The sequence below is a fragment of the Spinacia oleracea genome, chromosome 1, assembly GCF_020520425.1.
Source record: "Spinacia oleracea cultivar Varoflay chromosome 1, BTI_SOV_V1, whole genome shotgun sequence".
NCBI lineage: Eukaryota > Viridiplantae > Streptophyta > Magnoliopsida > Caryophyllales > Amaranthaceae > Spinacia > Spinacia oleracea.
The window spans coordinates 90,682,445-90,754,188 of record NC_079487.1 but is presented as its reverse complement, the minus strand read 5'-3'; the positions used below and the strand labels follow the sequence as shown (position 1 = coordinate 90,754,188).

Sequence of the window (71,744 nt, the reverse complement as noted above, 5' to 3'; positions counted from 1 at the left end):
AAATAATTAGAATAAATAAAATTTATTATAATTACAATATTCAAAATTAAAATCCAAGAAAATAATTTAAATTATTAATTTTAAAATTAATTAAAATTACGTAAACTGAAAAATTTCAAATTAAACATTCAAAACAATCTAATCGCAACGCAAACACCCTACGCATCGCACGCCCATGGGCCACACGCACACAGCCATCGCTGGCCATGTGCGCGCAGCCCATGCGCTCGTTGCATAGCTGCTGCATCTTCCATCGCAAGCCATCGCACAAGTGGTGCTCGCTGCGCGCGCGCCAGCGCTCGATGCACGCGAGCCATCGCTCGCTGTGCGCTCTCGCCAGCGCTCGCTGCGCGCGCTCCAGCGCTCGATGTACGCGAGCCATCGCTCGCTGTGCGCGAGCCATCGCTCGCTGTGCGCGAGCCATCGCTCGCTGTGCGCGAGCAATTGCTCGCTGCGCGCGATCGACGCTGGGCGCAGCGCTCGTGGCACGCGAGCTTGCGCTCTCTGCGCGCGAGGCTGCGCGCGCTTGCGCGAGGCAGTGCGCGTTGTGGCGCAGCTCGCTTGCTGCCCACACGCGACTGTCGTGCCTTGCCTTCGCCCATGCCCATTCGTCCATAGCTCGTGGCCCACGACACAAGGCAGGGCCACTGCCTTGTGCTCGTGCACCATGCCCCTGCTCATTGCATTCGTGCCGCACGGGCGACGAGCTCCCTTGCTCGTCGTCGCATGCCCGCACTATACAACACCCCTTAAGGGTAACACGAAGCGTCCATTGCTTTGTGCGTGCAAGTTATATGAACGAATCGCATAAAAAATTTAAAATTTATATTTAAAATTAATGACAAATTAATAAATAATATTAATTTCATAATTTTAGGGCGAAAAATCGAAAATTTATTATTCAATTGATTTCCGATTATTATGGATTCAAGCCTAGGTCATAAAAATTTAAAATTTATCATAAATTTACAATTTTTATGGTGGTTTTTAATCATAGGTTTCTAATTAAATTATAATTAATTATGAAAATCAAATTAATTCTAAATTATTCTAATTTTCAACAAATTAATCATAATTACAAATTAGATTGCATAATTAACAAGGCTAGGCATTCAAACTTGTTAAACATGTACAGTAGGTCAATCAAAAATTCAAGATTTATCAACAAGAATCGCAAATATTTAATTTAACATCTTAAATTTACGAAATTTTGCATTCGAAAAACTAAAACCTTCGAAAAGTCATAGTTAGGCTTCGAATTTGAGAATTCTGGGTTCGGCAGAAAAATACTCTTTTTGTCAAAATTTTAGAATGCCTTTTACATGCGGAATTGACACAAAAATCACTCGATTTGGATGAGTAACGAAGAAACTGCCGAAAAACTGCGTACGTATAATTAAATAAACGCAATTTGCAATTAATTAACAATTACGAAAATTAATCACCCCTTTTAATTCATGCAAATTTGTAATATTTAACCATGTTCATGCAATTTAGATTATGAAAATAATAAGGGGCTCTGATACCACTGTTAGGTTATGATACATATGACAATTCATAAATCATGCGGAAAAACCATTTAGCCAGGAATACATATTATTTACACATAATCATATAGCATAGTTTAGATGCATACTCTTTGTTGCGTGCCTTCCCTAGCTGCGCCCGAACCGAACAAGAACAAGTCTTTAGGACTCCAAGTGTCGTCCCTCCGTAGATAGTCCACAGCACGTCCGGATCCGCCTTAAGATTGACCAACTAGAATCGCCCTTAAGGTACTAAAGATTTTCGGCACTCTTAGGTAAGAAATGTGTCTGAATTTTCTCTCAAAAACTCACTTTGAATACTTGAATAATCTATTAAAATATGTGACCCTAGGCACGTATTTATAGAGTTATGGAAAGGGTTTTGGAATCCTATTAGGATACTAATTTATTTAATTATAACCCTACTAGGACTCTAATTAAATAATCATTATCTAATAGTTTTAGGATTTAATCACACTTCGAATCCTGATTGCTTCAGGATTCCCGCACAAGCAATGCACGAGCACCGTACACCCGCGCAAGCCTTGCGGCCCACGCTAGGCGCACAGCACTCGGCCCATTGCTGCGCTCTGCGCGCGCGCGCCCAAGGCCTTGGCTGGGCCTGGCCTTGCGCTGGGCCTGGTCGAGGCTTGGCGTGCGCTGGTGTGCGTTGGCTCGCTGGGCGACAGCCTGGCTTCGTGCTGGGCCTTCGTCTAGCGGGCCTCGTCCGATGCTAATTCGTACGATACGCTTCCGATTAAATTCCCGATTCCGGAATTCATTTCCGATACGAACAATATTTAATATTTCCGATTCCGGAATCAATTTCCGTTTCGAACAAATATTTAATATTTCCGTTTCCGGAATTATTTTCCGATTCTGGCAATATTTCCATTTCCGATAATATTTTCCGATACGTACCATGTTTCCGTTTCCGGCAACATCTACGACTTGGATAATATTTATATTTCCGATACGATCCATATTTCCGTTTCCGGCAATATCATCGTTTCCGGAGTATTCATTTCTTGCCTGTGACGATCTCAGCTCCCACTGAAACCAAGATCCGTCGATTCCGAATATCCATAGATGGAGTATCTAATGCCATTAAATACTTGATCCGTTTACGTACTATTTGTGTGACCCTACGGGTTCAGTCAAGAGTAAGTTGTGGATTAATATCATTAATTCCACTTGAACTGAAGCGGCCTCTAGCTAGGCATTCAGCTCACTTGATCTCACTGAATTATTAACTTGTTAATTAATACTGAACCGCATTTATTAGACTTAACATAGAATGTATACTTGGACCAAGGGCATTATTTCCTTCAGAGTTCCTCTGTTCCTTTAGAGGAACTCACCTGTTCCAGAGAAGGAACCATTGCAGCTGCTGAGTTGTAGCTCCAGTAAAAGAGCAAAACACGAACCTAGGTAGTTAAATACTCTTAGAATTTCTGTGTAAAATAATAACAGCTATTAAGATACATTGTGGAACTAGGATGCTTAATTAAATATTTATTAAGATTTTATCAAATTATTTAACAGCAAGTTTTAAGGAAAAATTACATAAATAAAGTGTCGTTTTATTTTCATTAATAAAATCTGTTTTTATCCTTCTTGTTAAAACAGTTTTACTTTCCCTAAAACTTCTCCTAAATATTTGATTTAATTTCAATAAATAATTTCACAAATCTTTTAGTGGTTGACAAAGTCTAAACCACGATTTTCTCTAAAAACCGTTTTAAGGGAAGTGGTCTTCCCTTGATCCACAAGTCATGGATCGTGGAGACCAAGTATGTAGGAGTGTGGGCAGTTGAGATTTGAAGGGAACTAACCCTAAGGATTATCTCTATATAAAGAGTCGTTTTCCTTCTGGTAAAAATACACAAATATTCTACTTACTTTCTTATCTATCAAAACGCTTTCAAAAGAGTTTATAAAATTGATTTGTGTCCTAGCAATATTCAAGTTCCTAAGTTCCACAAATATCAGAAGAGCTTTATTATTAACTAGAGTTTTCAAAACAAATTGTAATCTGAGTGAGTAGAGATTGAGTAATCTTGTAAAGGCTTTTGAGTTAAAGTCGAGAAAGAGAGAAAAAGAATAGAGAGTAATCAGAGTAGATTACTGTGAGATACTTGAGTTTGAGTGGAACTCAAGTTGTTATATTATTGTCATCGAGGAATTATTTTAATATAAAAGGGTTTTGAGGTTTTCTCTTCTTGATTAGTGTCAAGAAGTTTCCTCAAATTGAGCAACATTCGTTTCTGTCTTTTTCAGTTCCTTATATTGCCTTAAAGTTTGAAGAAACTCACTCTAGTTCCGAATACAATTCACCCCCCCCCCTCTTGTGCGTGTTCCTATTAGACTATCAGATTCAAATTTATATCACTTTGAGTAAATAAACCTATATTCACTCAAATCCATGTGAAATAATAAAGTCATAAAATCTTTCTTTAGCTTTGAACTCTATTGTCTAGGCGTTCTAACAATAGTTCATATCGTTTGTTACTTTCAACAAGTAAGACTATCTTGTCTTAAATTGATCTAGAAATCAATAAACTTTCAAAAGTTCATCGAAATAGAGCTTATGAATGTTAACTTGTTGATATGGTCTAAGCAACAATGCCAAAGATTAGTGGAACTCAAATCAAGGGGTTGAATTGAACCTAGTAAAGTTCTTTTTGTTAAAGAGTTGTTTGTTTTAATCAAGCATATTGACTCAAACCGTAAATGACCATTTTATTCAAATAAACAAACAAACAAGCATTGTTTTCGTTCTTCTGAATGTGAGTCTTTCTGTGTTTGAAGCAGAAATATAGGTATGCTGATTATGGAACAAAATAGCCATTAAGTTCCAGCCTTTGAAAGGACTTAAAACAAACTAGATGACCCTACAACTAATGTAGCATTGCCATGCTTCATTTCCCACTTGTAGGTCATTAGTGTATCCTAGCTTCCATTGTTTGAGTTATTACCGAAGTAAGAACCTCAAGCGGTATATGATACCAAGGAAGTTTGATTGTTAGGTCACTCTCTTTAAACATAAACTTATAGGTAGAAACGGAATCGTAAATTCCTTTCATTTGTTCCTTGTTTTCCTATTTCTTGTACCCTTTCTTATAGTTTTAAGAATTGAATTCTCTAGTGTTGACTTTTTATACTTTGTTAGACATGTCCAATGTCACTCCAACAAAGTTCTTACCATTTTATTTATGTTGAGTATTCTTTTCAACTAGATGATCTTACCAGAAGCTTCTAAAGTTATCTAAGCATCTATCTATTCGAATGTCTAGGGACTAGACTCATTCGAGAATTAAATGGAAAAAGATTTTAGGTTGTTAACCATTGGTAAAGCTGAACGTTTAAACTCAATGCTTTATGATCTCAAAGCTACATTGTATTTTGAATTCACAAGCACCAATCGGTTTGCCATTCGACTTTGATACTCGAAAACAACCATAAAAGTCGCTAAAAGAAACGTACGTTTTAAATTGCTCATTTTCTGTCATTTCCGTGAATCGTTCTTGGATTCACTACCAATCGAGGAAATTTACTTTTACTTTTCTAAAAGGATTTACTGCAGTGCAAGATATTTAATTATAAACAATAATTAAAACATACATTGAAGCATGCAAAGTCTAAACATTTATCATGAGTAATAACTTTAAAATTAAAGCAATCATGCAATTTAAACAAGTCATTAGCATTTTATTCGAGTTATGTGTTCCGGCAGGTGTGAATAAAATGATTCAAATATCCTAAAATCCATTGAAGAATTAAGCACATTATGTATTTAGACTCAATTCTAAAATCTTTTAGGTAAGCAAAAGCCTTTTGCTAATAGTCTAGAAACTACTCTTGGTTGATAGGTACGTCTAAGAACTTATTAGGTAAACCTATCGATTTTGCCACGACATAAAAGGACTCCTTACTTATATCGTTGAGTTTCACCAAAACTAACATGTACTCACAATTATTTGTGTACCTTACCCCTTTAGTATCGATAAGTAACACCTCGCTATGGCGGAAAACTATTACTAAGATCGATGTAAAGGATATCCAAGTAAGTGTTATTTTGGCATGGCACCTTTTAACTCAATTTTTAAGTTTGGAACTTAAGGCTCTTACTATGTTGGTTAGATTTTAAGTGAACTAAAATCCATAATCATGCAACATAATCAAGCCACAATCTCATGCATAATTAAGACATATTTAAAGCAATAAATAACTTAAAGCATGCATAAGATAAATGTGATCTAGTATGGCCCGACTTCATCTTGAAGCTTCAACTTCAAAGTCCGTCTCGAAAATGGAAACTTCGTCTTGAATTCACCGTGGGAGGCGCCATTTTCTTCAAATAGGATAAGCTATAATTAAAACTAATTACAACTATTTGATGGTACGCAGACCATATTTGAATTGAAAAACAAATTTGGTGCTTTAGACCAATTACATTCAAATTAATGGTACGCAGACCATATTTTCTATCATATTTGGGCCATACTAGTCACTTCATAACCTGCAAAACAGTACATATACAATATATACCATTCACCCATTCATTATCATGAATGGCCCACATAATCGGTTAGTTAAAACACATTGTATGCATCACATTAACATTTGCAGCAATTAATCAAGGGCACCAATAATCTACAAATTATTCAGTCCTTATTAATTCTAATCAAGTTGTTTTAACCTTAAAGGATTTGTAGACCTAATCAAGAGTTTATGACTAAAAGGGCTCCCACTTAAACCAATAAATTCATATGCTTTACTAATTTTAAACATAAAAATGTATTTCTAGTCTAACCGGAAACATACAAATTTAATTAAAATTTAAAGCTCATATAAATTTATAATTGAATCCACATATTTAATTTATTTTCAGTCGTATTTAAATTAATTCATAATTTTAATTTTAGTAAAATAATTAGAATAAATGAAATTTATTATAATTATAATATTCAAAATTAAAATCCAAGAAAACAATTTAAATTATTAATTTTAAAATTAATTAAAATTACATAAACTGAAAATTTCAAATTAAAATTTTAAAACGATCTAATCGTAACACAAGGTACGCAACATCACCACGCAACGCACAGCCATAGGCCACGCGCACGCAGCCATCGTTGGCCATGTGCGCGCAGCCTATGTGTTGCGTCGCATCCATCGCTGCACACCATCGCAAGGCGCCTCGAGGCACGCTTGGCCTTTAGCTCGCTGCGCGCGCCTGCCCTCGACGCACGCGAGCTTGCGCTCGCTGCTCGAGGTAGTGCTAGTAGCTTGCGAGCAAGCGCTCGCTGCGCGCGAGCGTTCGTCGCTGGGCGTAGCGCTCGTCGCACGCGAGCTTGCGCTCGCTGCGCGCGAGGCTTCGCACGTTGCGCGAGGCAGTTGCGTCGTGGCGCAGCTCGCCTGCTGCCCACATGCGACTGTCGCTGCCTTGCTCTCGCCCTTGCCCACTCGCCCATCGCACATAGCACACGACACAAGGCAGGGCTGCTGCCTTGTGCTCGTGCACCATAGCCTTGCTCGCTGCATTCGTACCGCATGGGCGACGAGCTCCCTTGCTCGTCGTCGCATGCCCGCACTATACAACATCCCTTAAGAGTAACACGTAGCGTCCATTGCTTTGTGCGTGCAAGTTATATGAGCGAATCGCATAAAAATTAAAATTTTATTTTCAAAATTAATGAAAAATTAATAAATCATATTAATTTCATAATTTTAGGGCGAAAAATCGAAAATTTATTAATTAATTGATTTCCGATTAACATGGATTCAAGTCTAGGTCATAAAAATTTAAAATTTAACACAAATTTACAATTTTTATGGTGGTTTTTAATCATAGGTATCTAATTAAATTATTAATTAATTATGAAAATCAAATTAATTCTAAATTATTCCAATTTTCAACAAATTAATCATAATTACAAATTAGATTGCATAATTAACAAGGCTAGGCATTCAAACTTGTTAAACATATACAGTAGGTCAATCAAAAATTCAAGATTTATCAACAAGAATCGCAAATATTTAATTTAACATCTTAAATTTACAAACTTTTGCGTTCGAAAAACTAAAACCTCCGAAAAGTCATAGTTAGCCTTCGAATTTGGAAATTCTGGGTTTCGGCGAAATATAATTATTTTTGTCAAAATTTTAGAATGCCTTTTACATGCGGAATTGACTCAAAAATCACTCAATTTGGTTGAGTAACGAATATTCTGCCGAAAAACTGCGTACATATAATTAAATAAACGCAATTTGCAATTAATTAACAATTACGAAAATTAATCACCCCTTTTAATTTCTTGCAAATTTGTATAATTTAACCATGTTCATGCAATTAGATTATGAAAATAATAAGAGGCTCGTGATACCACTGTTAGGTTATGATACATATGACAAAACATAAATCATGCGGAAAAACCTTAATGCCAGGAAACATATTATTTACACATAATCATTTAGTATATTTTAGGAGTATACACTTTGTAGCGTGCCCTCCCTAGCTGCGCCCGAACCGAACAAGAACAAGCCTTTAGGACTCCAAATGTCGTCCCTCCGTAGATAGTCCACAGTACGTCCGGATCCGCCTCAAGTTAGACCAACTAGAATCGCCCTTAAGGTTACTAGGAAATTCGGTTAAGTGTTTGCAAGTGTTTGGCTTATTTTTCTTTCAAAACTTACCCTTAGAATACTTCAATCCCATGTCCATAAATTATGACCCTAGGCCCTTATTTATAGAGGTTTGGAAAGGGAATTGGAATCCTAGTAGGATATGATTTAATTAAACTTAGAATCCTACAAGGACTCTAATTAATTAAATAATCCTTTTAGGAATAGGAATTTAATCATACACCAAATCCTAATAGATTTAGGAATTGTGCATGGACACAAACACACACACGCACGAAGCCACGAGGGCGCCCACGCGTGCGTGCGCTTGGCCCACGCTACGCAGCCACGCCTTGGCGCGCTGGGCCTGCCTTGCGGTGGGCCTGGCGCTGCCATGGGTTGTGCGTGTTGGCGTGCGTCTTGCTTGCTGGGCGATAGCCCGGCTTCGTGCTGGGCCTTCGTCCGGCAGGCCTTGTCCGATGCTAATTCGTACGATACGCTTCCGATTAAATTCCCGGTTCTGGAATTCATTTCCGATACGAACAATATTTAATATTTCCAATTCCGGAATTAATTTCCGTTTCGAACAAATATTTAATATTTCCGTTTCCGGAATTATTTTCCGATTCCGATAATATTTCCGATTCTGACAATATTTCCGTTTCCGGCAATATTTCCGTTTCCGGCAATATTTCCGATTCCGGCAATATTTCCATTTCCGATAATATTTTCCGATACGTACCATGTTTCCGTTTCCGGCAATATCTACGACTTAGATAATATTTATATTTCCGATGCGATCCATATTTCCGTTTCCGGAAATATCATCGTTTCCGGAGTATTCACTTGCTTGTGACGATCTCAGCTCCCACTGAAACCAAGATCCGTCGATTCCGAATATCCATAGATGGAGTATTTAATGCCATTAAATACTTGATCCGTTTACGTACTATTTGTGTGACCCTACGGGTTCAGTCAAGAGTAAGTTGTGGATTAACATCATTAATTCCACTTGAACTGAAGCGGCCTCTAGCTAGGCATTCAGCTCACTTGATCTCACTGAATTATTAACTTGTTAATTAATACTGAACCGCATTTATTAGACTTAATATTATATGCATACTTGGACCAATGGGCATTATTTCCTTCAGAATATGTAGAATCATTATCAGGCTTTCTTTTTTCTTTTTGATGGTCTAATCCTACAACCATTGGGGATTTGATGTGGTACCTTTATGTTCAGGTCACCTCTAGTTAAACTCCAACTCCCATTTTGTACTACTGTGTTCTTTTGAATGTTTGTGCTAAAAAAATTATGGAGGCTAGTACCTAGGACCAATGCATTATTAATTCAGTAACTTTTTTTTTGCTAAATAAATGTACTATTTGCTGCGCGTATCGGTTAGTGAATGCTGCGAATAGTGTCAGAAATTTGCCCTTGACAATCTCTTTTTGCAGCGCCTTAGGAGTATTAAAGGTTGTGAATAATACACTTTTTACAGTGCGCGTGAGACAAAGTGCGCTGCAATTAATGTCTTTTTGAATAAAAGCCCATTATTTGCAGCCCTCACAATTGCAGTGCTGAAAAACGCTGCAAAAAGCCCTATTCACGCGCGCTGCAAATGATGTTTTTCCTACTAGTGAAAAGAACATATATGTTTATATAGAAAATATAACATAAGTTGTAGTTGGTTAATATGGTAGGAAGTGTAACTTTTAACAAAGAGGTCTGGTGTTCGATCCTTACTACTCCCTCTGTATTTATTTAAGGGATACACTTGCCTTTTCCGGCCGTATTTATTTAAGAGATACACTTGCCATTTTTAGTAAATTATCAACCCCATCATCTAATTAAATAATATATCTGCACCCCACCCCTCACCCCCACCCCCACCCTTCACTCCCTAAAATGACATGGTCCCCACTTATTTTTCTTATTAAAATATCTACTCAACCCCACTTGTTTTATTACTTTATTTCATTCAATTATTCTTCTTAATACGCGTGCCCGGCCAAGTGTATCTCTTAAATAAATACGGAGGGAGTACATGTTTTTTGGTTGTCAATGACATGTCATGATGCTGATTAGAGGTGATGTGGCGTACTAAGGAGGAATATACGTGACACGTATACGTTCTTAAGAACTCCTTTTAATATATTAGTGTCGATATCTTGTATGGAGAGTTTGACATGTGGCACATGGGGGACCAAAAATATTGATTATCTTTTTCTTTTAATTACAAAACTAGTGTGTGGCCCGGGCGATGCCCCGATTGCTACATTGAAAAGTTAAAATTTTAGATTTTTCTTGAGCTTAATATTTGATAAAATACATGTATACCATAAAGTGAAAAGCATCCATTTAGTTCGTCAACTACACAAACACACTATGTCGTTTATAATGGGAAATAATTTTTCAATTAAACCATCTTACAATTTGTATAATTTGTTTTCTAGTGGAATTAAGTGATTCAAATTAATAAACACCAAATTAGATATATGCAGCCATGCAAAGTATGCATTTCTATAGTTGATGCTTATGATATTTATGACATCATGTTTATTCATAGTTGTCATAATTCTTTAATTATTGAAGTATTATTTTTCTAAAATAGTCAATAAAAAATAAAAAGTCACATAAAAATGTAGTTGTTTTAGACTTCATGTTAACATTCATTAATAAATTAATGTGAAGAAATAAACCATAACTAGTTGTTGGTTAAGATGGTAATGAGAGTTATCATCCATACTTGAGGTCTGGAGTTCGAACCTCATTGTACGTATTGATTTTTGGTTGTTTATAATATGTCGTTCATTTGGTGAGTGAATGATGTGGCGCAAAGGGAAGAGTACTACGTGGCACATAGCCATTTTTCTCAACGCCTTTTAATATATTAGTATAGATGTTCAATTTATAAAAGATGATGTTCACAAACAAGGTAAAAAATGGATGTTCAATTAGAATTTGTACATTATGCAGATATTAACACCACATGTTCATTATCTGAAAATAAAATATATCTACAATAATAACTTAATACCAACAGCAAAAATGTTCACATATAATATAATAATGTTCATACTTTTAAAACTATATGTTCAAAGACGAATATAATTAGTTTCGTATAATAAATTTAAAACAACAACATTCATGTTCAGAATATAGATGCGATATGTTCAATATCATCATAAACAAATTTTTCCTAACACATGCCCATCCACAACTTCTCCTTCTTCAATATCCATCATCTCTGCATCATCACTATTTCCAAAACTCACCTTTTCCTCAATACTCCGCAGTATCTAATATGCTCTCCATTACTCCTAAAGAAGAACAAAAAGACACATCAAACATCAAGCACTCTTCAATCCCTAATTTTGTTTCTCCGCCACAAAACCCGCACTCAACAATGCATAAATTTATGACATGAATCTCAAATTAATTAACAACAAAAATAAAAAGAAAAATCACAAATTTATCCCCAAAACAAGATAATCTAGGAAAGGATTACAAACCAGGGGCATTTAAACGAAGAACAGTTAAACACCCATCATCAGACACTAAAATCATAAAAAAATTGCAATACTAAGAAAACAAAATGCGGATTAACCCCACTTAATTAGCTACAAATTAAAGGGTTCAGAATAGCAAATTGAATAGGAAAAGCGAAGATATTAAAAGGATAATTAGCGAAAAGATAAAAGGAGTTGAACATAAATACCTTGGGGTGATTAATCTATGCAAAATCATCATAATCAAATCTGAAAAGGGAAGAGGAGAGAGAATATTTGTTGATTTGAAAACAAGTGTGATAAAAAAGCAAAGAGAAGGAAAAAAACAGAATCAGCGTTGAAGAAGGAAGGAGAGATAGCCTTTGAAACTGTTCAAACGACATCGTTTAGGGTAGTATGCACGCTGAGCTGCGTGCATAGCTATCCAGCCAAAAATTTGGGAAAATTAATAGTATATGAATATAGCAAAAATCAAACTGTTACGAGTATTCAAAAAAGAAACAATAATCTAACACATCAATACCTATTATTTAAAATAGAAGACCATGGTTTATTAGATGACATGTGTCATCCCATCTTTTCTCCATTAATTTGTTATTTTTTTCAATTATTAATTTGTTATTTTTTTTTCAATTTTTCCTTATGTTGTTTGTTTCACAAATTATTTTACAGCTTTAACACCCCAATTCATCTTCCTCATTCAAAATCAATTCACCATTTAATTCATCTAACTTATTCCACCCCATCTCCCTCATTAACACTCGATCTAATTTGTATATTTTTTCAACTTTCGATCCATTGAAATCACAATACCTCAACAAAATTAGCACTTTAAAAGAACGCTTTACAACTACTATATAATTATCAGTTTATTAAACGGGCTCATAAACTAGTCTTTTACTTAAAACGGGTCTAAATAAAACAGAAACACTAATTCCACAAAGGCCTAATACAGTACGTGTCACAATGGTAACCTGTTGAAGTGAAGGTGATCCGCCAGTACACTATACAAGTGCGAAATTGAAGAGAAGAGTTTGCGAGGCAAGAAGGTGAGAGAAAATATGGGTGAAGGAGAAGAAGGGAAGAAGCAGAGAGAGGACATGGATATGGATATGGGAATTCAACCAGTGAACCCGAAACCCAGTAAAGGGTTCACTTCCAAAGCAATTGATTGGTTGGAAAAACTAATTGTGAAATTGATGCATGATTCTACTCAGCCTCTCCATTATCTCGCTGGAAATTTTGCTCCTGTTTCCGATGAAACCCCTCCCTGCAAGGACTTACCTGTCCATGGTCATCTCCCTGTCAGTACCTTTCTTTACCTTTATTTTTTATATCATTTTGTTTTCTTTTCCCTAATTATGATCATGTATTTAGATTTTTAGGTTTACAAATGTGAACTATGTTGTACCATTTACCAAATGGGCATTTTTGTAGGATTTTGAATGAAGGTTTCAGTAATTGGGTATCCATTTTTGAGGATTTTGATTTGAATTCTTGCATTGGATTATAAACTGTGCCGCTGGGGTTTGGGTAGTGGGAGTAAAGGCTTCTTATGAGATATGGTGAATTGGTGATGGTGGTTACATTGTTGGTTTAGTGGTGTTCATACTCATTAATCAACATAATTTTTGTGAATTAAGTGCTTACATTTGGTCCTTACGAAAGTTTTACTGGATATTTTCTCTTTTTGTGATGGGATCAATTTGGGGTTACTGAATGTGCATGGATGCCGCGTTTCAAGCTAACCACGTACACTCTGGAAACGTCCTGAATTGTTTATTGTGACTATACCCACATATAATAGTCTATTTGTGAAGAACCATTTTGGCAAGGGTTAGTGCTATATTTTTTAATTATATCTTTTGTCCTTTGCGCTTATTATAGTATTATTAGTGTTAATTTTGGTGCAACGAGTTAGTTGTTTATACCATGAAATGGCAATCACTTGGTACCTATAACTAACTTTAACCGGTGTTTAGTGTTTACTTTAGATCAAAATGGTAAAGTTGAACTTCGTGATTTGACAGGGATAGATACCAAGAAGTGTTTTAAGTGGGCTATAAATGTTAGTTATCAGCATAATGGTTTATGAAGCAACTAATTGCTGGTGATGATTGATAATTTCATTAGACCTTGCTTTCAATAAGAGATTAACTCAAGAGAACAAGCCCTAAAAAATAATTGTCCCCCTTTTTTATTGGGTGAAAATGGAATAATTAACATAAAGAGTCGAAGGTTTACACATTGTTTATGACATTATGCCGAATACAATCCGAAAAGTACAAGTCCAAACAATAACTAGGGGGATGCGAACGTGCCTAGTTACATTGACTTCAAAATCCAAGCTTCTACCCTTCCTTGCTAAGCAGTCAGCTACTTTGTTGAGTTCCCTTGGAATGAGACGAAACTTAACCTCGCGAAATTGCAGGCTTAACTCCCTACATTTAGACAACATATCGAAATAAATGTCAGTGTTGAGCACCTGTTGTTGTACCAGCTCCGTGGCCCTGCTGCAATCTATAGAACAGTAATGTTCTCATGGTTTTCCTGTTTGGCACACTTCATCCCTTCCACTACAGCCAAGTTTTCGGATTGGAGTGCGTTTAGAGTATCACTGTGTTTGGAAACCAAGTTAATGTGGAAATGTGAGGAAAAAGTAAAATTACATAAATCTAAAGCAAAGTAAATATGGAGAAATATGTGGAATTCTCTAAATTTTAATTTGTTTTGCTAATTATTATGGAAAACTATGAAAATGGAATATTATATATTTTTCACTTGTTTAATTTTGTTTTCCACATATTTTATTAAATTACCAAACAAGATAAAATTATGGAATTCTCCTATTTCCACATTTTTCTCATTAAAGTAGAGTTACCAAACACACTGTATAAGCTTACCTCTGGAAACCATCCAGCCAACTGCCATTTTGAGAGTACATGACTCCAGCAACAGTAGTAGTGCAACTATGATTTTACAAAGGACGCATCAACATACACTTGGACAAAGTCGACTAACATTGTAGCATTGATAGGTGGACTGACTTGGTTTGTAATTGTAGGGCAGGGGGTGGCAGCCATGACTTCCCACGCCAAGGACAAAGCATTATTGATAAGGAGGGGAGGGTCTCGGGGGGACGAATCCTTAAAAGTCAAATTGTTTTTTTGCTTCCAAATTTCAAAGCAGATGAAATGGAAGCCAAAGAAAAAAGGAGTACTTTGGTGGAACTTTGAGTTTTCACAACCACCCTACAGAGGGTTGGTTTGGGTCAAGTGAGGCTTTTTTGAAGGCTAAAGCTAGTGAGAATTTCCCCTGAAGGACAAAGGGGAGATGGGTATATCAAGTTGGTCCGGTTTGGGAAGGGGTAGGCTTTGAACTCGGTGAATGACATGGGGAGGGAGGGTGAAAGACAGGCTATCAACTATCAAGCACTCGGTTACCATCAATAATACAGTACTTAGAGGGAGGTTTTCCTCATTAACATTTAAAGGTCCATTAATATAGGTCCTGAGAGAGCCACTACGTAGCCAATTTTCTTTCCAAAGAGACACCCCCTCACCATTACCTACTTTCCACGTATTGTTATTTGTTAGTAGCCAAGAAATCCCACCCCTGGCCTGTACTCTTCCACACAGCCGACCCTTTTTTGAAACCGGTGACGTAGGTGTTGTGCAAATACTTGGAATTAATGCATTTGGTAGCAAGATGGGGACGGCCTTAAGACATTTTCCAACCTAGTTAAGCCATTGCTTTGATGTTGAGAGTCTTATGATTTCTAATGGTGTAGACCCAAGACCCCCTTGCTCCTTAGGGCAAAAAGTAATATCCTTTGAAACAAGGTGAAGCTTCTTTTTCCCCTCTTTCTCACCCCAAAGAAAGTCATTGCAAATCTTATCTAGGTCATTTGTAGTGGTGGTCCGGAGAGAAGTTGTTTGCATATAATAGTTCGGGATAGCATTGAGGGTGGATATGATAAGACACAACCGCCCCGCCCTTGAGAGGAACTTACTTTTCCATGTGGCTAATCTTGTTCGAACTTTTTGCACAATGAACTGAACCTCACCCCTCCTTGGTCCCTTGAGACACAACCATCCCGTTGGTTACATTTATGCTACATATGTGATAGAGAGTTGGATCCCTTGAATGATTTTCCTGGTTGAACTCTCAATTCACGGGAAAAAGGTTACTGATCGAATTGTTAAGTCTTTATAAAATAAGAAACCATTTGTTCTCCTTAAGTCTTCATTGGACAAGTCTTCGTCCTATGTGTATTGTTCTAAATTCTTGGTGTAAGAGGAAACAAAATGTTAGATTGGTAGTTAGTACTTTATTATCCTTTATTCAATATAGCCTTGCTCGTACAGATCATGATTTTCCTAGCATCCAAGCCATCAATGTGTTTCTTTTACGTAGATGCTTTGGAACAAAGGAATAGTATATGTTGTATTGTGCACCCTTTTCTGGGATTAGTTGTCACATTGTGCCATCTTCTCATAATTAATGATACTCCGTATTACATAATTTACAAAGATATCCCTTACTCCGTATAATAATTTAATTGTCTCTATTCATTCCACCTCATTTAATTACAGTAGGGGCATGTTAGGAAATCCAGTCACCCTTGGATTTGCTTTTCTCACTTTAAAGATGCCAGCATAAACTGTTATTGTGTTAGGAAAGATGACAACTTTTTACGAACATCCTAACATTCCTAAGATATTACGTAGTATGTGACTATTAATGTCGGACGAAGGAAGTAACATAATTAAGGACATTAGAAGGTGAAAAGGAAAAAAAGAAATGCAGGTTTGTCAAGAGTTTCACCTTGGTAAATTTAGGGTGAACGTCCAAATGTTATCAGCTTATAAATATGTAGTTTTTTCTGTTTGGTTTAATCCATTTTCTGAAAGTCTATAGCAAAATTCTAAAGTAATTCCTTTCCCTTTGTTTGAAAGAAAATAACATGCTTAAGTTTTCTTGCTGTTTCATACATAGTGAGTGATTAAGGTTTAAGACTTTATCGTTGCAGGAATGCTTGAATGGGGAGTTTGTCAGGGTCGGACCCAATCCAAAGTTTGCTCCTGTTGCTGGATATCACTGGTAAGTGATAAGTACATTGTATTCGTATATAAGTAGGTGATTCAAATAGGAAAGAAGAAGATGAATATATTTTCCTATTCACTGTGCTAATAATAATTATTCTTTTGCAGGTTTGACGGAGATGGGTATGTTGAATTTATGTTTTTCTCTTATAGCTTCTTTGGAATTATCATGGCATGGTTGAGCCTGTGAAGACATGCACTTTGTTCTGAATTTGCTAACCATTTTCTCCACTTCTTTCAAGTATGATGCCTACATATATAATGCCAAAGAAAACCAGAAATTAAAATATCATTGAAGTTCATGGTTCCTGTATGGCTGTATCTCTTGTTCATGGGTCATCTTCCTCCTCTCGATATGTAGCTCCTACCTGGATACTACAAGTTCGGTATTAGAGACCCTTTACCATTCTGTACAAATGGGTCATCTTCCATGGGTATTATTCATATAAGCACTCCAATTTTTTTTTATCATCACTCTAACTAAATCCTTTTTTATTTTGGAGCTAGGTGAGGGCCTTTTAAAAGAAAAAAGTGCTAAAGTCATCCTCCAAAATTGATTCTTTTCTGATAATCTGTTTTAGGTCATAGACTCACGCGCTCGTTTAGTTAAAATATAGTGAAGGTAATTTGTGCATCAGTAATTAGAAGACGAAGACAAGTATGACTATGACTTGCTATTCAACTTGGGTTGCTAGTCTTGGTATTGACTTGTGGCCATACCTGGGGAGCCTTTTAGTTCTTTATATGAAGTCATATCTGTTAATCCTGTTAAAGAAACAAGAAATATGTTGTTTTCCTGTTGTTTACGGTCATATTTTGTTCCAATTTACTTTTGTCAACAGCAAAAGTCGATATGTTTTCCCTTTTTTTTTCAGCATGATTCATGGATTGCATATTAAAGATGGAAAAGCAACCTATGTCTCCCGTTACGTTAAAACCTCAAGGCTGAAACAAGAAGAGTTTTTTGGAGGGGCAAAATTTATGAAGGTAGGGATTGAAACAAATAGTGAAATATGTGATTGATCTTTATGAGTATGAGTATGAGTTGTTCCCGCTCTCTATTTTCGTGGTCTATACAACTCATAGCGCAATCTGAAGATAATATCTTCCACCATAACAGTGTTGTAAAAAATGTATGTGCCATATTATCACGGGAAATAGTTGCAAGTAACACGCCCGTCTCTGATATGTTTTCTCTGATATGTTTTCGCTAATGCTTCTGAAAGAAAGTTCGCATTAAAATGATCACGTCTAAGCTTGTTAGAGTAGTTATTTCCAATTGTCCGAAATTTTGGGAAAATATGTTTGTTACCCAATGATTATTGTATGAATTTTGTTTTCATTTATTGCTTTTGAAATTTGACGTGATATAAAACAGTAAGCCTACTTTTGATGCTTCAAATTACACTCAAATGTACTCATGCATGTTAATAATGCCTGGGACTAGATAATATGACTGCCGAAGGTACTAGTGAATAGTTTTGAATGCTCTATAGTAAATAGAAAGGAAGCCATATAGTAAATAGAAAGGAGGCCATATAATTGACTTTTAATGAAGACCTGATGCTTCTTGTTTCTTTTTCTAAATGAATAAACAAAGAATTTTAAAAAAGACTTTACGTTTGCCTTTTCTCGTATCTTTTACAGATTGGAGATCTTAAGGGCTTTTTCGGGTTACTTACAGTCAACTTTCAATTGCTCAGAGCTAAGCTGAAAGTACTAGATATGTCATATGGAAATGGGACAGGTTTGTTTCCTCTATTTCAGTTATCTTCTGTGTGAATCTTTTTTTTTTTTGGAAAGAAAGCTCTCCCACAAAGTAAGAAAAAAATGGCTTTGCTACTTGCAACCAGTATCTTGTTCACTGTGCTGGCGAACTAATTTAGGTATATTTCTGAATCTCTCCTCTTTTTACAGCTAATACTGCTCTTATATATCACCATGGGAAGCTTCTTGCTCTTTCAGAGGGAGACAAACCATGTAAGTTGTGTTAATCTAAGCTACAATTTTCATTCTTATGTACAAAGTTTGGTGTTGCTGGTCTAACTTGATGCTGGCTTTGAATGTCACTGGCCAAAAAAGGACATGGTCGTCCTGATTTTTTATGTTTGCAACTTTGCACTCACTATCATGATCATTTATCAAACCCAGGTTAGTACTTGTTAAAGTTGGATATTTTTTTCCCTTAAGGAATGGGAAATTTTACACATTAAAATTTAGAAGCGGTTAAAGCTAAGTTTTGGACATGGAATTTATCTCTTTGATTTTCTGGAGGTCTTAACACTTGTTGGAACAAAATAGAATATAAAAAAGGTGGACAATAACCGGTATGCCTTAAGCGGCGACGAGAGAGGCACGGTGACGAGTTGGATACGTAGAACAAAATCATAGCTTTAACAATAATCCAAAAAATTAAATAGTATTGTTTTGGCCGGGGCGGAGGGAGTGGGGCCAAACGGCGTTTATTGGGTGTATTTGGTCCCAGTGTTTAAATAATCACGCTTAAGCGCTGAAGTGCTAAGCGCTATTGTTTTGGCCAGGGCGGACGGAGTGGGGCCGAACAACGTTTATTGGGTGTATTTGGTCCCGCGTGCTTAAAGCGCGCTGATGTGCAAAGCGCTAGAGAAAATCGCTTAATTAGGCCTAAGCGAGCGTTTTGGAAGAAGCGCGCCGAAGCGCACGAAGCGTGCTTTTTTGCACTTCATTGAAATTATTTTTCTCTTATTATATTGTTCGTTGGAAGGTTCTTTTTTTATGTTGTTATTGTATTTTGGACCACAACCTATTAATCCTTAACAATAGAAAGCGGGCCAAGAGTCCAAAAGAAAAGGAAAAAGAAGAAGAAAACAAAAGAAGAAGATAGCAGCCACAGCAGCCGACCATAGCTTCTTGATAAACACTATGTTATACTAAGTATGCTTTATTTTGTTAAAACAAATAGTCGTATATTTTTGGAAGCAAATCTGATGTTTATATAATTTTGTGGTTATTTTAGTAAGCTATATATGCATAATAGTAAAGAAACCTTTAATTCTTAAAAAGTGCGCTTCACTTCGATGAACCACGCGCTCTGCGCTTGCCCTTTGTGCTTATGTTCTAGGACTCATATCGATTTAGTGCGCTTTGCGCTTTTTTATACATTGTTTGTTCCTAGCGAGCTACTCTCCATTTCTCCTGGAACTTTAAACTGACTTGAGAGTTTGTGTTCTTTGGTGCTCCATGGTCTGAAATTCATTAGATTGATTATGGTTTCAGAAATCTCATTTTACTTGAATATCTCCAAATAAAAAGCACGCAAATTACCATAAATCTCATTATGGTCTAAATTCTAAACTGTTTGTACAATTTTGTTATAGATGATGGAAGAGGCTGATGTATGAGTTGCTTCGTATATAATTTGGGATTTCCTTTCTCCATTCAGGTTGAGTGAGTTGAGTCTAAGCTTTAATGAGAAATTTCCTCAACCCTTCTCTTACTGTTTTCTGGTGCTTGTACTACAGTATCACCAAATTTGTAGATTTCTCCGTGTATCTTTTGACTGTTTAATATCTGGAGGTCGCTGGACCCTGTCTTGACGAGATTAAACTTAGACGTTCTTGTTGTTGCATCTTTTATGTATGCTGACAGAAACTGTGGGTGCATCTAGAGGCTTGTGAAGTTTCTTACTTTTTTGCTAGTACCAGATGTATGTGACATTAAGTTCTACTTTGCTGTTGATCCAGATGTCCTTCGTATTTTGGAGGACGGAGATCTGCAAACCCTTGGAATGCTTGACTATGATAAAAGGTTGACCCACTCCTTTACAGCTCATCCGAAGGTTGACCCATTCACAGGTGAGACTTATTTTTCCCAACAATGTACACAGTAATCTAAAATATCCAAAGTCTCACTGATTAAGCTCTTGATGCAGGGGAGATGTTTACTTTTGGCTACTCTCACGCCCCACCATATATCACATACAGAGTAATATCAAAGGATGGTTTTATGCATGACCCTGTACCAATAACAATCCCTGCGCCTATCATGATGCATGATTTTGCCATCACTGATAATTATGCTATCATCATGGATCTTCCTTTACACTTTAGACCTAAGGTATGGTAACTTCACCCCGAAAGAAGCGACCACCCTTCTACGTTGTAGTGTTATATGTTTGAAATCCTTATGTTCACTTCTTCATTAAGATCAATTTTCATGCACGCGTTATGTGGGTATGTGTGTTAATTGTGTGTGTGTGTGTGCGGGGGGGGGGGGGGGGGGTCAGTACTTCTGTTCTTAACAATGCTCTTGTATTCTATAACATCCAGGAAATGGTGAAGGAAAAGAAACTAATTTTCTCTTTCGACTCCACGAAGAACGCTCGTTTTGGTGTACTACCACGATATGCTAAGAATGAGAGTTTAATCAAATGGTTTGAACTACCAAATTGTTTCATATTCCACAATGGTGCGTCCTAGTCACCTTTTTTTCTATTAGTCATTAGATTATATGCTTTCTTTTTCACATATAAAGACATTTGTCGATTTGTAGTTTAGGTTTATTGTAAGATCATTAATTGCTTCAGCAGAGGTTAATTTATCATATGATCTTGTCAAAAAAAATAAGTTTATTTTAATGGGTTTAATTTTTAAATGTATAATCATTTTTGTTGATTATGTTGATAGCCAATGCATGGGAAGAAGGAGACGAGGTTGTTTTAATCACTTGCCGTATTGAGAATCCAGATTTGGATATGGTCAGTGGAGCTGCTGAAGATATGGTTGAAGATTTTTCAAATCAGCTGTAAGGAAACTCCAACGATTGGATAGGATCTCAATTATTTAATTTCTTTTTTAGTCATCTATTTTCTGAGTGTAATTCCTTGTTACCAGGTACGAGATGAGATTTAATATGAAAACTGGTCTTGCGTCTCAAAGAAAACTATCAGCACCTGCAGTGGATTTCCCTAGAGTTAATGAGAACTATACTGGCAGGTATTTGGGTCATGCAGTTCTATAAGTAAATCTTTTTATGATCCCCTCCTCCAGTTGGGTGGAATTCGTTATTCGCCTCATATTCATGGTTTGGTGAGGGCTGAAGGAGGGAGGAAGATAGTTTAATGCATCAGCCGTTTACTAATGTTATCTTGTATCAAGCACAGGAGACAGAGATATGTGTATGCTACCAAATTGGGCAGCATTGCAAAAGTACAAGGGATAGTTAAATTTGACTTGCATGCGGAACCAGATTCCAGCAAAACAAAGCTTGAAGTTGGAGGAACTGTGCAAGGTATCTTTGACCTCGGTCCTGGAAGATTTGGATCAGAGGCCATCTTTGTTCCTCGTGAACAAGGTACCACAAGTGAAGAGGATGATGGATACCTGATCTTCTTTGTGCATGATGAAAACACTGGGTAACTCCTTAATCCTGCACTTCATTCTTTTAGACTTGTAACCCAACCATTGTCAGTAATAAGGACCTGCCTCGTAGTGTTTCCTAGATAGTATGTGGTTTTATTGAGATGCTTGTCTGACCTGTATAATACGTACGGACGTACCATCTATGTTATACCATTCTTCTTGTTAACAAATTGTAAATCTGGCACTGTCTCGGGGTTTGAGTGACACCTTTGTGTTTCTATTTTGCAGCAAATCGTATGTGAATGTAATTGATGCGAAAACAATGTCAGCTGATCCTGTTGCTGTTGTTGAATTGCCTAATAGAGTTCCATACGGGTTTCATGCTTTCTTTGTAACCGAGGTTGGTAAATTTTACTTCTTCCGTTTTCTAATACCCGCAACGTTTGGACTTTTTGCACTATTCACATATTCTACTTTGACTATTGTTGGTGATTTATATATAAGGTAAAACATAGTCATGTGGGATATTCTTAGATTCGCCTCAATGTGTATTTACAAAATATCAAACTTTTTATAATTTTTGCTTAAAGACATTAATGATCAAAATTGTGCATTGATATGCGAGAAAGTGACCAGCATTTTGAGTAAAAACGAACGGAAGAAGTACTTTTTAATAGAGCAGCCAAATTTTGACCATCATTATAATTATTCTTTCAATTATATATGGGGTGACTGCAGCCTGCAGGCTTTACATATGACTATCTGGAAACCTGGTGTCCGTTATTATTGAGTGTGGGGTAAAGCGTTACCTGATTCGCTAGTAACCTCCACGAATCTCGAACCGGTTTCCCCGTACCGAGTTTCTCCGGCGGCGACCCAATTCCCTGTGGTTCATGAACCAAATTACTGGTATTGTCGTACCGACTACAAAACCCTAGTTTTACCGATTGAAGGCAGGGAAGGCGAGAGAGGAAAATATATGTTGGGGCTTTCGTTTAATAAGAAAATACATGTTGACGACAATTGTTGTTGTCGTTGTTCTTTCGTCTTCTCTAAGCATAAAGTTCAGCCATGGCTGCAAGTCGATTTCCATTTCTTCGGTTTTTCTATATGAGCGTTGGTGTCTTACTCGTGATGGTGGACTGGTGGGCTTGGAATGTTTAATTTTTACTACCACCGTTTCACAATACTTGCATTATTTCTCCTTTTACAAATTTTTTTGGTGAAATGTTGTAATTATCCTTTCTTTTTTCCCTTTATAAAGCATATTTTATTTTCCTTTTTTTTTATGAAATGCCCATGAGGTTTCACGAAACGCACCAAATACACCTGTATGTTTCAAATCACATAATATACCCCTATTTAAACTTATTTTGCAACAAATACATTACTAACGGAAATCTAACGCTGTTAACTCATTACCCCAAAACTGTTAATTAAACCTAATTAATTAAAAATCAATCCCTAATTAATTAAAAATCAATCCCTAATTAACCCCTAATTAGAACCGTTAGTGGTTAGTCCCTAATTAGCCTTAACTAACCTTATTAACTCTAATTAAAACCTAATTATTATTTTTTCCTTTTTCTTCTTCACTCTCCCTTTTCCTTCTATTTTTATCCTGGAGCAGTCATCCATGGCAGCAACCACCATTTTTTTTTCTCATCTCCTCTTATCTCCTCTCCCTCAACCATCACCCCCTGTCACCCACCTATGAAGCACGGGTATTTCCCCGGAGTGTCGTTTCCCGTACCGGGGATGGGTACGGTACGGGTACGGGACGGATACCCCGGAAAAACGTCCGACTCTTGAATGGTGGGAACGTCAGGTTCAGTTGGGGACGGCTAGGGAGGTTTATGGGGACGTTTTGGGGACGGATTTTAAAGCTTTTAGATGTACCCTTCCCTCTTCTTCCTCCCTTTTTCCTCAGATCTAGGGTTTGTGACATTAAATCTAAAATCGGCGATTCCTCCGGGGATAGATCGAGGATTGCATAGCAGTTGATATTGTCATCGTCGTTGCGGGCTTGGCCGGTGGAGGTTGTTGTAGAGGTGGATCCCCCGCTGTCATTCTCGGTGGTGTTAATGTGAGGGAGGGGTTAATGTTATACTCCGTAAAGAGGAGAGTGGTTTGTCTAGTCTTTTTCTGGTTAGAACTTAGAAGAGAGAAAAAGGAGAGAAGTAGTCAACTAGTCAAACACTTTTAAAGCTTTTACAAAATTTATTAAATAAAAAAAGCACTTAAAGAGTTACTCCCTCCGTCCCTTAATACTTGCACCGCTTTCCTTTTCGGGCCGTCCCTTAATACTTGCACCGCTTCTATAAATGGAAATTTATACCAATATTATATTATTTCTCACACTTACTTACTAACCCCACCTATACCCCTATTCCCTACAAAAAAATCATTTAAAAATTCACACCCCCACTCACCACTCCCCACCTCTTACACATTTCCCACTAACTATATTAAAAAGTACCCCGCTATCAACTAACACCCCATTAAATTAATAAGTCAATTCAAATGTCTTAAACTCCGCATCGGTCAAACCGGTGCAAGTATTAAGGGACGGAGGGAGTAAAGCACTATTGCCATGTGGCCATGTGGGGGTTTTTGTTTTATTAATTAAAAAAGCATCTATAGAATATGTATAGTTTTATTATAAGTCATGTGAATAAGCCAAGTCCACTACGGATTATTTACTATTTACTTTTATATTTTTACCAAAAAAAATATATTTACTTTTATCTTTTTATCACCTTTTTTTTAAAGGTTATCTTTCTATTAAAAATTTAAGGTAATATATATTATTTAATTTTTTTTGCCGAACCCAAGCCGTACCCGTTTTTAGAAATTTTGGTTTTCCGTACCCGTACCCGTATCCGTATCGGTGCTACTTAGTCACCCACCACCTTATTCATCTCATTCCCCTATCTCCTCGTTTTTCTTTCTCTCATTACGTGATGAATTGGTGATAAGTCGAATACATGGGTTATTCATTTATGCAAAGCTGTTTTTATGAAAATCCATTCAACACAAATTGCTACTCCGAGTTCAAATTAATCATGCAAAATGAGTATATTATATGTTCAATTTCAATTATACACGCCCAATCGCATCAATTAGTTCACGAATTGAAAAGCCCCAAATTCAAAATCAATGTTCTTCGCGCTGTAGCAGATGGAGGAAGAGAGGAGGAGGGCGGAGAAGAGGATGAGGTGGTCGGTGGTGGTTACTGGGTTGAATGGGGGTATTGAATTGAGTGATGGTGGGAAGGAGGAGGAAGAGAATAAAGGGTTGAATGGCGGCGGGTGGCGTGGCAGCAGATGGAGGAAGAAAGGAGGAGGGCAGCGGCGACTGGTGGCGCGGCAGCAGATGGAGGAAGAGAGGAGGAGGGCGGCGGCGGCGGGTGGCGCAACAACAAATGGAGGAAGAGAGGAAGAACGGGCAGGAGCAGTTGTCCGGAGAGAGAATCAGGGAAGGGGAGAGGAGAAAAAAAAAGTTAAAGTAAAAGAAAATTAGATAATTAAATAATGATTAAATTTAGGGTTAATTTAGGGTTAATTAGGTTGTTGAAGGGTTAATTATTTTAATTAAGGGATAATTCGAACTAAAGACCAACGGTGTTAGACTTCCTTTCGGTCTAGGGACATTTGGTGCAAATAAGTTTAAATAGGGGTATATTATGTGATTTGAAACACGTAGGTGTATTTGGTGCGTTTCGTGAAACCTCATGGCCATTTTATGAAAAAATCTTTTATTTTTCCTCTAATCACATAGGCAAAATTGTCCAACTTCAACCGTTTACCCACTTCATTGGTTATTGTGCAAAAAGAAACGATGCAAGTATTGTGAAACGGAGTTAGTTTGTTTTATGACGGATGTTGAAAGGTTAATGCATGTTGGTTGTTTTTGGTTTCCTTTATTCTATGAACTGTTTTTTTTAGTATGAGCATTAAAATAAAATCTTGATAATATCTGATATTTTGAACAATTTTTTATTAACCTGGGGATAAAACATTCCATACCCCTCTTGCAAACTTAAAGTCAACCAACTTGTAAATCGCGAACCAGAACCTTTACCCCGTACTGAAGCGAACCACGAATCAGTAACCCCAGTGTGGTTTCTGATTTTGTGTGATAAAGGGAAAGATCTTGCGAGATTAGCCAAGAAAAAGGTCTTTCCTGATGCCATAAAAATAGACTTGATGAAGGCTGATGTTTTAACTTGTTTGGAGCCTTCAAACTGGAGAATACTATTTACTCTTGATGAAGATTTAGCAATATACACTGAATTGTTGGCTTCTAAAGTTCATCTTATAATGCCCAAGAGCCTAGAATATAGGTAGATTACTAACCCTAGATCCAATGCCAAGGATAGGGGAGGGAACCTCCTAAACCAAGATTGCAGAAAGTTGCTGGGATAAGGTAATACGTTTGAGAATAGTACACTAGTAGTGATCTTTGTCTGTAATTTTTCCACAAAATGTTGAAATGAGGATGGTACATTTTTTGACAATCATTTGCGTGGAATTTCAGAGAGATTCAGTTTCTTAGGTTTGGTTTATCTATCAATGCTGAACATCATGTCATATTCTAACTCTGTCGGGAGTATGATTGGTTGTCCTGAGGGTATTTTAGCTTCCAAATACATAGATATTCTCATGAACTCATGATATTGTTTTACTAATTGGTGCCATCATTAAGGATGTGTATAGTAAAATTAGTTGGTGCAAATTGATGCTTCCTTCCTGTGGCGGAAGACGTGATTTGGTGAAAACAGTTGAGCATTTTTCTTCTGTTGCATGAGGAGGTGCTATGATAGTTGAAAGAGATTGCTGTTTTAGTGAAGTGTGGATGGACTGTACGTGCAAGAGAAGCCATGGGTCCTCTCTTGATGAGTAAGGCCTAAGCAGAAAAGTGGTTTATAATTTTTGATTCTTGAATCTGTTTTCAACCAACAGAAGCCCTGGTTGCTACAGTAGACCCTTGTGCAGTATATAAACAGGATTCTGCATCATTCCTCACCTAAAACAAGTTTATTCACTAGTGGATATATTTTTAACATACACTTCTGCCAGTTTTTGAGGTCATGTTGATTGGACTTTTACAAAGTTAGGTGTTATAAGGCCCCAGTCACCTGCCATATACTCTTCCTTTTGACAGGAATAGCTTGATATTTTGAAGGTAGGCTACAACTACTTTGGGTAGGAGTGTTCAGGTTAGAAGTCTTTAGAGCTTCGAGACTTAAACGTTGTCAACTGCAATTTGGAGTTGTTTTTATGGAGTTCAATGCTATACAACAGCTGTTTGGGGTAAAAGATGTGTTCTGAGGTCCCTTGCTTAGTTTAGTCATAGGACTTAATATAGTTCTTACAAAGAGTACTATTGGGTGTCATAAAATTCGTTTCGGGATATAAGCAATTGGTTATACCTTTTGTTTAATTGTTACTCCGTGCTTTCTGCAATCCTCAATTGTAAACAACTATACAGGGTCTATTTGACACTCAAATGCTTATGTTATTCCACAGGAACAACTAAAAGAACAAACTGCATTTTAGCTGGGGCTATTGCAACTTTGCAAGCACTGAACCCGAGAGCGAAATTGGGTACAAAGATCATTTGTAGAGGAATTTGCTGTTGTACTATAATATACACATAACAAATTGCGCCAAAACAATGCAAGTATATATTGTAAGTTTTTTTTTGAGGGAAAATATACTACATGTATTGCAAGAACAGTATACTCTATTCATTTGTGTAACAATCATTTATCAATATTCTGTTAATATAAACTCCAAGGCTTGAATGTGAAGAAAGTGGTGATTATCAATCATGTACAGATTAGTATATAGAATTGCCAACCACTCCCGAATCGATTAGAACATACAATTATTATTTACAAATGATATCACCAACCATTATGATTGGGAAATGCATCTGCAGTGTTATGATTCATAAAACTTGCATAGGAATCTCCAAAGAAAATGTTGATAAATGCAAGTCTAATAAAATGAATACATCAAATCAGTATCAAGAAAGCAATATTAAGAAAATGTTGGATGCTTTATGTTGACCTCATATTTGGTCATTAGAACCATCTAGTTCGGCTCTTCAATGACATTTTAGAGCAGCTCTAATGGTTGTAGGTATTAGGTAGGGACTTGCTTGCAATTTTTAGAAATTTCAAGCTACTAGCTTGAACATTGTAGTTGAAATGATGAATTAACTTGGCCAAGCAAATTATTTTAGGCAAGCTAATTTGCTAGAAAAAAATATGGCCAATGAAATAATATTAAATAAATTTAATTTAAAATATTGATTGAAAAATATGACTAAATTTAAATATCAAGCTAGTAACTAACCATTGGGGTACCAACTAGCTAGAAAGGAGTAGTTTAAAATATAATATTTCATGACAAACTAATTTAGAAATTAGCTTACCGTTGGAGATGCTCTTAGCCGTTCTTACTTAAGCAAAATACGTAGTATGATTTATTGGTGATAATATGAAAATGTGGTATAATATAATGCTCCTACTAGAAAGCCAAAAAAAAGAAAAAAAGTGATTAATAAGGAGTTTATTTAGTTGCGATTTTAGTACAAAGTATTTGATTGTGATTTTCTTTTTTTCATTTTTGACCTTCTACCGGCTGTGATTAAATTTGATTGATTGACTTCTCTATGTCTTTTTATTTTATTTTATAATTAATGTTAATATATTTTATAACTAGTAGAGGCATTTTAGACTACTATATAGGGGGACGCCAAAAGATTATTTACAATAATGACATATGAAATCCCTTATTGAATAGAGATTAGAACCATCTAATTCGTATCTTAAATGACATGAAAACCTTTTTTTTAAAATGAAAAGTCATTCTAATCCTTCATGTGACCAATTAGTGCGTTTTTATTGTTTCAAACAACCTTATATCAACGGAAGTTTCTGATCCGCATCCGAAAATCTCATATATTGGTTCAAATGGTGCACTTATAGAATCGTTTTGACTTTTTCGAACTTGAAGGTCCGGATATTTTCCATGCACCTAATAAGACTCCATGAGGCTTATTGGGTAGTTAAAATTATCTATTTTGTCTCTTAAATGACATATATCTTACAAAACCTATGTTCTGAATAATGGTCATTTCGAACATTTACGTGAGCACCAAGTTGACTTTAATGACTCCAAACAACCTTATATTACACCTAAATTGGCATTTTTCAAGATTTTGACAGTTTCCTAGACAAGGTCCTAAAAATCGACACAATTAGTGTACTACACGGCTTTCAATTTCGGAATTAGTTTTAGGCCCGGGCGATACCCCGGGTTACTACATTAATAACATTCACAATTACTTATATTTTTTCTTTTTGCAATGATAACATGAAACATATAATAGCTTAGTGGTAAAAGTATTAGAAGTTAATAGGTTTAGAAAAACCTTATGTGTGCCTCCAAACTCCTGTCTGACTATTTTCCTCCTGTCTGTCTATTTTGCTCATGTCTTTCTGTTTTCCTAGTTCATTAAATCTCACATTGTATGCTTATTATAAATACATAGCTTTGTAAACACTTTTCAGATCAGATCAATGAAAACACACAATACAGAAAGATTTCTCCATCTAATGTTTTAACATGGTATCAGAGCCCATGGTTTAGATCCAATTTTTTTTTTCCTTCCAATTACTAAACGTCTCCTTCCTTCAGTTCTGCCGGTTGATCCATACAACCCAGCATCTCCTACGCTTTATCAAACAGCAGCGTAGCTATCATGGAAGATGACGGCTTCAAGAAACCCTCGTTGCAACTCATTCATGATCCTTCTTCTGTGTATTTTCTTCACCCTTCTGAGGGATCAGGTATGACTCTTACCAAATAAACCCTCAATGGAGACAATTATGATGTATGGGAAAAAGCAGTCATGAATGGATTAGAAGGGAAAAACAAACAGGGTTTTGTTAATGGCAAATTAGAACCACCAAGCGATGAAGCAAATGCTGAACTTGTTGCCTGGAAAGCAAATAATTCTACTATTTGCTCTTGGTTATTTAATGCTGTTGATATTACTATACAACCTAGTGTTGCCAGTCACAAAATTGCAAGAGACTTTTGGCTAGATCTCAAAGAACGCTACTCAATTGCAAATGGACCGCGCACTAATCAATTGAAATCAGAATATCACAATCTTCGCCAGAAAGGTCAGAATGTTGTCTTATATTACAACAAATTCAAAGCTTTGTGGGATGCTTTATATGGCAGTATTGATGTCACTTGTGGGTGCATCTGTGCTGCAGCCCCAAAGCTCCGTGAACGTGTCGAAATTGAGAAAACACATGATTTTGTTCTGGGACTTGATGATGAACAATTTGGCTCTCTTCGAACCCAGATGCTCAGTATGGATCCTTTTCCTACTATCAACAAAGCCTACTCTTTGGCTTCCCAAGAGGAACGTCATCACAGCATCGTCCGTTCTCGTGACGACAAAACTGAGATTATGTCTTTTGCAGCTCAAGCACGCTCTCTATCACGAGATGATTCTGCTCCTCCACAACGACCTACTTGCACTTTTTGTGGTCGACTAGGTCATCATTATGAGGTATGTTACCAAAGAGTGGGCTTCCCCGACGGTGGCACCCGCGGGAGAGGGAGAGGCAGACCGTCTCGTGGCCGAGGGGGAGCATCTACAGGGCGAGGGCAACCTTCTACAATCACTGCCAACAAGGCAGCAGCTCCACGTAGTGAAGCCAGCACCTCAGACAATAACAACAGCAATAGTACCCCACTAAATGTTCCAGGTCTGAACTCTGATCAGATGCAGCGCCTCATTGCTCTCCTTGACAGTTCTCCAGCATTTGACAAACTCACGGGTAAGACTACAGACAATACCATTGCATGGTTACTCGATAGTGGGGCCTCCCATCACATGACTGGTACATTGGACCAAATTTATTAACGATCCAACCTCCCTCCATGTCCCGTTAGTCTACCTGACGAGGCACAATCTACAGCTATTCTTCAAGGGAGTGTACGCTTAGCTTCCGAATTGGTACTCCGGAATGTGCTTTATGTCCCTAATCTTTAGTGCAATTTAATTTCTATTGGCCAACTTATTCAAGATGCTTCTTGTTTAGTGACTTTTACTGATTTTATGTGTGTAATACAGGACCGAACTTCGAGGATCCCGATTGGACTAGGTGAATATCGGAATGGGGTGTACTATTTTCGGCCTGTGACACAGAAAGTTCTCTCTTCGGCAACAAAGACAGACTCGCCACTTCTTTTGCATCAAAGGCTTGGTCATCCTTCAAGTCAAACAATGTCTCTTCTTTCTAGCAGTAGTATGTCAAAGAAAATAAAGGATGTTATAGACTCCTATGATGTGTGTTTACGAGCTAAACAAACACGAAATGTTTTTCTTAATAGTGAGAATCAAGCTTTGGATTTGTTTGAATTATTGCATTGTGAATTATGGGGTCCTTATACCCGATCTACTTTTTTCGGCTCTCATTATTTTCTCACTATTGTTGATGATAAATCTCGGAGTGTTTGGACATACTTGCTTAAAGATAAAGGCGAAGCTCCAGCTTGTCTTCGACATTTCTGCATACTTGTTAAAAATCAGTTTGGAAAAGGTGTCAAAACCTTTCGGTCAGATAATGGTACGGAATTCACAAATGCACCCTTGCAAGAATATTTTCGAGAAAATGGCATTGTGTTTCATAGCTCGTGTGTTGGTACTCCACAACAAAATGGGCGAGTAGAACGAAAACATCGTCACATTTTAGAAGTTGCCAGGGCTCTCCGTTTTCAAGCCTCTCTTCCAATTGAGTTTTGGGGGGAATGTGTTCAAGCTGCAGTGCACGTTATAAATAGGACTCCTACCAAGTTAGTTAAAGGTAAAACTCCATATGAGATCCTGTTTGCTGTGCCTCCAAATTTTGATATGTTGAAGGTTTTCGGGTGTTTATGTTATGCACATAATAAACCCCGTCAGAAAGACAAATTTGCTTCTCGCAGTCGGAGGTGCATATTTATGGGGTATCCTAATGGCAAGAAAGGGTGGAAAGTATACGATCTCGAGACAAGAGAAATGTTTGTTTCTCGAGATGTTCGTTTTCAGGAGGATATTTTTCCATTTGCTTTGGAAACGTCAAAACTGTCTCCTACTACAACACCTTCACCGTCTCATACATTGGATGATTGGGATATAAGATGTGAGGAAGAGGTCTTATACCCAACATTAATAGAGAGGGGGAGTCCTAGCATAACTGAGTTGCATCAAGAGACCAATGTTTCGACTCTTTGTAGTCTTCCAAACACACAATCTAATTATGACAGTAGCACACAGCCCACCTCAGCAATACCTAAGCAGCCTACTACTGCCACCTTGCCTCCCGTACAACAAGTTCCTTCAATGCCCCAATGTACCTCACACACAAGTGACGCGGACTGCTCTCATTCTCCTGGTTGTTCCGCCACTCCAGGTTGTTCAAGGGAGCCTGATAGTGTCGATGAAGCAAATGAACTCGATCGTACACAACGACCTCGTCGCCCTCCGGATTGGTTATCTGATTATATATGTCACACTGCCCGTACACCCCCCATCTCCTCCGACTCACCTTCTCCTTCGGCTCCTTCAGGTACTCGGTTTCCTTTAGCACATTTTGTCACTTATGGTAATTTTTCACTTGGCCATAGAAAATATCTTGCTGCTGTTTCTACTAATCATGAACCCAGATCATTCAAAGAGGCAATGAGAAAAGCTTCCTGGCGTGAAGCAATGCAAAAAGAGATTGATGCCCTTGAGAAGAATGGAACTTGGGAGATTGTCGACCTTCCACCTGGAAAAGTAGCCATCGGTAACATGTGAGTATACAGGACAAAGTATCATTCCGATGGTAGATTTGAGCGAGATAAAGCTCGGCTAGTGGTTCTTGGAAATCACCAGAAAGAAGGAGAAGATTTTTTTGACACCTTTGCACCAGTTGCTAAGATGGTCAGTGTAAGAACTTTCCTATCAGTTGCGGTCGCTAAAAATTGGGAAGTTCATCAGCTTGATGTGAACAATGCTTTCTTGCATGGAGATCTCCACGAGGAAGTCTACATGAAATTACCTCAAGGTTTCTCCTCATCCACTCCAAATAAAGTATGTCGTCTCCGAAAATCCTTATACGGGCTACGCCAATCACCTCGAAATTGGTTTGCTAAACTCTCTTCGGCACTTAGAAAATACGGTTTTGTGCAATCCCATGCTGACCATACTTTATTCACTTATCGGGAAGGTGATAACTTTCTCGCTGTACTCGTTTATGTGGATGATATTCTTGTAGCGGGAAACAATCCAATTCTTTGTTCCTCTTTTAAGAAGTATCTGGATGAGTGTTTTCAGTTGAAGGACTTGGGTCCTTTAAAATACTTCTTAGGGATTGAGTGTGCTCGTTCTTCAGATGGGATTTTTCTGTCACAACGTAAATACACGTTGGATATACTTCATGAGACAGGTTTGCTTGGTTCAAAACCTGTAGATACTCCGCTGCCTCAGAACCATCGACTTGCTTCCTCTACTTCTCCTATGTTCTCAGATCCACAAAGCTATCGTCGTATCATTGGACGTCTTATTTATCTTACTCTGACTCGACCAGACATCACATACCCCATTCATATACTCTCACAGTTCATGCAAGAGCCACGCCAAGATCATTATGATGCTGCCATACGAGTGTTGAGGTACCTAAAATCTCATTTTGGACAGGGCTTGTTTCTCCGAGCTGACAGCAACTTGCAATTGTATGCTTATTGTGATTCTGATTGGGCTAGTTGCCCTATTAGCAGGCGTTCAGTTTCTAGGTATTTTATTATGCTGGGGTCTTCACCCATTTCATGGAAAACCAAGAAACAAACCACTGTTTCTCGCTCTTCGGCCGAAGCAGAATATCGTGCTATGGCTCATACTTGTGCAGAGATAAAGTGGCTTCGTGGTTTCCTAGCATCTCTTGGGGTGTACCATCGTTCTCCAGTCCGGTTGTATTGTGACAACCAAGCTGCCTTGCATATTGCAGCGAATCCAGTATTTCACGAACGCACTAAACTGATGAGTCATATTTGTATAAGGTATTTTAGGCGCATTTAGGTTGCATTATTAGATATTTATATCATTTTAGTTGCATTTAGGATCACATTTGCATAAGTTATCGTTGTCGTACTCTATTACGCCCCGTTTGTGTTTTCTTAATGTTTCAGGTGATTTTACGGTCATTTGGATGCTTTCGGAGTGTTATGAGTTGATTTGGATGATGAACGGATGGAATGTTGACTCGAGGATCATTGCATATCTCTAGGGATAATTTTGAGTCAACAGCGAAGCTAAACGCTATTTTTCTAAGCATCAAAACGGACAAGCGTTCACTCTTTTGATGATATCTCAAGTTCTACATGTCGGAATGAGGCGATTTTTATTGGCCTAGAAAGTAGACTTCAAGAGCTTTCCAACGACAGGTCACACGTCCTTATAGGCATTGTAGAACAAGAGTTATGACATAAACAAGATGGCTCGACTATCCGATTCGCCCGAAGCCCAAAATGATGGCCCAATCTTCCCCTTGGGCGCGAAAACCAGCGACCCACCAGCGGGCCCGCTGGTTTCTCCGCCCAGCTACTTCCATGCGAGTTCGTTGCGTCGTTTCTCATGATCGTTCAATTAAAGGATAACTTATGTAATTATTATTATTTTCCTTTTTTGTTTAGAATTTAGGAAACACTAAAATACGAAAAGGGAATTAATGTATTCCCTTATGCTTTTATTTTCTTTTACGTTTTTCAATTCCTTAGAACGCTTTTCACGTTAGTTTTGTTTTTCTTCCCTTTTCCATTGTTGAACCCTAGCTTTTCAATTTTCAATTCATCAATCTAGAGGTAATTCAAGAATCGTTTTTTTTGCTTTAATTTATTATTATTGTTTTCGTTCCTTAGTTTAATTTTTCCTTTGATTATGAAATTCATGTTTATTATTTCTATCATGATTGTTAATTCAATTATGAGCGAGTAGTCGTATTCTAGGGCTAAGTAAGGGAAGCCATGTTTATACCATGATTATTATGCATAAAGTTTGTTAATTTATAGATTATTGCTTGAGTATTCCGATTGATTTGTTTTAATTGTTGATTCATGTTATCGGCCAATTTCATGAATTGATTATCTAGCTAATAGGAATTAGAATCAAAAGATCGTATTTTTAGAGGCTTAGTACAATTGGCAATTCTGATTATGTTAGCGACCGTACTGCATATGTTGAATTGAAAGTGTTAAGACCCGACCGTAGGATTAACATGTACTTTAATTACTCGGCTTAGTTTATTCATTTCTGGATTGATTTGTGTTCTTGGATTGGTATAAGCATGGTGAACCGAAGAGACGCCCTAGACCTTTTAATTCATTGATAAATTCACATTTACATTATTGCTTTAGCTTCATTAGTTAATAATATCCAAAATCAACTTTCGTTATTGAAATAGTTCGTATAATTGGGCAAAAACTAATAGAACTTGTCTCCCTGTGGGATCGACCCGTATTTGCTAAGTATCTGCTAACAACAGACACCATGCACTTGCGATATCACTTTTTAATCTATCAAGTTTTTGGCGTCGTTGCCGGGGAGACGGCTAGATTCTATTAGTTTTAGTTTGATTATTTGAACTGTTTCCATTGTCTCATTGGAACTTTTAGTTCCAATTTAGGCAAATTTCACTGCGTTTTGTTGTCTGTTGTTTATGCCCAGGTCTACTAGAACGGGTACCTTAGTTCCACCCGATCCCGATCCTGGTAAGACTCTTCGACAACTCAAAAAGAAACAACAAAAGAAGAAGCAGTCAGGGGTTCAAGACTCACAAACTCCACCGAGTCACACGATGTCTAAATCCTTGAAATCATATGGGGTTCCTTCCTCAAGCAGTGTTCCGACTGGGCTTACGATGCCAACTATCGAAGCAGTCAACTTTGAGATCAAGCCAGCTCTAATCTCCATGGTCTCACAAAATCAATATGGTGGCCATCCATCTGAGGAACCCACCAACCATCTGCAGAGGTTCAACCAACTATGTGGCACTATCAAGCATCAAGGGGTCACTCAAGACCAATTGAAAGTAATGTTGTTTGGTTTTAGCCTTCGTGATAAGGCTCAAATATGGTTGAACGATGTCAAGGAGACAGAGTGGGGTGCTATTTCACAAGCCTTTCTAGAAGAATTCTTTCCACCCACCAAGACGGCTGAAATAAGGCACAAGTTGACTACATTCACGCAAGAACCGGGAGAGTCACTTAGAGAAGCCTGGGATAGATTCAAGGCTTTGCAGGGGTCGTGCCCGCATCATAATATTGAAAAATGGTTCTTGGTTCAGATTTTCTACCATGGTTTGCAAGATGAAACAAAGAACACAGTTGATTCTGCTTCTGGGGGTGTTTTTCTTGACAAAGAAGTGGATGCAGGTTATGATTTCCTTGCCAATCTTGCTGCTAATCATTACAGCACCACCAGAACTACATCTAAGAAGGGCAAGATTGATGTCGATGCTTATGCCCTATTGTCATCACAAGTGGCAGCCTTGAACCTAAAGATAGATGCTTTGAAGTCCCCTCAGTCTGGTACTCCCCCAATGAGTATCAATGCTATGTCTAGTGTAGCTCCAGTGACAACTTCTTACTGCGAAGTATGTGGAATCCAAGGTCACTTTGGTCATGAGTGCTCTTATAGTCTACAGGATACCACGCGAATGGAGCAAGTGAATGCTTTTCAACAGAGGAAACCCGGTGACCCATATTCCAACTCCTACAATCCAGGTTGGAGGAATCATCCAAATTTCTCATATCGAAGCAACAATGCTCAAAATCCTCAACCGCAGCAACAATGGTCACAACCACAGTTCCATCCACCTCAGGCACATGTTGCTAGGCCTCCATTTCCACAAGGAGCCTCACATAATGCTCCCCCGGGGTTTAATAGACCCCCGCACCAAGGCTATCAGCAACAACCTCTGCAGAGCAATGCCACTCCAGAGCCTAACATGAGTGATTTGTATAAGCTCATAGCGAATATGCAGAAGACCTCAGAGATTGCTCAAAAGAACCACGATGAAAGCATAAAGGAGTTGAAGAATCAAAATAGAATGTTGGAGAACCAAGTTGCTCAACTCGCTGATACTTTTTCAAAAAGGCAACCGGGAAAACTTCCAGGGCAATCTACTTCATCTCAAGATCACACTAGAGAGAGTGCTTGTGCCATAGTTCTTCGGAGTGGTACTACATATGATGCCCCCTTGGTACCTACTGATTTTATAGATATTGAAAAGTGGAGAGATGAGGCTAGAAGGACTAAGGAAAGAGTCAAGGAGAAGGTTATTGATGATTCTCGCCCTTTTGTTCCTCGATTGCCATTTCCACATCGACAATATAAGTCAAAGGGTGATCATCAGTCTGGTGAAGAGGCATATGTCGAAATTAAGACTGTGGATGTAGGGATTGAAACCCCGGGTGCTGAGAATGAAATAGAAAAGAAGGAAAGCGGCAAGGAGAAGGTTACTGATTCTCCCCCTTTTGCACCTACACTAGCATTTCCTCACCGAATGCAGAAAACAAAGGTTGATCAACAGTTCGGTAAGTTCTTGGCTATGGTCAAGAATCTCGAGGTAACGATTCCTTTCACTGATTTAATATCTCAGATTCCTATGTATGCAAAGTATTTAAAGGAATTAATCACTAAGAAAAGGGGTCTTGGTGGTGTAGAGAGAGTGGCTTTAACTGAGGAGTGTAGTGCTATGTTACAAAACAAGTCTCCTCCTAAACTAAAGGACCCCGGTAGTTTCTCCATCCCTTGTCATATAGGTGCTCTATTCATTGATAAGGCCCTATGTGATTTAGGTGCCAGTGTGTCCGTCATTCCCCTCTCTATTTACAAAAAGTTAAATATGGGAGAATTAAAATGTACCACCATTACTCTTCAAATGGCCGACCATTCTATTAAATACCCCTTAGGTGTTTTAGAAGACGTCCCCGTGAGAGTAGGTAAATTCTATATTCCCGTAGACTTTGTTGTGCTTGACATAGCAGAGGACAATCAGATTCCAATAATCTTAGGTAGGCCATTCCTTCATACTGCAGGGGCAGTTATTGATGTTAAGAAAGGGAAGCTAACCTTGACTGTAGGGGATGACAAGGTGACCTTTAGCTTGTCTCATGTGATGAAAAGTCCAATGCAAGAAGTGTCTTGTTCAGTGATTGTCTCTAATTCCAAGTTGCCTCATTCTTATTCTAGAAATTTTTCAAATAATGCACTTGATTTGAAAAGGTTTGCAGGTGATGATGATCCTGGAGATGCAGTTGATGCTAGTCCAACAGTTGGAGCAAGATGTTCGGTGCCCGATGGCACCAAGTTCAAAGCGAACGACCAACATTTGAAGTTATACACTGAAGGAGCGTTTATCGGAAAATTGGAGACGATCTATCTCTCCGATCCACCCATCAACGCTTGATTTATGAGGTTTGGAGTCAAGCTAATGACTTAAAACGAGCGCTTATCGGGAGGCAACCCGATTTCTAACTCTTTTTCTTTTCAATTTTTTCATTTATTTCTATTTTTAATCTAATTTATTTTATTTATTTGGTTATTTTATTGGAAAAAAAAATTTAGAAACAACAAAAGAACAAAAATATTTTATTTTGATTTCACTTGAATTCGTATTTTTATTTTATTTTTAGATTAGTTTTTCGTTCATCGTATTTATTCATTTGTTTTTGCGTGTTCTAACCTTTACTAACGATCCTAATGTTTTATTTTAGTGGTGCTTGATTTTTTTTAAAGATGTGTAGGTGCAAGATCGAGTTAATTCCGGAAATTTTAATGCATCGACAAGCCGCAAGTGGATCAACAATCTCGCGGCAACCAGCTACACTATGCGCTGCACCCATGCTAGCGGGCCCAGCGAGCGCTCCCTCGATACAGCGAGGGATCTCTCGCCATTCATGACTGCCCAGCGCTCGCCCAGCGAGCCCGCTTGTCTGTTTTACCCAAATCGCCTCGTTCTCTGCCGTGCCCGCTGGCGAACCAGCGACGCCGCTGGATTTCCCGCCTCCCTCTTGATTCAAAAAATACAAACGAAACCCATCTCCTCTCTTTCACAAACCCACGAGAAAACCCTGCCACCAGCCCGCGTCCCTCTCTCTCTCACCACCGTACCTTCTGACCGCCGTCGCACCATCACCTCACCGGCGTTCCGCCGGCATTGCATCACCAACGCACCACCGGCGTCTGCGCACCAGCTGCCCCTGTCCGCTCTCCTTCACAAAGCCACGAACGAAACAGCACCACCCACCACCTGTTTGTCCTCCCTCGCCCAAACAATCACCACCTCACCGGCGCTACGCCGGCGTCGAACCGCTGCCTGAGACAAGCCCAGCCAACACCAGCCAACACCAGCCCGCCAGCCTTCCCTCTCCCTCCTTCGAATTCTTTCCCTTACTTGCGAACAGCAGCTCGTCGTTCGTCCTCCATCACTGCCGCCGGCCGTCTGCACTATGGTGGTCAGCGCACCCTCGCACCACCGCACCACCTTTCCCCCCTCTTCACCTCTCCAATCTCCCTCCTTCACCATTCTTTTGTCCAATAATTTAAAACCTTCACTTTTGAAATTAATTTGGGATTCTTGATTCTTTTGGGCTTTGGCAAATTATGTAATATTGGGCCCGTTTGTGAAATTCAAGTAGTTTGCAACCAAATTTTGTTCTTTGTGGTACACAAAGAGGTATTAAAATTTCAATTTTCCTAAACTTTATTCACTTGAATCATATTTTGAAAAGAAAAATTGGAATTTGATATCGATATTGGTTGTTGAATTCGAATTGTTTCATTGTTGGTGAATTTTATATGAATTATTTGTTGAGATTGGTTAACGCTCGTTGGTTGTTGAGTTTGAATTATTAGCATTGAGCGAATATTGTTATTGATTGGGTTGCTCGTTGGGATTGATTGTTGAATCTTGAAGTATGCACCGTCTTGGTTGATTGGAGTATTTTAAATGGTGGTTGTTGCATCATGAAATCAACAAAACCAACTAGCTTTCGCCCAAATCCACCACATCCATGGAGATTGGCTCTTTGCGTCGTCAGTTTGAAGCTTCTGGCCACACCGCTTCTACTGTCGACAGTCTTACCGAGTCATACTCAGCCGACGAGGCTCATCACGAGTGAGCACTTTCCATCTCTCTCCCTTGTTTGAGTTATATTGTTGCTATTTTCACAGTGAGGGCACTGTGTTTTGTTTAGCTTGGGGGAGGGATATCTATCTTTATTGCTTTCTAGTATAGTTTTATTTTTGTAGGTGTTGTACGCTTTGTACCGTCCACTAGGGGTGGGAGTTTACGTGCAACGAAAAAAAATGTACTGCTTTCCTAGTATTATTGATTAGTTTAGTTGTTTTTCTTTACTTGCATTGCATTCATATTTCCTTATACCCTACATAGTGAATTTGACTTTCAAACCATGTTCGGACTCTTTTTGACTCTTTGGAGCTTCTCTTGAACTTAGCTATGATTCTGAAATTCAGTCGGTTGTGCTATACATTGATAACTGCTTGGCATTGTGTGAACCAATTGAATGGTATGCGGTAAGATGTTGGTCTCGTATCAAGAATAGCTAGCCAATTATCTTGTAGGTCACCTTACTATGTGTTTGTGTGATTGATGTGACTTGTTATCGTATGATTTTGGCTTGAGATTCATTAGTAGTTTAGTTGCAACTCACGCATGCCGCGTATGACAGAGGCCATTCTCTTAGGAAGCCTTCAGACGAATTTAGAAACATCAGTTCCTGCCTTTCATACCCATGTTGTAGCCTTGTCCGTTTATTGTTTTAACTCCACAAAATTGAGCCCTATTAGCCCCGTTGGTTACTTGTCCCGAGTCTAGCTTGGGGGAGCTTCGGTGTTCGTAATGGTTTCATTGATGTTGATTGATTGGCACACTAAGCCAATAGTTCGTGGTTCGAGGCTATGTTTGGATTTGTGGTTCGGAAATGGTGTATATTATTGTTGGCACCCAAGCTTGTAACAGTTAGCATTAGATTTATTTATGTACTTTCGATTTCATTCTTTAGTTTCATTTTCAAAAAAAAAAAAAAAAAGGAAAAAAAAAAAGGAAAAAGAAAAAAAAATATAAAAATCAAAGAAAAATATAAAAATCAAAGAAAAATCAAAAATATGTTTTTCGTTTTTGTATATAGTTTGAAGGCAAGGAAAGGGGATTGAACAAAGATCATTGACATTATATTATGTTTTTCCCCTTGGTTATATATAACTTGGTTGATTGTTCGGGTTTCATGGTTCGGTGGAGTTGGATTTTCGGCATTATCACGCCGACGCATATAGTTCACATTTGCTCCCCAAGTTGGACCTTACTCTCACTTTTTCCCAAATTATACCCTACCCTTCCTTTTCACCTAGCCCCATTACAAGCTTATTATAAAGACCTCTTGATCGGCATGTTTGTTTTGTGATTGAATGAAAATCGTTTCTTGCTATTGTCATCTTACCCCATGTTGCATCATATATTTATATTCTACAAGGTATGCGGCGACGACTAACTTGATTGAGAATAGTTTGTGGCTAAGCTTGGTTGTTTCAATTGTGGATCATGATGCTTTGTGGTTCTATTTGTATCCGAGCTAGATTTCTGTCTCAATAACTCTGTTTGATTGTTTGCTCAAGAGTTAGGTTGGTCTTACCATGGTTTTATGAAAGTCATGTGCGTCTTGTTTCTCTATCTTTGGTTTAGTGTTGTTTGGGGACAAGCAACAGTCTAGCTTGGGGGAATTTTATGAGTCATATTTGTATAGGGTATTTTAGGCGCATTTAGGTTGCATTATTAGGCATTTATATCATTTTAGTTGCATTTAGGATCACATTTGCATAAGTTATCGTTGTCGTACTCTATTACGCCCCGTTTGTGTTTCCTTAATGTTTCAGGTGATTTTACGGTCATTTGGATGCTTTCGGAGTGTTATGAGTTGATTTGGATGATGAACGGATGGAATGTTGACTCGAGGATCATTGCATATCTCTAGGGATAATTTTGAGTCAACAGCGAAGCTAAACGCTATTTTTCTAAGCATCAAAACGGACAAGCGTTCACTCTTTTGATGATATCTCAAGTTCTACATGTCGGAATGAGGCGATTTTTATTGGCCTAGAAATTAGACTTCAAGAGCTTTCCAACGACAGGTCACACGTCCTTATAGGCATTGTAGAACAAGAGTTATGACATAAACAAGATGGCTCGACTATCCGATTCGCCCGAAGCCCAAAATGATGGCCCAATCTTCCCCTTGGGCGCGAAAACCAGCGACCCACCAGCGGGCCCGCTGGTTTCTCCGCCCAGCTACTTCCATGCGAGTTCGTTGCGTCGTTTCTCGTGATCGTTCAATTAAATGATAACTTATGTAATTATTATTATTTTCCTTTTTTGTTTAGAATTTAGGAAACACTAAAATACGAAAAGGGAATTAATGTATTCCCTTATGCTTTTATTTTCTTTTACGTTTTTCAATTCCTTAGAACGTTTTTCACGTTAGTTTTGCTTTTCTTCCCTTTTCCATTGTTGAACCCTAGCTTTTCAATTTTCAATTCATCAATCTAGAGGTAATTCAAGAATCGTTTTTTTTGCTTTAATTTATTATTATTGTTTTCATTCCTTAGTTTAATTTTTCCTTTGATTATGAAATTCATGTTTATTATTTCTATCATGTTTGTTAATTCAATTATGAGCGAGTAGTCGTATTCTAGGGCTAAGTAAGGGAAGCCATGTTTATACCATGATTATTATGCATAAAGTTTGTTAATTTATAGATTATTGCTTGAGTATTCCGATTGATTTGTTTTAATTGTTGATTCATGTTATCGGCCAATTTCATGAATTGATTATCTAGCTAATAGGAATTAGAATCGAAAGATCGTATTTTTAGAGGCTTAGTACAATTGGCAATTCTGATTATGTTAGCGACCGTACTGCATATGTTGAATTGAAAGTGTTAAGACCCGACCGTAGGATTAACATGTACTTTAATTACTCGGCTTAGTTTATTCATTTCTGGATTGATTTGTGTTCTTGGATTGGTATAAGCATGGTGAACCGAACAGACGCCCTAGACCTTTTAATTCATTGATAAATTCACATTTACATTATTGCTTTAGCTTCATTAGTTAATAATATCCAAAATCAACTTTCGTTATTGAAATAGTTCGTATAATTGGGCAAAAACTAATAGAACTTGTCTCCCTGTGGGAACGACCCGTATTTGCTAAGTATCTGCTAACAACAGACATCGTGCACTTGCGGTATCACTTTTTAATTCATCATAAACACATCGAAATTTATTGTCATTTCGTGCGACAACTTCTCCTTTCCGGTGTCATAACCACTGCTCATGTGCATACTTCAATGCAATTTGCTGACATTTTTACAAAGGCCCTCGGCGTCGCACAATTCTCTTTTCTTCTATCCAAGTTGGGCGTTCGTGACCCTCACGCTCCCACTTGAGGGGGAGTATTGGAAGTTAATAGGTTTAGAAAAACCTTATGTGTGCCTCCAAACTCCTGTCTGTCTATTTTCCTCCTATTTTCCTCATGTCTATCAATTTTCCTCATGTCTTTCTGTTTTCCTAGTTCATTAAATCTCACATTGTATGCTTATTATAAATACATAGCTTTGTAAACACTTTTCAGATCAGATCAATGAAAACACACAATACAGAAAGATTTGTCCATCTAATGTTTTAACAAAAAGCTTCATCCTTTAAACTCATACCTTAGCTCATGTGTTTGGTTTGCATAAAATAAAAAGTGAAATCCACGACTAACAAATTTATTTATTTAAATAAAAAAATCTTCCAGAATTCCAGCTCCTCCCTCCCTCTCCTATATCCTACTAGGATTGAGTCCATTTCCATCAAGCTACTGCCCATCACCAGCATAATTTGAAATCCATTTGCATTTCCATTTCCATTTCCATCAAGCTACTGACCATATAATCATTCAGAGTTTCAGGGTCTCACGACGTCCATGGAAAGCATCCAGATCACTACTTTTAAGGGTCCGAAAAAGTCATAGGTTTGATACCTAACCCCATACCTCATACCCGAACATGAACCATTCTCTGAGTTTGCTTATCCATGCTCCGATTATTTAAACTGAATGCCTACAAACTACACAATTTAAACATCCAATATATTGTTCATCGTTTTCTTTAAAATTTAAACATCCACACACAATTTGAAATGTCAAGTCTTAAGAAGTCTACAAGATAAGTTGAGTACATTATACACAATGCATAAGTTGATTGTCGAAGGAATAACAGGAGCAGGCAGATTGACAGCTTAGTCCTACTACCTCGTATTTCCTCCTCCATCCCGACCCGGGTAAACCACATAACACCAAAGCCAAGAATGAGTTGCCTGAGACTCCATATATATATATACCTTGAAGGGTGTCCTCCTTGTTTGAATGGGCTCAATACTGTTTGCATAACCTGCATATAGTTTTCAAGTCAAGCAACACATTATTGTTCCAAAGGTTGTAATCGTAATTTAGTTTTCCAAGAGATTTTGTAATGTGTATGTGAAATCAGGCGAACATATATTTGAAGGACTACAAAACGAATTAAGAATATTAATCTTTCCAAGTTGAAAATAATTACCAGACAATAAGGTGGAAGCTGTCCCTTCACGCATTAAGTGTCCTATTTGACAGAAACAGCCCCATTTACCTTCATTCCTCCCTGACTATAGTTGCTTCTTTCTTCATTCGAACCAGAAAATGAAAGATATGTTGATGAAAGACCGTGAACATTAGTGCTTCCATTGGAATGTGAATCCGCTTTATGCATGTCTGAAATCATAAATCCTCCTCTCGCTTCTTGATGATTCCAAGAAGAACCTGCATTTCCATTATAGGTTGTGGTTGTGGACAAGTGTTCAGCACGTGCTGAACCAGCAGAATATATTTGAAGATTGGTTGCTGTGTTTGTATCTGTCTTAGATGACGTATCAGCATCATTGTCATCAAGCTTCTTTGTATTGAGAAAACGGCCTCCAGCACCTCTTGCCCTTCGCAAAGCATGTACGTGACGAGATTCATGAAGATACGGCTGTGGAAAAAAGGCCCCCAAAATTTTAAAAAATAAGAATATATCAGAATCAAACAAGACAAAAACTTGCATCAACTAAGAAGCAGGAAGGAAAGAATGAAGAAGAATAGTGAGTAAATTCAAAATGTGCTAGTTGACAACGAAGGAAAATGAAGATCAGAATCTTAAAATACCTTAGAAAACTTGGACAGAAGAATACCACCAACAGAGGCACAACCGAACATCTATTATTCTCATGGAAAGGGGTACTCTTTGCCTATTTGAGTAACCAAAATGTGAATGACAAGCTGCAATGCCTATGTTATTCTATTTACTAAGGCAGAAAAACAAGCACATACAACATGAGAATACTGTTCTGAAATATGTTACTGAAACCAGCTCTTAGCTTGACAAAGTACAGCAGGAAACCTAGATCTCAAATTACAAATGTTTTTGATGTTGAGAAGAAAAGAACCTATAAGCAACAGGGTCAGGAATTAGTTCTATACATTTAAGGCTTCAGAACAGTCTTCGAAGTGTAATTTTGGGTTCGATACGATCTATGGTCCTGTAGGCAATATGGATCCTGAAAACCCTACTGATTCTTCTGTGAGACTTCCTAGACTCTCGATTGCTACTTGTGAGACTTCTCCCAAGTATCCGTAAAATAAATTATCACCCTTTGGAGAAGGTCTGAGTCATAATAATACAATATAACTTCCAGCTTAAGCAACTGAGAACTTATTAATCCCTACAATCACCAAGACATTCCATTATTCCAAGTATCAATTACTTCTAGTAGAACATATCTGTTAGTACAAAGGAAATTCAGCAGATTCAAGAACATAGATAGTAAATAATTATTTCTAGTAGAACATATACCTTCCTAGCTTTAATAACTTTCTTTTCCATCTCAGCCTTAGCACGTGATTTTCTGCGCCTTAGAATCCCGTGATATTGCTTTGCGTTAACATAAACAGGTTCTTCCTCCATTGCAAGAGGCAGAGGCATCCTACTCTGGTGCATTCCATACAGCTGAGGAATTACCTAAGACAAGACCAGTGGAATGACAACATATAACGAGGAATTTCCCGAAAGAAGAAAAGAAACGAGCCATAAAATGGGGCAGTCTGGCCTAACTGTCATCCTATACATGCAATTTTGCAAATGATATTTAGTTATTTTCTTAGAGTTACTTGAAACGTTTTCAGACTTGTTATTCCTCTTGTTGACCTCATTCAAAAAGGGGGAAAAGAAAAAAAAAAAAATCTAAGCCTCTCTATAACAGCAATTCAAGTATCCAACAAGAATCCTATTTAAATGGACAAAACAGAGAAGACATCACAAAGCTAATCATTAAATTTTCACAAAGGAAGCCATAAAACCCTCCCAAGTCCTCATACCAAACAGCTCAAAATTTGCACACAGAGACCCAAGCGGCAACAGCCCAGTTATGATGGACAAAAAAAGTATACAACACTACCAAACACACCTGTTGTACTTGGGCGTAAGACATAACTCCTCCAAAAGTTGGATCCTGGAATGGGTATGATGTCAAAGCCTGCAAAATCAAAGAATATAAACATATATCTGATAATTATGACCCAAAACTTTCAATTACACACATGAATAATATCATACTATTATAAGTCACATAGCAATAATCATCTAGTTTATCAGGACAGAACCATAGAAAACTTCAACACGGTTTCACTGGTCATCTTATAAGGAATTCAAGAGGGGATTCTTACAATTGACTGGCCAACAAGTTCCATTTGGGAATTCGACTGATCGCCAAGATTTTGTGGCATTGAGGATGGCACTTGTTTAAGAGCCTGCTGTTCTTGGATGCTATCCCTCTCTGCTACTTTAAAAAAGAAACATTTTTACATGTAAGTACACCCCATTAGCCAATGCAAATCTTAAGCATGAAAGGAATAATTCTCCAATTTAATTGACAAATACACATCAAATTTATTCAACCACACTGGTTTCAGGTAATGGAGTAGCTGTACACACATAACTTTATTGTCTCTAAATCACTATACAGAATCCTGTAGCAAAGTCAAACACGGCTCATTCGATTTCCTATAACTCCAAATTCACCACATCCACCCAAATAACAGGACTGAAGGGAGGCAAAAAAGTGAAGGAGTTCTCCATAGTCCTCACCCTCCTCCCCCACCCCACCCCACACCCGCACACATCGGGTTACATTAGTGTTTGATTTCTACAAACCCCAATCTTATTTCAGAAATCAATGGAAATTTTAAGTAACTAAATTCCATAGTGTTATCTAACTTAGGTTTTCCATTTCAGGGTACTTGACATTGTAAGACTGCCTCTTTAGAATACAATTTAGTCAGAATAATCAATAAAACATGCCTTGTACATTAGTTAAAGTCTTACTCACATCCATCCTCCTGTCAATATGACAAGATGGCAATAAACATAATAAGATCACAACAATATACTTTTTTTTGAGGGACAACAATATATTTTTAGAACAAGGTTAAACAGAAAACTTATTTTCTCAGCACACATAGCAAAGTAGATGCATACCCAATTGAGGGGCCAATGCAGTATGGATCTCTCTACAAACACTAGCTCCTGTGTCCTGCATCCCATTGATGTGCAATGAAAAAGGGCCAGCCATAGAAGAACCATTTACTGGCTCCCCACTAGATGATCGAGCGGAAGAGTCACTCGAGGCCGAAGTAGGAGACACGCCGTTGTTGTTCAGTCCACGCCACCATGGCTGTCCAAACAACATGTTTTGAGGTTTATCCCCTCCATCTGCTTGGAAGCGATCTTCCATATCAGCTTTAGAGGGCATTACTTCTCCCCAACCTGGGTTAATCTATATTACTAAGCTCAAGATCTGCAAATTGTAGGATCAGGATTAAATTAAAGCAATTCACAAAATTATGCCCTGCAAAAGTCAAGGTAAAATCCTATATTAACGTCAAAAACAGTAGCTTTTTGGAAAAAGGTAGTAGAAAGAAAGTTGGATGTGCAGCACAAGCATATGGGAATTGAGATATAAATTAAATATGTCACATATCAAATGGATAACATAAAAATGACATAATTAAAATTTCCAAGAAGCAAACCGTTAAACATGAAAGTCTATATGATTGAACCCTAAGCTGCTACACATAAAATTTACAAAAGATGAGAATAAATCACAAAACAGAAACAGCTAATCATATTTTTGGTGAGATAATTAAGCCAGGTAGGAGGAGACATCAGAATAGTTGAAATTACATGAATTATCATTGGATTGAATTTGAATTAACATAATCCGAACAGAAAGAAGCATGTTTCAAGTTAATACAACGATAAAGGAAGCATATTAAGAACAGAAATTGATCAAAGAAACAAACTATAAAGATAAATTTAGAGATCGAAAGGAGCACAAGTAATTTAGTACTGTGATTCAAAAAAAAATCAAGAGATAGAGATAAAAACTTACAAAAAGTAAGGGTGGGAGTGATGAGTGAAGAAAGCAGGAAATTGAAAATGAGGAATTGGGGAAAAGAGAAGTGGGAGGAATTCAGTAGACTTGGGTATTCTGCATCCTTAAGAGAGACAACACCACCAACATCGGAGAACTACTACGGAGTACTTACTGCTAAGGTAATCAAATAATGATGAAACAAACAAATGAGGGGTTAGGGGTAATTGAATACTTTCCGTTTAAAAGACATCATTTTTTTTATCATATTTATCAATGCAATATTTTAATCATTAAAATCTTTTATAATTAATGGGTTAAATTTATAAATTTCTTTTTTTTTTTTTAATATTTATTTACGGGTAAGAAGAATATCATCTAGGTTGTCCTTACACAGGGCCCCACCCAGAGGTCCAATACAAGTCTTACCCAAATTATATATGGCATGTGGAACTCTCTTTTACTGAAAACATGACACGTCATCAAGAAATATGAATATACATACAAAAATTTCACGTGGCAAAGCTTGAAACATGAGACCACCAAGATATGAGGTAGAAATCTTACCATCTTGGCCAACTACTTGATATGATTTTTACTCTAAATAAAGATATATAACTTGGAATAATAAATGTTTTTATTTACGACTTACGAGTACTATGTAATAACTCTTAAAATTATTTTATACTTTCACTAGATCGTGATGGACAAAACATTTTAATTGGATACCAAATAATTTTGAAGAAGAGAAAATAGTACAAGGTAACAATTATTCATGCTAAAATCAAATTATATTATTTAAAGTAGAATCCTGGAACATCGCCCAAGATACACAGTAGTTAAACTATTATAACAAGATCACTATATTTTTTTTTAGGCATATCTAATTAATGTCAAAGTAGATTATATGAATAAGTTAAATGGTTGTTATCCCACTTTTTGGACTAACGACATAACCGTTCTAACGTTTGGTCGTGTCGTGTCAGCCAGGTCGTATCGTGTCGCAGGTAAACACAGCTCCAGGGAGATACGTCCGACGTAGCATCATACAACGAGGTACAGCCGACGAAAGACAGGCGACAAAGTACAAGCAACTAAGACGCGTCCTCGAGAAACGGGCTGATAAGTTGACCTAAAGCCCATGATAGGCAGCGCCGTCAAGCTAGCAAGAACGAGTCCAAGACTCACGCGAGAAGCGCGGAAGCAGTTGAAGGCTGAAGAGACGTGTGATGAAGATTCTCCTATCTTTGTGGGATTTTCTCAACCGATTAGACCGTTGAGAATACCCTATAAAAAGACGAAGATAATGATAAGCAAGCCACGTTCACTCAAGCCTCGAAACTCTTAAGTCATAAACTGTTTCATCGTTCATTATTGTACTTGAGATCTTAATTATCGATTCTCAGAAGAAAAAGCATAAACAATCATATAGAATACTTAGTGGATTGATAGCCTCATAGCTATCCGCGGTTTTTTACCTTATTCCTGGGTTTTTCCGCGTCAACACTCCTCTGTGTCGTGCCTCATTATTTGTGTCATTGATTCTTTGCTTAGTTAGTGTCGACCCTAGCCGAAAGTCGCCCCCATACGAATTTTGGCATAAACAGTTTGGCGCCGTCTGTGGGGACATTAACTAAGTTTTACACAAAAGCACCCCTCTCACCATGACTACTGGAGAGATGACGATCGCAGAGATGAAGGCGGCTTACGAGAAAGCCCAAGCCGAACTAGCCCAAGAGAGGGCATCCAACGAAACCCTCCAGAAAGAGCTCGAATCTGTAAAGAGCAACAAGCACCAGTCCCGCTACAAAGGTGGGAAGCCAAAAAAGCTAACGTTCGAGATGCCCGATGACTTTGAAGACGTGACCGACGATGAGGAGGAAACCCGCGAGGAAGAAGACAAAGAAGCTCCCGATCCGGTGACCCAACGCCTGAACAAGATGGATGCACGCATGACAAAGCACTATTCCCGCCTGATGAAGTTGATGACCAGGTTCCCCGGGGCACCTACACCAGTGGAGACCGAGCCGACCGACGGATATGCCGCGTCGCCGTTCTGCGAAGCGATCGCTAGAGTGACGGTTCCGCACACACTCCGGCTCCCAACCTGGACCACCCTGTACGACGGGACATCCGACCCCTATAGGCACGTCAACTTCTACAAGCAGCGCATGTGGCAGATCGGGATTCCGCACGACCTAGTGGAACCTGTTATGTGCAAATCATTCGGTGGCACCCTCGATGGAGCAGCGTTGGAATGGCTCACGAACGTCCCTCCCAGATCCATCTCCTGTCTGTCCGACCTCATCAACGCCTTCTACCAACAATTCGCCAGCAGTCGCCAGTTAGAAAAACAAACCAGTGATCTCTATCGGTTGGTTCAAGGGCCAACCGAATCGGTACGCGATTATTTCAACCGTTTTAATTGTGAAAAAATTGGTATAAAAAATTGTGATGTCAGGACTGCTATTGAGGCGTTCAAGAGAGGCCTCATCCCCAATTCGGAGCTATACCGGGAAATAACCAAATACCCCTGTGCAACTTTCGAAGAGGTGCGATCAAGGGCCACCGCCCAGATGCGAATCGAAGACGACGAGGTTATCCGAACAGCATCTCAACGATCGACGGGGGGCAGCAACGACAGAAGATCGTACACCCCAAGGAACAACAATTGGCGACACCAACCGTATGTTCGGCAAAACCAGGTACAAAGTGTCAATCAGTATTATGATACTAACAATGTTTACAGGAACGAGCGGGTCGAACACCCCAACATCTCCGACTACGGCTTCAACGTCGACATTGGAGGTGTGGTGAACGCCCTTCAAAATGTAGGTGGAACAGTCAGATGGCCCCGGAAGAACGACAGACCGGACTCCATGAAGGACATGAGCAAATGGTGCGACTTCCACCGCGACAACGGACACACAACCGAGGAGTGCATCTCCCTCCGAAAGGAAGTCGCATACCTCCTGAAACGGGGGCATCTAAAGGAACTGTTGAGCGACAAGGGAAAAGAAACATTTTCCAAAGAGCAAACCACCCTGCCCGGCCCAGCGACAAGCAGCGAGCGACCAGAACCACCACCGTTCAATAAAGTGGTAAATGTTATTTCCGGTGGTTCAGATATTTGTGGACTAACCTCTTCTGCAGCTAAAAAAATTAACAGGGGAGAATCTGAGACCGTAGAAGAGGGGCAAACCGAAGACGAGGTCGCACTACACAGGTCCCTGACCGCAATGGCTATTACTTTCGACGATTCAGATTCTGTAGATACACAGCGGGAGCACCACGACGGGTTGGTAATATCGCTCCCTATAGGAAACGCATTGATCAAAAGGATACTGGTCGACAACGGAAGCTCAGCCAACGTACTGTTCTTGGAAGCACTACAAGAAATGGGATTAGAAGAGAAAAACATAGTAAGGAGATCAACAGTCCTGGTAGGGTTCAGTGGAGAAGCACTACGGACGGTAGGAGAGATATCGCTGCCTACATACGCAGAAGGCGTCAACATGATGACCAAGTTCAACGTCGTCGATTGTCCATCAGCGTACAACGTCATCCTAGGACGACCATGGATCCACAAAATGAAGGCAGTGCCATCAACATATCACCAATCAATCAAATTTCCAACCAAGTGGGGGGTCATGGAAATCAAAGGGCAGCAAAGGGATGCGAAGAAATGTTACGAGACAGCACTGAAACCATCCAAGTCACCCATCTAGCAATTACAGCCAGGGTCGACGTCGGACGACCCCGACGACCAACAAATCGACGAGATAGTACTAGACCAGACAAAGCCAGACCAAGTCATAAGGGTCGGAGCCTCACTGCCTGACAACATCAAAAGTCAGATAGTGTCGTTTCTAAGAGAAAACTCGGACTGTTTCGCTTGGTCACACGAGGACATGACAGGAATTAACCCAGACGTGATTACCCACAAGCTCAACGTCGACCCCAGCTTCAAACCGGTAAAACAGAAACGACGTAAGTTCGCACCCGAAAGGAATAAAATCATAGACGAAGAAGTACAAAACCTGATAGATTCAGGGAAGATCAGAGAGGTCAAATATCCAGACTGGTTAGCAAACGTCGTCGTCGTCAGCAAAAAGAACGGAAAATGGAGAGTATGCATCGACTTCACAGATATCAACAAAGCTTGCCCCAAGGACCCATTCCCTCTGCCGCACATCGACGCCCTGGTCGACGCCACAGCCGGACACGAGCTACTCACATTCATGGACGCCTACTCAGGATACAACCAAATCCTTATGCACCCAGACGACCAGGAAAAAACATCTTTTGTAACGGATAGAGGAATTTATTGTTATAAAGTCATGCCTTTTGGTCTTAAAAATGCAGGTGCGACGTACCAAAGATTAGTCAACAAGATGTTTAAAGACCAACTCGGAGACACAATGGAGGTATACATTGACGACATGCTGGTGAAGTCGAGGAAGGCTGACGATCACGTGGAACACCTACGACAATCCTTCGACATACTAAAAAAGTACGGTATGAAACTTAACCCGACTAAATGTTCTTTCGGAGTGTCCGCAGGAAAATTCTTAGGTTACATCGTCACCCAACGAGGAATCGAGGCCAGCCCCGACCAAGTGCGCGCGATCATCAACATTCAATCCCCGCGGAACATAAAAGAGGTACAACGCTTGACAGGGAGAGTGGCGGCACTAAACCGTTTTATATCACGGTCGTCGGACAAATGCCGATTATTTTACGACGTCCTACGCAAAAACAAGGGGTTTAACTGGTCCGACGACCACGAAGCAGCCCTGCAGAACCTCAAAAAATACATGATGTCGCCGCCCCTCCTATCCAAGCCAAAAGAAGGAGAAGTCTTACAACTCTATTTAGCCGTTAGCTCGACGGCAGTAAGCGCGGTCCTAGCTCGAGAAGACGAAGCACAACAACTACCCATTTATTACATCAGTAAGTCACTACTGGAAGCAGAGACCAGGTATTCCTCCCTCGAAAAACTCGTCTTAGCACTCGTTACTGCAGCTAAGAAACTAAGGCATTATTTTGAAACTCACCAAATAGTGGTGATGACTAACTATCCAATCAAGTCTGTGATGCGTAGGCCAGAACTGACAGGTCGAATGGAGAAGTGGACAATGGCACTAGGAAGGTTCGACATCAAGTATCAACCAAGGACGGCTGTAAAGTCGCAGGCTCTAGCAGATTTTGTGGCAGACTTCAGCCCCGACTTAGAAAGAATAGCAGACGACGAAGTCAAACTCATCAACAACATAGAAGAAATATGGACACTCTTCGTCGACGGCTCATCTAACTTTCGTGGTGCAGGTTTAGGCGTCGTACTGAAGTCACCACAAGGGGACATGATAGCACAGGCAATCTGCTGCGACTTCAAGGCAACTAACAACGAAGCAGAATACGAGGCGCTAATCGCCGGAATGACATTAGCTATGGAATTAGGGGCAAGCGGACTCAACATCTTCAGTGACTCACAACTAATCGTCAACCAGATTAACGGCGACTACGAAGCTAAAGACCTAAAAATGACCTTGTATCTCGAGAAAGCAAAAGAGTTAACCTCCAAATTCAAACCCTTCTCCATCAAACAAATCCCAAGAGACCTAAACACGCAAGCCGACGCCCTTGCCAATCTAGGATCCGCACTCAGAAAATCACCATTCTCGACCATACCTCTAGTGCACCTACTATCGCCCGCCGTCGAAAAAGACATACCACAAGACGCCAGCCTCGTCCTATCAACCTTAAACACAGACAGTTGGACCAAACCCATCTTCGATTACCTAAAGCACGAAACTCTACCCGACGACAAGCTAGACGCCAGAAAGATACTCTTCAAAGCTTCACGATATGTTATTTTGCAGGACGTACTATTTAAGCGATCAGCAAACGGAATGTTGATGCGATGTGCCGAAGAGATCGAGTGGGAAACGCTATTGAAACAATACCACGAAGGAGAATGCGGAGGACACGAAGGAGGACGAAGCTTATCAACCAGAATCAAAAGAAATGGATACTATTGGCCAACAATGCTTAAGGACGCCATGAGGTACGTATCCAAATGCGACAAGTGCCAACGACACGCAGGTATGACACATAAACCATCCGAATTCTTGCATCCAACCCTAACTCCGTGGCCTTTCATGAAATGGGGGATGGACATCGTTGGCAAATTGCCCGTCGCCCCAAGACAAAAGGTCTTCATGTTAGCCCTAACAGATTATTTTTCCAAGTGGATAGAAGCAGGTGCGTTCCAACAAGTAAGGGACAAAGAGGTATGCTCGTTCATATGGACTAACATAATATGCAGGTTCGGAATACCGTCAGAAATCATCTGCGACAACGGGTCACAATTCATCAGCGACAAGACAAGAGCTTTCTGCAAAACATGGAACATCGAGCTAAAGACGTCGACGCCCAGATACCCCCAAGCAAACGGACAGGCGGAATCCAGCAACAAAACGATCATCGCGTCGCTGAAAAAGCGGTTGGACGACAAGAAGGGGCGATGGGCAGAAGAATTGCCATCCATCCTATGGGCCAACAGGACGACGCCTAGGACGGCGACGGGACAGACTCCCTTCTCACTCGTTTACGGGTGCGAAGCGGTACTTCCCCCTGAAGTGACGCTGCCCAGTGCACGATATGGACTCATGACGCCAGAGCAAAACGACGTAGAACTCAGCGAAAACCTCGACAACACAGAAGATCTCAGGGAAGCAGCATTGATAAGGATGGCGTCACAGCAACAAATCGTGGCAAAGTGCTTCAACAAAAATGTCAAAGTGAAAATGTTCAAAGAAGGAGATTGGGTACTGCGCAGAGTATTTCAAAACACGAAAGAATTGAACGCGGGTAAGTTAGCACCAGCTTGGGAAGGACCGTACTTGATCGACAAAATCGTCGGAAAGGGGGCATACAGACTCATTACCAAAGATGGCAAGTCGGTCCCCCGAAGCTGGAACGCCACACATCTTAAACTCTACCATTTTTGAAACCTTGTCGTAACCAATTTTATCAGTCGCCGCATCGTCGTCTTTACTTTTCTTTATCGTTTTATTTTAAAAACCATTACTGACTTAGGCATCGGAGGGCCGTTGGCATCCCCAACGGCCAATCCTCCTAGCGACCCCTGTTTTCTTTTGCAGAATGCAAGACGCACGACGAATGACATCCACAAGCAACAACGTACGACTCAGAGCGAGACCGCAAGAGACAACGAAGTAACAACGCAGGTATGATTTTACACATCAGTCGGTTCAATACTTATTACTCGCAAAGCATCTGCTACACGAAACTAAGACATCAAAACGCAACGGGATAACCATAAAGAAACACAAACTTAACACACACGACGCGCGACCCCTAAGGCCACGACTTCCGAAATTCCAAAAAATAAACATTATCCACACACAGCGTCGCCACTACCGACGACAAATAAAAACACAAGTCATCCAAACCACCTCGTCGCCGCCATCGACGACGAGTAAAGAAGTTCACCAACAAAACACAAAAACCAACAGAAAATTCAAAAACTACAAACTAATACATCCCTTCTCCCTGAGTAGAAACCACGACTTCCTGCTCCGGCTCTTGCTCTGGGGGCACGACTGGCACCTCCACCGACGCCACGTCCACCGTCTCGTCTTGAGAAACGACGGCAAGGGCCTCCTCTTCGCACCCAACAGCTAAAACCTCCCCCTCTTGGTCCGGAACAGGCGCACTCACCACCAACAAAGCAGCATCCACCTCCGTCGCCTCAGTACTAGCAGTGTCAGCCGTCTTCGCCAACTCCTCCGGATCCACCACGGGCACCGACAGGTCAGCCATGGTACCGCCATTAGCCAGATAGTCATCCACCTCCTTTTGGCACGGCCAAAGGCTAGTCTCCCCAATCAGGCAGGAATACATCATCTGCGCCCGCGTCCTCCATATAGCAAGAGCCTCGACGTCCTTCGCCTCCTCCTGCAGGGCGTCGTACAAGCTCCTCAATCCATCCAATTCCTCTGTCGTCGAGGTCAACTCCTCCTTCACTTTCTCCAGATCTTTAGCCACGTCGGCTAACTGCTTATCCTTACCCTTCAATTGATCACCCTTGGCCTTAATCACCGCAGCAAGATCCACAACCTTCTTCTCAGCAGCTTTCCACTTCGCTTCCCACGATGCGGCCGCCTTCTTCGCCGTCGCCGTCAGCTGCCTTACATTCGTCACCTCGTCGCACAGCAACGAACACTGCCTACGCACGGCCAAGGCAGCCTGCGACGCCTGCGCAAAGCCAATGCCAAAACAGATTTACACAACATACATCTTTCACAAACAAAAAAGAAACAAAAAAAAAAAAAAAAAAAAAAAAAAAAAAAAAAAAAAAAAAACTAAGTAAAACTCACCCGCAGACTAAGCTCAGCGGCGTCCGACGCGACAGGAAGAGGATCCACCTCGTGGTATCGTCGATACGTCGTAGGCAAGATCAAGCGATCAGCGAAAGGCCATATAACCGACGCCTCTTCATCACCCAAGAAGCTTGGGGGCAAAGTGATAACCGTATCCTCGACAGGATCCGTCTCGACAGGTCGCTTCTTGGCCGATGAAGTAGACACTTTACTAACGTCGACAGCAGCAGACGACGCCTTGAACGGCTGTGGAGGCGACGACGAAGCAATCGGATGAAAGCCTTCGGCACCTATGACGACAGGCGTCTCGGCCGATGAACCTATCGCAGAAAACCGAGGTACAACCGTCATACCCCGTCCACCAGAAGTCGAGGACGACCTAAGTCGCTTCCTTGCACGCTCCTGAATCTCACTCTGAGACATCCTCGACACAGGCCGAGACGAAAGAGTATGCTCTACACCCAATACAAAAAATAAAGGTCAAACATTATCCAAAACAAAAACAAAAATATATACAAACCCCGAAATAAACAAACGACAAATACCTGAGTTGTCAGCCATATCACCTACTTCACCTTCGGCGGACGACGAGTTTGCCACTACCTCCTCAAGCAAATCCAACCTTTTCCGACGACGAGTCAGTTGACCTGATCCCTCGTCTATCTCCTCCTCCTCGGCGACGTCGCCTGACCGGTCCACCGCCTGCTCGTCTAAAAACTCTCCGTCGCGACTGAAAGACCTATCCTCGACAGAATAACCCAAGAACTTCCGATACTTATCCTCAGAATCAGCGTTCAACTCAGTCAACGACGACCCCTTGACAACTGCAAAACAAAACCAAGTAAGGCGACGTTCAGTAAAACGACGAGAAACAAAGATAAAACGACACATTTACCTTCCATCGTCCATCCCTCGACCAGAAACCGCCCTTTATCTCCCAGAGAATCTTTGCCTACAAAGACAAAACGACTCTGCCAACCCCTGTCGTTCACACCTAAACCAACACCTAAGTTCGTCTTTCCCTTCTTCGTAACCAAGGTATACCTACAACACTTCTGCAGTGCTAGGTCGTAAGAGTACATCAAATCAGACAGGTCAAACGGCGTACGCCAGTCCGCAGTAACTCCATGCACCACCGTGAAAACCCGCCATATCTGGGGCATCAACTGACCCGGACTCAAATGGAAAACCTCGATAAAGGACCTAACTAGAGGAGTGAAAGGAAATTTGAAGCCAATTGTGAACGGATACTCATACATAACCACATACCCCTCTGGACAATCAAAGGCTTCCTCATCCGAGCCGGGAATCTTCACTTCCGCCGACGGCGGCAAACCAGCAAGTTCAACAAAAGCCGCCGGATCCACCACAGTAGAATATATCGGGTTAAGGGACTTAACCCGAGTGGAACCCGACTCCCCCTTTCCTCTCGCTACAACCGACTTAGATCTACCCATCTCACTTACAAAAATCTACAAGGAAATCGAAAAAGAAAGCAAATTTTACCTGAAAATCGAACAAACTCAGTGCGAAAATCGACTTCGCTTTCTCCCTCTTCTCTCTCCTGCTTTCAGATCTAGAAATTTTTCGAAAAACTTGGTGTGAAGAACTTTATTGCATGTCGTGAATTGGTATTTATTACTCTAGAATTTTGAACGGTTTTATCCCACGAACTAGGCAGTTGAAGACGGTTTTTTAATTTGAATTGTTTCTTTTGCTTTGTGTGACTACGCAAATTCACAATTGGGGGCAAACTGTTATCCCACTTTTTGGACTAACGACATAACCGTTCTAACGTTTGGTCGTGTCGTGTCAGCCAGGTCGTATCGTGTCGCAGGTAAACACAGCTCCAGGGAGATACGTCCGACGTAGCATCATACAACGAGGTACAGCCGACGAAAGACAGGCGACAAAGTACAAGCAACTAAGACGCGTCCTCGAGAAACGGGCTGATAAGTTGACCTAAAGCCCATGATAGGCAGCGCCGTCAAGCTAGCAAGAACGAGTCCAAGACTCACGCGAGAAGCGCGGAAGCAGTTGAAGGCTGAAGAGACGTGTGATGAAGATTCTCCTATCTTTGTGGGATTTTCTCAACCGATTAGACCGTTGAGAATACCCTATAAAAAGACGAAGATAATGATAAGCAAGCCACGTTCACTCAAGCCTCGAAACTCTTAAGTCATAAACTGTTTCATCGTTCATTATTGTACTTGAGATCTTAATTATCGATTCTCAGAAGAAAAAGCATAAACAATCATATAGAATACTTAGTGGATTGATAGCCTCATAGCTATCCGCGGTTTTTTACCTTATTCCTGGGTTTTTCCGCGTCAACACTCCTCTGTGTCGTGCCTCATTATTTGTGTCATTGATTCTTTGCTTAGTTAGTGTCGACCCTAGCCGAAAGTCGCCCCCATACGAATTTTGGCATAAACAATGGTCATTAAAAAAAAACAACAACACATGAAATACTGTATTCAGAAATACTTAATTCATATTAATCCTCCACCTCGCTCAATAAATTGAGGGGTGGATCACTTGGTCGTGGGGAGAATGAGTCATTATTATTTATTTTTATTTATTATTATTATTTTGGGTTTATTTTATTTGGTATGCACGCAAAATGAAAGAGTTGTTCTTCTTTGCTCTTTCTGTCTCTATTAAGGAAATTTCAGCCTTGTTTCATTTTATTTTAACTACTCCGTAATACCTACGTACCATTGAATCAGCTTATGTTTTGGAGAAATTGCCTCATCTGCAAACTTATTATAATGTAAGAAACTATTTTAGAACTGTGTATGTGTTATATTCTGACTTTTGATGATTATGTTAAGATTACCCTTTTAAGTATATACTATATGGGGGTGATGTGTTGTACGGAGTACATAATAATACACATACATTACTTGCATGTTGGTATCTATAGGTACTCGTGTGATTTATAGGTTTTAATTTGTAATACTTTATTGTTAGAAATGAGAGAGGAAACGAAATGGAAAAGAAATCCACAAGGTTATAGAAAGAAGAAAAAACAATACACCGTATTTAATAGTATAATTAAAGAGCATCTTTAACAGCGTTAAAATGCATGTCGTGAGCAACAACATAATTATGGAGTACCCCGTAGTACTACTCTCGTTCTACAATACATGCAACATTTCTTTTTACACGTGTTTTAACACGTTTTTTAATATCTCTAAATGTATATAAATAAAAATTATAAAAAAAATTGACATTTGAAATCAATGCATTTATATAAATTTAACATGATCTTCACTTGACTATGTTTTTTTTTTTACATAATGCTGAAAAAAAGATTGCCAAAGTTAATTGATGAACAATGCTAAAATGAAAAATGATTCATATATTGCGGATGTAGTGAAGTTACTTGTTGATGCAAACGCAAATAATTCTAATCGATCACTTGAATCCTAATTAATTCGTTACTTGTTGATGCAAATGCAAATAAAACATGATCAACATCATTTTAAAAGCTGATTTGATACATATGCTCACTAAGTTGTATGGCACATTAAATTATAATTATAATTATAATTATAATTATAATTAATAAAGGAACTCTTCTTTAAGACGAGTGTTGTACAATAAAATTACACCAAATACTCCGTACTCCGTACTAGAGATGAGTGTTGTAAAAGGGAGGGAGTAGAAACTAGAAAGTAGAAAAAGTAGTAGAATCATTGTAAAGTTTGTTGCCACGCCACCACGTGTCATGAGAATACATGATTGCTTATGGTGGGTCACACATACAACAACGTGCCACCTGTTGATATATTCCATGGCACAGCTGTGTCTTAAAATACACAAGTTTATATTTTCTTTTTTTAAAAAAAAAGGAAAGATGGGAGTGAGTCAACAAGGTAAAGGAAACGGCGTTATGTCGTTAACAAAGGTAACATTTTAAGCTCCACGCGCCTACTAATAACCCTGCAACATTTTAAACTCTTTCATAAGCTATTGTATAGCTGTCGATTTATTTTAAACACCCTGAAATAGAAGGTAAAGGTACAAGTATACGATCACTGATTTTGTCTGAAATAAGTTAAAATGTTAAACAGAGTAGATTAAAATAAATATAGCATAATGGGCAAAATTAATAATTAGGCCACAAGCAAAGTTTGCTTATCCATAAATCCACCCCCAAAAAGATGGCAAAGGCGGATGGTGACAATCGCATGTCATATGGACATCACCATTTACCACTCACAAACTCACCAACAGCTTTAATATCACAAATTAAAAACTAAAATTAAAAAAAAAAAAAAAAAAGGCACCATTAACGAGATGACGTCTGGTAGTGGTGACCACACAATACCATTATTCGCGGATGGATTCATATTTCATAAGCATTCCATTTCCCTCACTGCACTTGAGCAATCATACTATTCATCAATATTCTAACTTTATGCCTTACAGTAAAATAGCTACTAACGTACATACTAAACCCCTAGTTATATTCTCCAAGAATTTACTGTCATATTTTGTGTCATGCATGATATGCAAACACACAAACATATGATGATACTAATCAAAACGTAACCGCATCTTACAATATTTACATTTAACACACTTCACACCATTACCACTGCAGCCTGCAGGAGCATCACGGGAACATCCCTTCCAGAAACTCGTCGAAACTTTTTTCTTCTTCGTCATCACCCCTTGGAACTGAGCTCTTTTTTCCTGTCAGTTGTTTTAAACAGACTTTAACAACCAATTTCAACCAACCAAATGACATCAAAAGCAACAGGTAATTGCTGCAGCATACTACGAGTTTGAAACATTATTTGATTCAAGGCTAGATTATGACAACATACTAACAACAAAACTTTAAACACGACACAATAACCGACAAACATGAGATGACATTCAATAACAACAAATCAACAAGTTCTGAACCTTTTTTCTTTCCCTCTTTGCTCCTTTCAACTTCTTCATCAGTAGTATCACCACTGCTAGACCTTTTCCTAACATCAAATGATGAATTTCTATGAGGAAACTCAATATATACAGAAAACCAGCCATCGAAATTACATAATGAATGCATATAAAAAAGTATTCACCTCCGTCTCCTGGAGCTTTCTTTGTCCAAATATTCTGACTTTGTTCTACTTTTGTCTATGTTCTTATCTTCCTCCTCCACCTCTTCATCCCCGCTACGTGCTTTCCTAACAAAAATCAAGTGACTGCATCTTTAATCTCAAAGAACTATGTACAAGGTAAAAAATACTAAATCCAAAACAAACCAACAACTTTCACCAAAGGCAATGTTGGGTGCTTCTGTAGCATGTACTTTAAAAACAGGTCAAAACTGATGAGGGTTTCTTCTATAATACCTGTTTCTCTTATTATCCTCTCTCTGTTGCCTTTCCAATTGCTCCCTTTCTCTATTTCTTTTATAGTGGAGCTTTTCTGCACACCTATTTGGGAGTAATCGGTAGTAAATAACAGAAGCTATATTTAGATATAATCACAAAACACAAAAATATCACAGGATACGCACAACCCCCTTCCATAACTGCATGGGTGACCACAGCCCAGAAGTTTCCACCATTAGATTTATTTCTTGAAAATCAGAGAGCTAACTTGTACTATTGCAGAAAAATAAGAAAGCATGCCATAGTGAAGATGACTTGAAATGACATTATTCCGAAGACGTAAGATGAATACAATTGCAATGCTTTAGATACACATGCTCAATCAATCACTCTAATACACTGACATAATATCAGCTCAAGCAAAACGAGTCTTCATATGAGAAACGTTTGGAAATGGAGATAGTAGTGACATAACTGACATCCACTACTAACCTCTCACATGTTACCAGTTTGACAAGAGCTTGCTTGTTCTCTTCTGCCTCGACATAAGAGAAGTTCACCTGAAAGACAAGAAGCAAATAAAATGTGTAATATGCACAAAATAGTTTATATTGAAGAAAATACATAGGTAAACGATATCTTAAGCAGTCTCCTGAAATAATAAGAATCAAGCCACCACAAATAGTTCTTTAAGTTGGACACTTAAGGGGGTGTTTGGTTCAAAGGGGTAAAGGGAATGAAATCAACAAAGGGATTGAGAGGGAAAGGAAAGAAACCCCTTTGATATAAGGAGTTGTTTGGTGGCATTTTGACTTTTCACCACTTTTCCTTTTCCTACCCTTGCTCTACTACCATGAACTCCCTCAATCCCTCATCCATACAAGGCCTCTGCTGCCCTTTCTTCGTCGCCGGGTCGCCGCCTTCCCTCTTTCTCTCATCTTTTCTTATGTCTCACCAGTCTCCACCACCATTAAAGGTCACAATTGAGATTTTAGAGGTTGAATTTGACAATATAAACCCATATAAATTTATAATTGACAAAAGAGGTATTTTCATTATTTTTTTCTTTTTCAACTTTTTTATGGTTTTTCCGGTGGTTGTTGGTGGAATCCGGGATGGTGGTGTTGTTTTTGAGTGCACAAGGGTGAAACTTCCGGATGGGGGATTTTTTCGGGTGAATGGGGTTGTTTTTGTGGTGGATGGGAATTGTTACGGGTGGTTTGGGTCTGTAAGTGGTGGTTTTATGGTGGTTTCAAGGAGGTAGACGCTGGTAGGTTGGACAGCAGTGTTAGGTCAGGCCACAGTGGTAGGAAGGAAGTTGTGATGGGGCGGTGCAGCTGGTGACAGTGAGGTATTCATGGTGGGTGTGGTGGTGTGACGTTGGGTTAGGGAAAGGGATACAATGGGAATGGAAATACCATGGGGGGGGGGGGGGGGGGGGAGGGAATGGAAGTAGAGGACTTTGAGGGTATACTGGTATAGAGGGGGTAAAGAGAATGATTAAAATTGCATCACAATTCACAAACAACAACAAAGGGAATCACCCTTATTCATTCTCTTTCCCTTTCCTGAATACCGCATACCAAACGCCCTCTTAGACTGTTGGAGAGAGAAACACAAAACGTTTTGAGATTTAGAATTGGGAAAGGGAGGCTTATATGAATTTTGGTACCCAAAACTGAAACAATATCACCTGATTGAACCATGGTCTCACGTGAAATCGCATCACATAGTTGTAATACATTCAGACCACAATATAAGATACAAGCTTGAATATGAGATCAGAGCTGTCACATGCAATACATATAAGAATAAAGATACTATTCTGCTAAGCACTAAAAAACAGTGAGTTTGAACTCATAAACATCTCGATATTAATAATCATAGTTGTCATAACCCATCCCTAGAACAATATCATCAAAGGCCCAAACAATGCATGACGTAATCTAGAAGCTTAGGATACCAAATATCTGATTAATTGAAGGGAAACATGGACAACCTGAGAATTCTAATGTAAAATCCTACTCGTCAAACTTGAGCAATCTGAAATATTTTAACTGTAACAAATGGTCATAGAACTACAAGCATTTATGATGAACCAATTAGCCATTGAAAAAAATAAGTACTTACCTCAAAGCTAGCTAACCCATTTCTTTCATCACAATGCTTGTTACCACAAATGAACTGCCCTGACAAACAAGAAACCTAGTTACTTCCAGAAATTTCAGTTCATTGACTAATTCCTTATTTCACTTTTTTCAGGAGTTGTAGGAGCTCAAAATATGCTTAAACTGTTGAATATCAAAGCCATCCTCAATTACAGAAAAACAACGACCTACAGAGAATTCAGCAAATTAAAAAACATTTTGGCACAAACAATAGGCAGATAAAAATAGCACCTCAACTTCTCAAGACAATAAGTAGATGGAGGAGTTATCTACTGATATTCACATTGAAACCAGTGCTCTCAAGTCACTCGAACACACAATAAATAATTTTGAAAGAAACAAAGTAAAAATTCATGTCATTAGTATCTAGTTCATGGAGAAGTTATAGCCACTACACATGTATCTTGGCACAGCCAGTCAACCACTAAGATGATCTTAGACAAACCAACAATCCTATAGATGAGAAGAGATTTTTAGAACCTAGACCATCCCAGCTGTTAGCTACTGAACAACAAAATACTTGCATAAAGCTTCAAGTTCAACCACAACATGTACAAAAGACGGAGGAATGATTTTTAGCTATGGTTCAAAAAATAAAATGGGCATAGTTCAACTACTTGTCAATTTCAAGCTTCTACGGTAAACTCATGCTAATCTCTATTTAATGCTAGTTGGCTATTAGAACATCACCTCTCATCCAATAATGATATAACAATAGACATCTGCACCATTGCCTCCCCAACATGGCAAAATGATAGTCGAGACTATCAATAATATTATGTTGCAAATAGCCTCGACGGATACCAATAGCACAATATATATGTGATTAATCAATAACACTATAAAGACTCCAAGGGACTGTATGTTTTTAATCTCTCAAAGTATCTTTTTTTTGGTGCCTTGAGTCACAAGGAAGTAAGAGTTTAGCAAGATTCATCACCGAATCAGCACTGAGAAAAGAAGAGTCCAACACAAACTTCATCACTAATAACAAAAAAAAAAAAGCTATCAACACCGTAAGCTAGATTAAATCCAAACATGTCCAACAAAAATGTTACGTCATAAATGACAAAAATCCAACAAGCACTGGCATAGACTAACCTTTTCCAGATACAACTTCCTTTTCTGTTCTCCACCTCAAGCCAATCTGTAAAAGAGGATTTGTTTTAAACTGGAAAAGATATCTAAACTTGTGCCACGTATGTATACCACTTTCCTACTAACTTCATGTACCTTGCCACTCTTATATTTCGACATATCAGCTATGCAATATCTACGACGAGTCAAGGCTTGAAACAAGGAACAACAATATGCACTTACAAGCTAAATATGAATAACGCAAATACGAGAACTTAAAGAGGTAAATGATACCTGAGAACTTGAATGTAAGCAAAAAAACAAATCTCAACATCATGATTATCCTCAAAACAAAATATACATCATTGGTAAAGTGCAACAGCTTTAGATTAAAAAAAAGTATCAGAAACTTGGAAAATCTTCATGGTCAAGGATACTCTTTAAAGAGCTTATTATAGTAACGCTTGACCAGTCTTTGCTCCCAAGATGTGTCCATGTCATCTTCTTCGGTGCGAATGAACCTTAACAAACAAGAACATAAGGAAATTACGCCATTATTGATCCAACAAAACAATTCCAGGAAATAGAATTTATACCAAACAATAAAAAGAGAAGAACAATGCTACATAATTTTCAGTAATATGATAACAATTATATTCATAATGTTGTTAATTTTTTTAGTACAGCTTGAGGTACCAAGTACACAGAACGCAGCCTTAATACGACACTGGCTTAAATAGTAAAAAAAAAAAAAAGCAGTCACTTAAAACAATTTTTTTTAAAATAAAAAGGTTATGAGTGCCTTAGATAATCAAGAATGCATGTTTGTGATGTTCACTGTTTTAGGAAAAGCTGCGCAAAGGCATACTGCATTGCATCAACAACCATAAATAACTTTTGCAAAATTGGGTACACCAGAAGTTACATAATATTTCCTTAAAGAAAACCACACTTAGTTATCAGTACATACCCTGTCCAAGATAAACCTAATCATATGACACACTGTCACACACGTAAACAACCATTCTTTAAGATCTACACCGTAACCAAACACTATTCACTGGTGAGCAAAAGGCTGTAACAAACCGAAAAAATCTATTTTTTGAATTCATTCCCCCCCCCCCCCCCCCCCCCCCCCCCCCCCCCCCATACCCACACACACAAACAAACAAATAAAATCAAAATGTCAGCAATCTCTTGCCACATCAAAAATCCCTGTAAATCGCCACTACAACCTGTAGTCCTGCACTAGGAAAACAGATAACTTTCTCTTGTTTTACTCACCCCTCTTGGCCTCTTGCACCCCCTGAGATTTGAACCCCAGACACTGGGGTGATGGGTGATTTGTTATCATCCTTCTACTAATAGCACAATCTTAATTCCCAAAATCATGATCCTAATACCAAAGTCCAGTTGAAGACAATAATTTCAAGGTTTCATCTCAAAGAATGATTGGGAAAATGACTTCCAAACAAAATAGCAAAACAAAAAGTGTGAGAACTGGAAAGTATGGACGGACATGAGAGCATTTTCACAAGTAAATTTCCAAACTGAACACGCTTCGAATACTTTTTCCTTGCATAAAAGGAGAAACACGAAGCCTTCTAATAGGATTCTTGTCGGAAAATCAAAGGATACTCGCACACACACGGACACCTAATTTTATTACTGAGAGATGAATTCTCGTATATTATCTTTTACTACTCCGTACATTCTAAAACAGTTGCTATAATCTAAATGATTAAGGTTATTGAAAGGCGAACGTTTAGTAGAAAATGGTAGATTGGATACATACATTATAACATCGCATAAGGCACAAAAGAAGGCAATAAGACAAACTAGTGTTGCAGACTTGCAGCACATAAAAAAACAAAAAATAACAATAACCTAGCCAACAATCAAACAATGTTACAGCCACAAGGAAATAAAACATTCAATGGAAAATGTTTCAAGTCTATAGCATTTATCATGTATCTGACTTAATTAAATGTATCAATTAAGCTAAAATCCAGAGCAACAATGACAAAAGAGCTTCTGAAGCATTGAATGAAAAATATCATACAGTGCCATTAATACAACAGTGAGACCATCAGATTTAGGAAACTTCACATACCGATATCCCTCTCTCAGGGCATCTTGATCAGTTCTAATAGGTAACTTCTGCTCTGCAGGTCTATCTTTCCCATAATACTTGACTGCAAAAGAGGAAATAAGTCTCTTTTTGCTGCTTAAAAATACATTATACGCAAAGGGGGAGGGGGAAAGTCAAATATTGATTATGATCACTATGCCTCATTAGTTCATATAAATCTTCGACGTGGTTATATGCCTATATATACAGATTACACTCATATAGCAGGACATCATTCAAAAATACATTCACTTTAATAGGAACTAGTTCGTAACATATATGAGTTTGTTGAAAAGTTCCTTTGTTTTAAGCTATATTCAGCCAAAACAAAGAGGTTATCAAGCTAAAACAGAGCATACAACTCAGGCTTCTCTGTCTGAGCAAAGACCACAAAGCAGCCAACAGCCGAACACTGTAAAAATCATAGTAGAAGATAAAAGTGCAATCAAGTCCGAGCATTGAGCAAGTTAAAATTGAAATACACAATTCTCCTCTACAGGATTTCCATTGACCCCAAATTCCCTTGAATCAAATCCCAAACTATATCCCAGGGCTTAGAGAGGGTTGATTCAATAGCACAATAGAATTGCAGTTTCCTGAATTATATTAAGTTGTATCCGCGAGTTAAGTAGGAAGGAAATCAATAAATTGTACCACATACAAGTCAACCATGTTAATAAGGAAGAAGCTCATCACAGCCTCACTCGGGCTAGAAATTTAAAGAGGGAAAAAAAGGAGTTGTGTAGAAATAAGCAAGGGTGTACGGACGACTGTAGCCCCCATTCTGCTGAGTGAAGAGGACTGTTCATCATCCAATTAGTTTAGGACACCATGAGTTGGCAAGTAAAAAGCTCCTTAAATGCACATGTCATGGTGTCCAACTCCCATTAGAAGAACAAATTACCAATTTCTAAATCAGAAATCAAAGTTCCCAAATTAATATCCCCATAAAAGCTAAAATTTTAATTTCACGAAAATCTCGATTCAAATCCCCAACAAAAGGTCTAAAGATATTAACGAAAATCCCAGTTTGCTAAACCTAATCCAATCCAACAAGTCAAAAGTAGCAGAAAAACGTCAAGGGCAACAGATGAAACGAGTAAAAGATAGGTTAAATTAACAATACCATAGTCGTTCAAGAACTTGTTGTGCTTTTGGTAGGCGTTGAGGCCTCTAATATGAGCTTGATAATGCCTAACCACCAACATCAAAATGCAGCGTTAAAATTAAAACACAAGAAATCAAGACCTCTGAATAATGAAGATGAATAGAAGGGAAGCTTCTTACTGTTTGCTTTCCTCTCTGTCGAAAATCGCAGATTTCAATGACCTGAAGGAAGCCATTGAAGGAAACAGAAATGGAGAATTTGGTCTCTCCTCCTCCTTTCATTTGTTTAGTTGGGCCTTTTTTTGGAATCCACAAAACAATATGGGCTTCTAGTTAGAAGTTTTAAAATGGTTTGGTGTCAGACTCCGCAAATTTTTGGCTATACCCGGGTACAGTCAAAGCTGGCTGTACCTCCATCTAAAACGATGTCGTTTTGTGTTGTTTAAAATGAACATTAATATACTGGTACAAAAATGAACATTTACTATTTCGGAAATGAACATTTATTTATTTATTTGGAATGAACATTTACTATTTTGGAAATGAACATTTATTTATTTGGAAATAAACTACAAAAATGAACATTTACTATTTCGGAAATGAATATTTATTTATTTATTTAGAATGAACATTTACTATTTTGGAAATTAACATTTATTTATTTATTTATTTGGAAATAAACAATATAGGCGCTTGTAAAAACATAAAAGACCAATGAAGTGAACAATTTCATTATGAACATTAACCATATATTTATTGTGAACAAACAAATAAACAAGAAAGAACAAATAATTCAACAAAAAAGAACAAACAATATAAAAAAGAACATAAAATTCCAGAAAAAAGAACAAACAATACAACAATTATGAACAATTTTATGATGAATTTTAAAGCCAACATGAAAGAATAAACAATACAACAATAAGTTTGATAAATGAATTTAAAAAAAACAAGAAAGAACAAACAGTACAACAAGAAAGAACAAACAATACAAAAAGAAAGAATAAAAGATTAATGAAGAGTTTAATTATGAACATTAACCATATGATTATTATAAACAAACAAATAAACAAGAAAGAACAAACAACTTAAAAAATAACATAAAATTCCTGAAGAAAGAACAAAAAATACAACAATTATGAAAATTTGATGATGAATTTAAAAAACAACATGAAAGAACAAACAGTACAACAAGAAAGAACAAACAGTACAACAAGAATGAACAAACAGTACAATAAGAATGAACAAACAATAAATAAAAAAGAACAAACAGTCAACAAGAATGAACAAACAATATGATCGAGCGTGTCGTTTTGGGGGGTACAGCCAGAGCTGGTTGTACCCGGGTACAGCAGTTAGCGATATAATCATCACGACTTCACGAGTACAGTTGTCAAAAAGTGACCCGATTTGAAAAATCCACCGGAAGAAAAAGCTATTGAATCGAATATATTTGAGAAATAGTTCTCTCAAAATCGCACTATGCCGATTCTTTGTTGACCTTAAATCAGATTTAAGCCGATTCAAAATCCGGACCCGAAAAGCTCTCAACCTGAGAAGACCCGTAACCCGATTTGCATACAATAATTTTTAACCCAACCGAACTCGCATCTGATCCAATAGCAAATCTGAAAATCAATTTTACCCGATAAAAATCGCAATCAATCCAATCCGATGAAACTCGGTATCCGATTTAACCCAACCCACATCAACTCGAGTCTGAATTCAACTGAATTGTTGTCAAACCAACCCGATTTAATCCGATATCTGAAATAACCCGACCCAAGTTAACCTGATAAACAAAAGCCACCAGAGATTATAAAAATAAAAAAAATAAAAAAAAATATCGACTTAAGACGAATCCTATTCAACTTACTTGTTACTAAACCTGATTCAACTCCTCAAGTTAACCAAATTGAACTATTAATTATGTAAAGCCAACTCGATCTTTCAAAATTTATTTTAGTAATTGAAGTCTTTTTTTTATTTGGCGTGAAGTTTTACAATCTAATATATCTATACCTAGTCAATAAAAATAAAAAATCAAAATTTCTAAGATGACACGTGTTTCAAGTCAACCAAATCTGTATCTTTACACGTGTCCCAGACTCCCATCTATTAATCTCCTATCCGTTTAAAAAAAAAGACAAAAAAACCTAGCACCAACTCTTCATGCATTTTGGTATTGTTCCCTTCGTCTTCCCCATTATCAGTTTCTTCCACACAATCCTCCTCTTCTTTAATGTCATTCAATTCAATTTCAAGATCAGTTTCGATTCAAGTTGTCACCCTCCCATTTAATACTCCACATTTAGGACTCCTGAATATCGTTTGTCAAATCCCGATTTCATGAAATGGTTTATTTGAGGGGTTAACAAAATCTCCAATCGTATTCAATTCAATTCAAAAAAAAACCTTAAATAAACAGTCAATTAAACCTCGAATTAGCATCAATCTCCAATTGCACCTTCAATTAGATCTCAACATCTTCTCCTCTGTAATAGCCTCAATTTGCAAATTAACTTCCCCAAAACAGTAATATATTCTTAAATCATGTCGGATCGTGAGCTAGAACAGGTATGATTCCGTTTATTTTTTGTTCCGGTTTTTAATGGGTTTAATTTTCAGTTTAGAATTGATGTACTGAGTATTGTTTTTTAATAGGTTTTATTTCCATTTTTTTAGAATTAACATTGATGCATTTTTGCCTTTTTACAATCTTGGGACACTCTGATTATTCATTTGAATTGCTTTTGTTTATGAGCAGAAATAAAAGAGTGGAT

General features: G+C 38.5%; 5 protein-coding genes across 9 annotated transcripts; 2 read left to right on the top strand and 3 right to left on the bottom strand.

The window, feature by feature from the left end:
• Positions 1-12,618: 12,618 nt before the first annotated feature.
• Positions 12,619-27,946, top strand: LOC110777436 (carotenoid 9,10(9',10')-cleavage dioxygenase 1). The gene is made up of 14 exons (XM_021982036.2): positions 12,619-12,970; positions 16,699-16,769; positions 16,880-16,894; positions 17,647-17,758; positions 18,419-18,518; positions 18,689-18,751; positions 20,494-20,604; positions 20,682-20,866; positions 21,079-21,217; positions 21,436-21,553; positions 21,643-21,744; positions 21,912-22,163; positions 22,399-22,510; positions 27,642-27,946. Exons 1-14 carry the CDS (start codon positions 12,728-12,730, stop codon positions 27,669-27,671), a joined length of 1,653 nt encoding a protein of 550 aa, XP_021837728.1. The 5' UTR covers positions 12,619-12,727; the 3' UTR covers positions 27,672-27,946.
• A 16,409-nt stretch (positions 27,947-44,355) lies between these two features.
• Positions 44,356-48,945, bottom strand: LOC110777437 (nuclear transcription factor Y subunit A-4). Of its 5 annotated transcripts, none has more exons than XM_021982038.2 (7): positions 48,750-48,945; positions 47,837-48,206; positions 47,026-47,141; positions 46,767-46,835; positions 46,157-46,321; positions 44,846-45,295; positions 44,356-44,677 (listed from the first exon to the last, which is right to left on the bottom strand). In XM_021982038.2, exons 2-6 carry the CDS (start codon positions 48,108-48,110, stop codon positions 44,888-44,890), a joined length of 1,032 nt encoding a protein of 343 aa, XP_021837730.2. In that variant the 5' UTR covers positions 48,111-48,206; positions 48,750-48,945; the 3' UTR covers positions 44,356-44,677; positions 44,846-44,887. The 5 variants fall into 5 exon arrangements, with proteins under 5 accessions (XP_021837730.2, XP_021837729.2, XP_021837731.2 ...); XM_021982037.2 differs by having other exon boundaries at positions 47,837-48,155; XM_021982039.2 differs by having other exon boundaries at positions 47,026-47,138; positions 47,837-48,155; positions 48,750-48,942.
• A 1,450-nt stretch (positions 48,946-50,395) lies between these two features.
• Positions 50,396-52,459, top strand: LOC130465509 (uncharacterized). Its single transcript, XM_056834297.1, has one exon. It carries the CDS (start codon positions 50,396-50,398, stop codon positions 52,457-52,459), a length of 2,064 nt encoding a protein of 687 aa, XP_056690275.1.
• A 2,485-nt stretch (positions 52,460-54,944) lies between these two features.
• LOC130467491 (uncharacterized) lies at positions 54,945-59,351 on the bottom strand. The gene is made up of 4 exons (XM_056836010.1): positions 58,035-59,351; positions 57,685-57,963; positions 57,137-57,594; positions 54,945-57,014 (listed from the first exon to the last, which is right to left on the bottom strand). The coding sequence occupies exons 1-4, from the start codon at positions 58,594-58,596 to the stop codon at positions 56,292-56,294; spliced, it is 2,022 nt and encodes a 673-aa protein (XP_056691988.1). The 5' UTR covers positions 58,597-59,351; the 3' UTR covers positions 54,945-56,291.
• Positions 59,352-61,445: 2,094 nt separating this feature from the next.
• LOC110777439 (uncharacterized) lies at positions 61,446-69,280 on the bottom strand. The gene is made up of 12 exons (XM_021982042.2): positions 69,142-69,280; positions 68,981-69,048; positions 67,837-67,918; positions 66,161-66,244; positions 65,880-65,919; positions 65,748-65,793; positions 64,609-64,667; positions 62,971-63,038; positions 62,497-62,580; positions 62,224-62,328; positions 62,060-62,127; positions 61,446-61,843 (listed from the first exon to the last, which is right to left on the bottom strand). Exons 1-12 carry the CDS (start codon positions 69,195-69,197, stop codon positions 61,764-61,766), a joined length of 840 nt encoding a protein of 279 aa, XP_021837734.1. The 5' UTR covers positions 69,198-69,280; the 3' UTR covers positions 61,446-61,763.
• Between the last annotated feature and the right edge of the window lie 2,464 nt (positions 69,281-71,744).

What these genes read in the sequence shown, in the direction of transcription:
- LOC130467491 (XM_056836010.1), bottom strand. Translation starts at nt 58,596, where the DNA reads ATGGGTAGATCTAAGTCGGTTGTAGCGAGAGGAAAGGGGGAGTCGGGT. An exon ending in CGAGGGATGGACGATGGAAG is followed by an intron (nt 57,964 to 58,034) that starts GTAAATGTGTCG and finishes TTTGTTTTGCAG; the next exon opens with TTGTCAAGGGGTCGTCGTTG. An exon ending in CCGCTGAGCTTAGTCTGCGG is followed by an intron (nt 57,015 to 57,136) that starts GTGAGTTTTACT and finishes GGCTTTGCGCAG; the next exon opens with GCGTCGCAGGCTGCCTTGGC.
- LOC130465509 (XM_056834297.1), top strand. Translation starts at nt 50,396, where the DNA reads ATGACTACTGGAGAGATGACGATCGCAGAGATGAAGGCGGCTTACGAG.
- LOC110777437 (XM_021982038.2), bottom strand. Translation starts at nt 48,110, where the DNA reads ATGCCCTCTAAAGCTGATATGGAAGATCGCTTCCAAGCAGATGGAGGG. An exon ending in AACTTGTTGGCCAGTCAATT is followed by an intron (nt 46,836 to 47,025) that starts GTAAGAATCCCC and finishes TTGATTTTGCAG; the next exon opens with GCTTTGACATCATACCCATT. An exon ending in CTTACGCCCAAGTACAACAG is followed by an intron (nt 46,322 to 46,766) that starts GTGTGTTTGGTA and finishes GTCTTGTCTTAG; the next exon opens with GTAATTCCTCAGCTGTATGG.
- LOC110777439 (XM_021982042.2), bottom strand. Translation starts at nt 69,197, where the DNA reads ATGGCTTCCTTCAGGTCATTGAAATCTGCGATTTTCGACAGAGAGGAA. An exon ending in AAACTGGTAACATGTGAGAG is followed by an intron (nt 62,581 to 62,970) that starts GTTAGTAGTGGA and finishes ACTCCCAAATAG; the next exon opens with GTGTGCAGAAAAGCTCCACT. An exon ending in GAGGATAATAAGAGAAACAG is followed by an intron (nt 62,329 to 62,496) that starts GTATTATAGAAG and finishes GATTTTTGTTAG; the next exon opens with GAAAGCACGTAGCGGGGATG.
- LOC110777436 (XM_021982036.2), top strand. Translation starts at nt 12,728, where the DNA reads ATGGGTGAAGGAGAAGAAGGGAAGAAGCAGAGAGAGGACATGGATATG. An exon ending in CTGTCCATGGTCATCTCCCT is followed by an intron (nt 12,971 to 16,698) that starts GTCAGTACCTTT and finishes TTATCGTTGCAG; the next exon opens with GAATGCTTGAATGGGGAGTT. An exon ending in ATGCTTTCTTTGTAACCGAG is followed by an intron (nt 22,511 to 27,641) that starts GTTGGTAAATTT and finishes GTTATTCCACAG; the next exon opens with GAACAACTAAAAGAACAAAC.